The sequence below is a fragment of the Bidens hawaiensis genome, unplaced genomic scaffold, assembly GCF_021521415.1.
Source record: "Bidens hawaiensis isolate Kalapana, Puna unplaced genomic scaffold, B.hawaiensis_p1.1 tig00019220_1, whole genome shotgun sequence".
Taxonomy (NCBI): domain Eukaryota; kingdom Viridiplantae; phylum Streptophyta; class Magnoliopsida; order Asterales; family Asteraceae; genus Bidens; species Bidens hawaiensis.
The window spans coordinates 372906-444994 of NW_027492916.1; the positions used below are offsets into that span (position 1 = coordinate 372906).

General features: G+C 37.7%; 2 protein-coding genes and 1 non-coding gene across 3 annotated transcripts; 1 reads left to right on the forward strand and 2 right to left on the reverse strand.

The window, feature by feature from the left end:
• Positions 1–12257: 12257 nt before the first annotated feature.
• LOC143557898 (small nucleolar RNA R71) lies at positions 12258–12362 on the reverse strand. The gene has a single exon (XR_013139643.1). It is a non-coding gene; the product is annotated as a small nucleolar RNA R71 (small nucleolar RNA).
• Positions 12363–13601: 1239 nt separating this feature from the next.
• LOC143557896 (uncharacterized) lies at positions 13602–13964 on the forward strand. Its single transcript, XM_077046859.1, has one exon. The coding sequence runs from the start codon at positions 13602–13604 to the stop codon at positions 13962–13964; it is 363 nt and encodes a 120-aa protein (XP_076902974.1).
• Positions 13965–41254: 27290 nt separating this feature from the next.
• LOC143557897 (uncharacterized) lies at positions 41255–52735 on the reverse strand. The gene is made up of 24 exons (XM_077046860.1): positions 52439–52735; positions 52250–52321; positions 52133–52176; positions 51555–51666; positions 51394–51465; positions 51223–51285; positions 50837–50914; positions 50646–50738; positions 49422–49541; positions 49175–49261; positions 47927–48136; positions 47793–47840; positions 47455–47700; positions 47303–47370; positions 46801–47045; positions 45955–46023; positions 45805–45869; positions 45568–45737; positions 44948–45026; positions 43099–43357; positions 42159–42204; positions 41958–42066; positions 41794–41856; positions 41255–41409 (listed from the first exon to the last, which is right to left on the reverse strand). Exons 1-24 carry the CDS (start codon positions 52733–52735, stop codon positions 41329–41331), a joined length of 2796 nt encoding a protein of 931 aa, XP_076902975.1. The 3' UTR covers positions 41255–41328.
• Positions 52736–72089: the final 19354 nt, after the last annotated feature.

Genomic DNA, 72089 nt, shown 5'->3' on the forward strand with positions numbered 1-72089 from the left:
ACATCGGAAAGGGCATCATCCAATTTTCCACGAATTAGATGAATTTCGTCAATGCATGAGTTTGACGTGACATAAATGGTACCAGATACCCTCAAAGTAACCTCATTAAATGGTTTAAGAAAATGACATAAGTTACTAACATTTTCCCAATCAGTAGGTGTAGACGCATCTAAATTTGCTTTTGCTAGGTCGATTCAAAATTCTATTTCCTCTAAATCGTATCTCTCAAATGTTTCTTTATACTCGTGAGCAATTTTCAACATATTGTAGGTAGAGTTCCATCTAGTTGGTACGTCTCTAATCAAGTGCTTTGTAGTAGTAGGATTAACAAGTTTACCAAACTTGGTAAATTTATCAATTCTAGATGGTGATTGCCTAATCCACCTAACAACCCATCGAATTTTTTCAACCGACTTATCGACATGTTTAATTCCATCTTGCACAATTAAATTCAAAACATGGGCAACACACCTAATATGTGTCCATTTACCATTTAAAAGACACATTTTCGAATTCTGAAATATCTTTTTCAAGAAGTCGATTGCCACATCATTTGAACTAGCATTATCAACTGAAATTGTAAACATCTTGTTAATTCCCCATTCTATTAAACATTCCCCAATTGCTTTTCCAATGTCTATCCCACGGTGACTCTCTAAAGGAGAAAAGTTTTATGACTTTTTTCCTCAAATTCCAACTATTATCTATGAAGTGGGCGGTTAAACACATATAGTTGGATTGTTGACTAGAAGTCCAAGTGTCGGTGGTCAAACAAATCCTACTAGTATTTTTTTTAATAAATTCTACAATTTTTTCTCTTTCTTCTTTGAACACATGGTATATGTCTTTTGTTATTGTTGTTCTAGATGGAAAGATAAACGACGGTTGACATATACTCATGAAATACCTAAAACCCACCCCTTCCACAAAACTAAAAGGCAACTCATCTAACATAATCATGTATGCCAAGGCCTTCTTGATTTCTTTCTGATTAAATTTCCATGTGGACATCTTATTTTCATCCAACACAATTTGTGCTTGGCCATTACTAATAATAACCTTATATGCTGCACATCTTTTAAATGGCCATTAAGATTGGAGGTACCTTGCTTGGATGCACACTTGTACGAAGCACCACAGTGTTTACATTTTGCTCTCGCAACACCTTTTTCGTCTCTATTTTGTAAACTGCAACCAAGCTAGGGCTCGTTCTTGGTAAACTCTAGTTTTCTTCTCAGTTGGTTGAGTAGTATCCGGAGTATCATCATCATTGCTGTCAAGGTCAATCCTATCTTCTTCAACCGAATCGTTTCTGTTGGACATCAATAGATCACAATATTAAATTATTAACTAATACAGGATGTAATCATAGTATTAATTTTTAACAAATCTGGTATAACATTTGTTCAGCCAATAATTGAGCCGGTGTTTAACCGCATACACGACTGCAGTTTTGAGGATTAAAGTCTTGATGGCAAGAAAAAATAGATGAATCAAAATTAACATGTAAATATAAGACATGAATATATAACATAACATGACAACATGAATTTCATTACTTATACAATACGCATAACAATCATACAACCTAACCGATGTGTTTCATGAATATATAATAGAGCATATAGCAATAGGCATCATTGATCAAACTAGATTAAACAAAAAAAAATTAAAGTGTACCTTTGAAATAGATTTGAATGAATGAAGTTGAGTGTAGTTATGGTAGGAGTGCTTCAGTGCTTTGTGTGATTCTATTTGATGTGTGGCTATGGATTTTGGATTGAAAAGAGCCATCGATCAATATTTAAAAGCAATAGAGATTTTAGGATTTTGAAAAATTAAATTATGAATTGAATGAAAATAGCATGCCTCAACTAAACATTAATGTGTATGCATGCAGCAGCCAAGAGTTTGAGAGTATGGGAGACCTTCAGTTACCCTAGGTTTATAAAACATCATAACCAACTATTTGAGTTATTCGGGTTATTCGGGTCAAACCGAATTTGGGTATTTCAACCCAAATATCGACCCGAATATTTTATCTCGGATTCGGGTTAGGAGCTTAATCGGTTCGGGTTATTCAGGTCTCGGGTTGCTTCGATTCGGGTTTGTTATTCGGGTACGATTAAAAAACACACCCCTAGTGTAAGTAGGACTACTTAAATTGGAAACCATGTGAATAGGGTCACCGAAGCATGGTGTACAATGGTGTTGATGGGATTAAACATGTCGACTAAACATAAGATGTTTAACCAATCCTATAAAACTAGAAGTTGCAAAGGGTTGAAATTGTAAAACGTTGACTACCTTGTTAATTTAAATAGTAGGATAAAGGTCACCTAACAACTATTTGAATGTAACATTGGGTTCTAGATTTTAATCATTAATTGTCTTGGAGACATAAAGGGTATTAAAGATTAAAATAATTGATATCGAAAATACTAAAATTGAGCTTTGTTATGTTTGTAGATGGCCGAAATCAACAATCCACCTAACGTTATTATTCCACCAGTAAATAACCTGTTACTAAGATCTATTCTCGATAAGGATCGTCTAAACTATACCAACTTTATGGATTGGTATCGAAACTTGAGAATCGTTCTCAAGCAAGAAAAGAAATACTACGTATTTGTCACACCCCGACTAGCACAATGCGGAAGCGTAAAACGAGAATGTAACAGACACCTCTGGTATCAACAATATTGTTTATAAAGAAACATTACAAACTAATTTACATTATATTACATTGATATATCTTTGTGTTCAAACTAGGTGTTACAACAAAATACGTTCATTAAACTATTCTATTCGTACTAATAACCTTGCATCTATTCACATAGCATCGAGCATGTTCCATAGTAGATAGCACGACATCACTTTATTCCAACTTTGGTAATCCTGAAAAGCAGTTTAAAACGGGTCAACTACTGGAGTTGGTGAGTTTCACGAGTTTCAAGAAAACAGTTATGAATATTCACAAGTTAACACTTGTAATCATGATATAAGTATGTATGTATGTAAATGATGTAATTATGCTAAGCTGCAGTGAAGCCTTGACTATTTGTGCTGCGTGCATCCATTTCCCACGCCCAATCAACCACTGTGGCCCCCTTTCTGCCCACAATATACCCCAAGTAGCTATGTCTAACACTACATAGCGTGTTGTATAATTATGGTCATGTGCAAATGGGGTAAAGTCTCAGCAACACACGCCGGCTCCATTTGGGTTTGTCAAACCAATAGTACTATTCACAAGCCACCGGCTCGAAGTTAATCACTGTGTTAGTGGGGACTTTCGTGTGTTAGCACTTAGATAATTCATATCAATACATGTTTCAGGTATATATAAGTAATCAAACACGCTTTTCACCCCCAAAAGTTCAAAAAACAGTTTAGAAGTGGGGTCATGAAACTCACTATTTAGTAGATAACTAGTAGCACGTCGGTTCGAGGTTTGTGTAACTTGTAATCACGGTTTCCTATAATCAATATTATAATAATATTAATATTTTAATACTATTATAATCTCAATACTAAACTGGGCTGTATAACTAATCTGGGTATAGCTAGAACGCCCAGAAAGTGGCAATAGGCTTAGGTTGTGATGTTGTTAAATGTCTAATACTTAAAACCGAACTTGGCTCAGATTCCCGTTTTCCCAGCTGGGCCAAGATGTTCGTTTATGCGTTCATAAAACAGTTATGGGCTTGGGTAAATGTATTGGTTAATAAAATGATTAAGTTATAAAGAAGGATCACATACTGGGGTCCCGGATTAGCTACGGGGCCCGTTTCCGTTTATTCAGTTTGATTCAAGAAGAAACGCGCACAATCTATCCGGATTGTCCAGGTTTCTCATAGAAAAGCTCATTTTTAATTAATTAATCCAAAAATATGATTTTTGATCACTCTTGGTGATTTGATATTCCCGCAGGTTCGTTAGTCACGAACTTATCGGTTTTTATAAAAACTGAGTTTGTTTAATCTTCAGATTAGCATAATTAATTAACCGTTAATCGTTAAATTATGAAAATTTAGCCACTTATCAATTAAAATATATAGAGTTTTATAAAAATATTTCTGGAATTATTTACTGATTTATTAATTTATAAAAATTTATTTTATCGGCTATATTTCGCCTAAAAATCGTCCGTTTATCCCAAACAATTTCCAAAAATGCCACAAAAATTCCTGAATACTCAAATTATGTCTCAAAACAACCTGTATCAATTCCAGAATGTAAAAAGCTCGTGCAATATTCTTTTCGGCCCAAATTCGGCTATAAAAATTCATACAAACACAAATGCACAAAACACCTTTAGACTTCTCCAGATGATACCAAAAATCATATGTGATAAAAATACATCAAATCTGTGTTCCCTGAAAAATTTCATAATATTTGAGGTAATTTAACTATTTTTCCCAAATAAACGTCCCAATTTGGTAATAAATTCGCCAAATATTCTCAGATGGTTGAAAAATTACCAAATTTGAATAGGGACTCAATGACATTGTCCCTGATGTCTTTGTAAAATTTCAAGACCTAAAAATATACACATCACAACCTTAACCTAAACATCCCGTAAGCGAGTGTTTCGGCATTACCTTAGCGGTTTCGGTTCGTTTCCGCCTTTCTAATCAACTTTTCAAGATCTTGTGCTTCTATGTAGGCTAGATACAAGTCCTATATCACAAACAAATCAAGTTTCATCAACAAAACAGCCCCTTAACTTAGGGTTTCGGTTAGGGTAAAAAAACCGAACATTTGACCCGTAAAAACACCGTTTAAACCCTCTAATCCGTGTTTATGGCCAAAAAAGAGTATGATTCTGATTCCTAACCATGCATATGATCAAAACATGTTTTTGGATCATTTTTAAGGTTTTTTCATGGTAAGGAATGATTTTTGGTAATCAAACTAGGTTTATATGATATTAAACAAGATTAACAAGTTGTAAAAGTTGATTAAAATGAATTTTTACCTAAAATTTTTGCTTGGTTCGTAAAGAACAGCTGTGGTTTCTTTCCAAAATTTGCAAATGTCTTTTTTTATAAATATCATGAGATGGTGGCTTATAAAGAAAGCAAAACAACAAAAATATAAAAAAAACTTGCGGCCGGAATTGGGCCTGCCCCATTTGGCCTAAATTTGGCCCAATTTTCTCGATTAGCATGCCCGAACGTGAAAATCCAAGTCCAAATTTATTTCAGGTTCGGTTTTTGGCGCGAAAAATATATCGGGTAAGATAAATAGTGCGAAAAACGAGTGTTTTTTGGCTAATTTTGTGTAAATTTATAAAAACATACTATACGTTTATAAAAATAGAAAATATTTTCACGGATCGCTTAAAACATTTCAAATAAGTGTTTGGTAAGTCTTTTTCGGCTTAATGGATGATAAAATGCTTGGTTTGTAACTATCTTTCGCGTTTAAATCTATAGCGGGTAGTTAAACGAGCATGTTTTCGTTTAACTTGTTTGCTATCGAACTAAGGCCATATTACCAATATTTTAGCTTATATTAAATGTGTATCACTTATAGATGGCCCCCCGGAATATCTGGGTCATAACCCGAACCGTTAGGTTAATCGTTCGTTTGTTACGCAAAAAGCGTTTATCTGCTTAATCGATAATTACGTACTGAGGTGTACCTTGTTTTGGCTCAAATGTCACAGTATTAGAGGATCCTATTCCTGATGAACCTAGTGTTGACCATAACGATTGGGTTAAGCACAATGAGGATTCGGTGCAAGTTTCTTGCCTCATGTTGGGAACTATGATTCTCGATATTCAAAAGGATTTTGAACTTCATGGGGCATACGACATGATCACCCAAATTAAGGAAATGTTCCTTACACAAGCTAGGGTGGAACGCTTCAAAACGGTTCGAGCGCTTCATGCATGTCGTATGGAAGAAACCCAATCGGTCTCATCTTATGTGCTTAAGATGAAAAGCCACATTGATCGTCTCGAGCGCCTTAATTGTCCCGTCTCAAAGGAGTTAGCCACGGATTTGATCCAAATGAGCTAACAAAGAGGTTTGAGACATTTGTTATGAAATATAACATGAATGGGTGGGACAAGAGCATTGGTGAGCTTCACGTAATGCTCAAAACGGCCGAGACGGGAATGGGTAAAAAGGTTTTACCGGTTCTCACGATCAATGAGGGAGGCAATAGGAAGAGGCATCACCGGAACCTAAGGCAAAGGTTGCCAAAGGTAAGGGACAAGTCAAGGGCAAGTTCAAGGGAAAGGCAAACGTGGAACCACCCAAACCGAAAAAGCTAAAGGTTAGCTCGGAGGATCCATGCTTTGGATGTGGGGAGATAGGACATTGGATGAGGAATTGTCCAACCAATCTAAAAGAGTTGAAAGCTAAGAGGGATGCGGGGAAAACCTCGGGTACAACTTTCATGATTCATGTTGATCTTAATATTATTTCCTCTAACACATGGGTATCGGATACCGGATGTGGAACTCATATTTGCAATTTATTGCAGGGGTTCAAGGGAAATAATAGATTCAAGAAAGGAGATATTAGTCTCTTCATGGGCAACGGAGCAAAGGTTGTTGTCGAAGCCCGAGGAGACTACACATTGAACCTTCCAAATGGTTTGGAAGTTATTTTGAAAGATGTTTTGTATGCTCCTAGTTTGACTAGGAACATTATCTTCGTTTCTTTGTTAAGACAATATGGGTTTGATTTTATGTTTGTAGACAATGGTATTTGTGTTTTCATGAATAATGTCTTTTATTTTAAAGCAATGCCGTCTAATGGCATTTATGAATTAGTTCATGATAACACATTCTTTGATAACACGTTGTACCAATCAAGCACCAAGAGACTCAAAATGGATTTGAGTAAGACTTATCTTTGGCATTGTCGCCTTGGCCACATAAACAAAGATCGCATACATACACTTCAAAAGAATGGCCTTTTGGAATCAAGTGAAGATGATTCATTTGATAAGTGTGAGTCTTGTTTACTTAGAAAGATGACCGAGGACCCCTTTAGTGGAACAAATGAAGGGGCAAAAGACTTATTGGGTATCATACATTCGGATGTATGTGGTCCCTTTAAGACAATGACAAGGAATGGTGAAAGATACTTCATTATTTTTATCGACGACTATAGTCGTTATGGGTATGTGTACTTGTTAAGACACAAAGATGAAGCCTTTGAAATGTTCAAAGTCTTCTAAAATGAAGTACAAAATCAACTCGATAAAACCATCAAAGTACTTCATTCGGATATAGGAGGTGAATACCTAAGTGATGCTTTCCGAGATCATATTAGGAGTTGCGGGATCATCTCGCAACTTACTCCACCCGGAACACCACAATACAATGGTGTGTCCGAAAGGTGGAATCGAACTCTATTGGATATGGTTCGATCTATGATGGCTAGAAGCCTATCGCCTCTATCATTTTGTGGTTTCGCTTTGCTCTCCGCGACCCGTATTCTAAATATGGCCCCAACCAAGAAAGTGGACAAAACACCTTTTGAAATATGGAATGGCCTTCCATCATTATCATATTTAAAGGCATGGGGTTGTGAGGCTTATGTCAAGAACAACACCCAAAACAAACTTGAAAGTCGATCCACTAAGTGTATCTATCTTTTTAGGATATTGATGTAACACAAATTGTAAATCTTATTACACCAAATTTTCCTCATATTTTAGCCGAACTCCATGCAAATTCATTGTTTTTGGTACTTATTTGAGTTATTTGTGAATTTGCAGGTCCGGGCGCTCGCCCAACAAAGAAAACAAGAAAAGAGGGCGTTTCGTGGACAAAATCAGCAATCTGCTGACCCCGCACGACCGTGCTTCCAGAGATCTTACCAATGCAAGCCAGTGTCACAAGAATTCAAAAGTGCACGACCGTGCATGGTCGTGCGGATGCCCGTGCATGACCTGCACGGCCGTGCGGGCCCGTGCAGATGACCGTGCTAGAAGAGAGAAGTCTGACCTTTTCGTCAGACTAAATCAGGGTGTTGACTTTCCACTTATATGCACGACCGTGCATGGGCCCGTGCCAGACGTCCAGAAAGCTTAAATACACCTCCACTACTCCCATTTCAAGGGTGGAGCCTTAGGGGAATTCTCTAAACTTGCTGGAAAATTATTGTGTGTTGCTAGAGAGAATTCAAGGCTTCCATCTTGTGTGATCATCCTTGCAAGTAGCAACCATCATCCATCTTAGTTTGCAATTTCTTGTTTGTAACAATGCTTTGTAAGACTACTTTGATTTTGTTTGTTGTATCAAGCCTTATGGGCTAAATAATCTTGTTACTTAGATTATGTTGAAGCTTTTGCTTATGTGATATTTATTTATGCATGATTTTGACAAGTTGGTGTTCTTCAAGTTTGTGACATGTTCTTGAATAGAGTTTGATGGTTGAATACTTGTTTTAATTCCTAGTCTTGTTAGTTTGATAGATGTTTAACCATAATATGTTAGAAAACTATGTGTTGAGCATTTGTTTATGAACTTAGTTTGTGTATGCATACTTTGTTTATATCATTAAGTTAGGAATGACTAGTGGAAATTAACTTGGTTATGAATTTTAACAAGCATGAAACCTATCACTTAATATTGGAAAATTGTATGGTGATAATATGCTTCTTTGAGTTGGTTAATATTTGCTAGGGATTAAGGCCATAATTCTTGGTTCTTATTTTGCTAATTAAAAGTTTCATGTGTTTAACTAGTGTTCTTGAACTTGTCTATTTTACATGATTTTAGGTGGTTAGTTTGTTGTTTTCATTCTAGCTTTCCTTTGATTATGAGATTAGGTAGTTTTGACAAACTTACTAATCTTGGTTATTAACTTGTTGAAAACCCATCATGTTGTTTTGTTGCTAGTATTAGGTTGCCTTGATTGGAATTTGATGTTGGTGCTTAATACATGATGTTTGTCATTATCATTTCTATTTTGTCACTAAGTTTGAGTGGATGCATAGTCTAAGTAGCCTTGTTTGGATTGATTGTTAGTTGTATTTTATTTGCTTTGTTATTGTTGTATGCTAGTTTAGTTACTTGAAAAATTACTTGGATTGTTTGTTTGGTTAAATTAATTACAAAGATTTAATATCAAAAGTTAGCCGTGTCCATGGATTGACACTCGGTTCTTACCGATACTTTGCTACAAACGATAGGTACACTTGCCTTTCGTGTGTGGTTTGGTTGTTGGTGAAAACCGTTTTTAAAACCCGATTTGTGTGAAACTTTTATTCAAATTTTATATATATATTCGCACACGTCAGATATCCCAAGGATTCTATGGGATATTATTTCTACAACCCGACCAAGCAAAAGGTATTTGTTTCTCGAAAGGCCGAGTTCATGGAAACTAAGTTCCTTATGAAAGGTACTAGTAGAACGGTGGAACTCGAGGAGGATCGAGAACCACAAGCCAATACACGTTTGGTTGATACTAGAAATCGACAAAAGGTTGTTGAAAATGATCAAATGGTTGATCAAGGCACAAAAACGTTCGCAAGTCCGGTAGAATTAGTCATCCACCCGAAAGATATAGATTTTTCATGGATGGATGCTATGTGGTAGATTCGGATGACCCACCACATACCGTGATGCAATGTCACTGGCTTGAAGCCATGAACGTTGAGATGGAATCCATGCATGACAACCAAGTGTGGGACTTGGTTGTACCACCTCTTAATTCCAAACAGGTTGGAAGTAAGTGGGTTTTCAAGAAGAAAACCGATATGCATGGAAACTTGGATACTTATAAAGCAAGACTTGTAGCAAAAGGTTTCACTCAAACTCAAGGGGTTGATTATGATGAAACTTTCTCTCCCGTAGCAATGCTAAAGTCTATCTTTTTAGGATATCGATGTAACACAAATTGTACATCTTATTACATCAAATTTTCCTCATATTTTAGCCGAACTCCATGCAAATTCATTGTTTTTGGTACTTATTTGAGTTATTTGTAATTTGCAGGTCCGGGCACCCACCCGACAAAGAAAACAAGAAAAGAGGGCGTTTCGTGGACAAAATCAGCAATCTGCTGACCCCCGCACGACCGTGCAAGACCTTGCACGACCGTGCTTCCCGGAGATCTTACCAATGCAAGCCAGTGCCGCAAGAATTCAAAAGTGCACGACCGTGCATGGTCGTGCGGATGCCCGTGCATGACCTGCATAGCCGTGCGGGCCCGTGCAGATGACCGAGCTAGAACAGAGAAGTCTGACCTTTTCGTCAGACTAAAGCAGGGTGTTGACTTTCCACTTATATGCACGACCGTGTTGGCCCGTGCCAGACGTCCAGAAAGCTTAAATACACCTCCACTACTCCCAATTCAAGGGTGGAGCCTTAGGGGAATTCTCTAAACTTGCTGGAAAATTATTGTGTGTTGCTAGAGAGAATTCAAGGCTTCCATCATGTGTGATCATCCTTGCAAGTAGCAACCATCATCCATCTTAGTTTGCAATTTCTTGTTCGTAACAATGCTTTGTAAGACTACTTTGATTTTGTTTGTTGTATCAAGCCTTATGGGCTAAATACTCTTGTTACTTAGATTATGCTGAAGCTTTTGCTTATGTGATATTTATCTATGCATGATTTGACAAGTTGGTGTTCTTCAAGTTTATGACATGTTCTTGAATAGAGTTTGATGGTTGAATGCTTGTTTTAATTCCTAGTCTTGTTAGTTTGATAAATGTTTAACCATAATATGTTGGAAAACTATGTGTTGAGCATTTGTTTATGAACTTAGTTTGTGTATGCATACTTTGTTTATATCATTAAGTTAGGAATGACTAGTGGAAATTAACTTGGTTATGAATTTTAACAAGCATGAAACCTATCACTTGATATTGAAAAATTGTATGGTGATAATATGATTCTCTGAGTTGGTTAATATTTGCTAGGGATTAAGGCCATAATTCTTGGTTCATATTTTGCTAATTAAAAGTTTCATGTGTTTAACTAGTGTTCTTGAACTTGTCTATTTTACATGATTTTAGGTGGTTAGTTTGTTGTTTTCATTCTAGCTTTCCTTTGATTATGAGATTAGGTAGTTTTGACAAACTTACTAATCTATGGTTATTAACTTGTTGAAAACCCATCATGTTGTTTTGTTGCTAGTATTAGGTTGCCTTGATTGGAATTTGATATTGGTGCTTAATACATGATGTTTGTCATTATCATTGCTATTTTGTCACTAGGTTTGAGTGGATGCATAATGTAAGTAGCCTTGTTTGGATTGATTGTTAGTTGTATTTTATTTGCTTTGTTATTGTTGTATGCTACTTTAGTTACTTGAAAAATTACTTGGATTGTTTGTTTGGTTAAATTAATTACAAAGATTTAGTATCAAAAGTTAGCCGTGTCCATGGATTGACGCTCGGTTCTTACCGATACTTTGCTACAAATGATAGGTACACTTGCCTTTCATGTGTGGTTTGGTTGTTGGTGAAAACCATTTTTAAAACCCAATTTGTGTGAAACTTTTATTCAAATTTTATATATATATTCGCACACGTCAAGTTTTTGGCGCCGTTGCCGGGGACACGGTGTTTTACTTTTGAAAACGATACGAGTAAATGATTTGCCTTGTTGATATTTTTTCTCTATGTTATTTTAGTCTATTTCATTTTTATTCATATTGTTTTATTTTATTTTAGTTATATTTTTAGATAGCTTTCCGTGTCCTGTTTGTTTCCATTCCGCGTTACTTTCGGGTGATGCATGTCCACCACACCCGGTCCTGATCTTGTTTCCCCCCTTTCCGAACCCAAGCGACATCTTCAAGAAGGTTTAAGGAGGAGAGCACGCGAGATTGCTGAGGTCTTTGAAAACGAAGTTGTAGAGGAGGACGCGAATCTCGAGGTTAAACAAATGGCGGTTCCGAACAATCAAGGTCGCATGGATGACTTCGCCACGCCGTCCCTCGATGGCTATGGCAGCGGTGTCACGAAGCCCGAGATTACCGTGAGTTTCAAGATCAAGTCGAGTATTATTCATATGGTCGAAAATTCCGTCTCTTTCCATGGCCTCTCGAACGAGGACCCTCATTCTCATGGTGCGCATTTCCTTCGATTATGTGTGACATTCAAGATCCAGGGGTGTACGGACGATGCCGTGAGACTCCGACTTTTTCCGTTCTCACTTCGCGGGGCTGCCTTGGAGTGGTTAAAAGGCACTCCCTTCCGGTTCCATCACCACTTGGAACCAATTGGTTGAGCAGTTTCTTCTTCAGTACTTCCCACCCGATAAAACTACAAGATACCGGGCAAAAATCACTGGTTTTCGTGTTGATGATGATGAGTCACTTCATGCTGCATGGGAGAGGTTCAAGGGCTTGTTGAGAAAATGCCCTCATCACGGTTTGAGTCGCAGTCTTCAATGTCGTACGTTCTTTGATGCTTTATCCGGAGCACAGAAACAGGCCGTTGATCAGGTTGCGGGAGGGGATTTCGGTAGGTGTACTCCCAACGAGGCGTTGGATGTCTTGGAGTGAGCTGCTAAGAAGAGTTTTGCATATAATCCGCCTCGTAGTATTCCTTCCACTAAGGGCGTTTTTCATGTCGATTCTAATACCCTTGTTTCCGCTCAGTTAGAAGCCTTGACCAAAAGATTTGACTAGATGCAATCCGATCTGGCTAAGTCTAGCTCTCATTGTGGGGTGTGTGACGGGAAACACCAGACCAGTCAGTGCCAGCAGGCCATGGTGGTGGAGGATGTTGACTTTGTGGGCCGCCAAAACAATGCCTACAGCAACCCCTATAACCAGGGATGGAGAAACCACCCAAATTTCAGCTGGAAAGATAATGGTGGCTCTCAAAATCAAAGTCAAAATCAAAAGCCACCGGGGTTTGACCGAAATCCAAATTACCATAATCAACCCTAGAACCAGTCTTACCAGCAAAAGCCTCAGTTTCAGGGTTCCAGCAGTAATGGTCAGTCTAGTGGTGGGTCTAGTGTTGAAAATCTTTTGACTTAGCTTTTGGCAAAAAACCGAGACCTCAAACAAACTGGCTAAACAGAGGAACCTGAAGATTGATGAGACTCTCCAGAGACACGATCTCGAGTTGAGGAATTAGAAAGCGTTCATGCAGACCATTGAGAATCAGGTTAGACAGATTGCTCAGCTCCTCTCTGCGAGACCACAGGGTAGCCTTCCGAGTAACACTGAGATTAATCTGAAGGCCGAGGCTAAGGCGATTACCCTGATGAGTTTTAGATCCACCATTCCTGTTGATGCATCGGTTTCCACACCAAAACCGATTACCGATGAGATCAAGACTGAGACTCCTGGTGAGGTGCAACCGAGGTTAATCCCAGAAAGTACCCGCACAAACCAGTGAGCCAGTTGGGACTTATGTTCCTCCTATTCCATACCCAGGCCGTTTGAAGAAGCAGAAGATGGAAGAGCAGTACGGGAAATTCTTAGAACTTTTCAAGCAGCTTCACTTTAATCTTCCGTTTCTCAATGCGTTGAAAGAAATGCCTAAGTATGCTAAGTTTCTGAAAGAGGTCCTCTCGAATAAGAAGAAATTAGAGGAACTTTCTTGTGTGACTTTGAATGAGGAGTGTTCAACGGTTCTTTAGAATAAACTGCCCAAAAAAATGACCGATCCGGGCAGTTTTACCATTCCATGTTTGATCGGTAGTTTGTCGATTAGTAACGCTTTAGCCGACCTAGGTGCTAGCATTAACTTGATGCCTTATTCTGTTTTTGTAAAGCTAGACCTGGGTGAGCCTAAGCCTACTCGCATGAGCATTCAGCTTGCCGACCGCTCGGTGAAATACCCGAGAGGTATAGTTGAGAATATGCTTATGAAAATCAATAAATTTGTGTTTCCTGTTGACTTTGTGATCTTGGACATGGATGAGGATAAAAATGTACCACTCATCCTAGGTCGACCCTTCCTAGTCACTGCTAGAGCTCTCATTGATGTCTGCACCAGCAGACTCACTCTTAGAGTTTGAGACCAGGAGGTGACCTTTGATATTGGGAGATCCATGCGCCACCCACATGATCATGATGACGTGCTCTACATTGATACTGTCGATTCTTGCGTTTGTGAGCACATACATGACACGTGTGAGGAGTACTCTTTGGATACTCAGTTGTGTGTTGGAGGGATTTCTGACTTGGTCAGTGGACCTCTATTTGAGGAGTTGGTCTGTGGTGTGGATCACGAGCCTCTTGAGTGTTTAGAGAGGATTGAGGATGTTGATCGCGTTGCCGAGTCTAAGGCAAAACCTTCTGTTGTGGACCCACCATCTATCAAGCTAAAAGAACTCCCGTCCCATTTGGAGTATGCCTTTTTGGAGGATGGGTGGTCCCGCTTGCCTGTTATCATTTCTGCTAGTTTGTCGAGCGAGGAGAAGGTAAAGTTGCTCACAGTTTTGAAAAGGCACAAGCACACAATCACCTGGAAGATCATGGATATAAAAGGGATTAGCCCAACCTTTTGTACCCATAAGATCTTGATGGAGGAGGAGTACAAACCCGTGGTGCAGCACCAACGGCGTCTCAACCCTAATATGCAAGACGTTCTGAAGAAAGAGGTCATCAAGCTTCTCGATGCTGGATTGATTTATCCGATCTCTGATTCCCCATGGGTGAGCCCGGTGCAGGTCGTCCCGAAAAGGGCGGTTTGACGGTTGTTGTTAATGAGAAGAACGAGTTGATTCCTACACGTATCATCACGGGATGGAGAGTTTGCATTGACTACTGCAAACTCAACGATGCCACGAGGAAAGACCATTTTCCACTCCCCTTCATTGACCAGATGTTGGAGCGACTGTCGGGGAAGATGTACTATTGCTTTCTTGACGGTTTCTCAGGATACTTTCAGATCCCCATCTCTCCTGAGGATCAGGAGAAGATGACATTCACATGTCCCTATGGCACATTCGCCTGCCGGTGGATGCCCTTTGGATTGTGTAATGCCCCAGCCACGTTTCAGAGATGCATGGTGGCGATTTTTCATGACATAATCGAGGACTCCATGGAGGTTTTCATGGACAATTTTTCTGTGTTCGGGAGTTCTTTTGATCATTGTTTGAGAAATTTGGAGAGAATGTTGTGTAAGTCCCCCCGGGGCGTCGCCGATCGATACAAGATCCGCACGATGTCTAGGAGTGCGGAATCCTCCTAGACTCGTTTATTGGTGTAGAAGACGAAGAACACGGTTACACATACATAAACACACGAACAAACACAAGAACGGGATAAACGAATCTGCGGATCCTTTCATATAATAATCATAACTCGTTACATACCAAACACGAAAACAAAGACACGGCCGACCCGAGGTGAGCTCTACCTCGGGTCGTCCCACACGACTCTCCCTCTCTGTTTCTCTCTAGACAATTGAACTACACAAAACACACTCTAACTTTTCTGGATACCCAACTCTAAACAAGACACACCTATATATAGATACACAACTTCGCAGGCTTGGGCTTGGGCCTGTAGGCGAAGTTGTTATAACTTCGCCTAAGGCGAAGTTGTTCTAACTTCGCCTATGGCAGAAGTTGTTACAACTTCGCCATAGGCGAAGTTGTTCTAAACTTCGTACTTCGTTTCCGCTGAACAGAATTGCATAGCGACGGTCACAAAATGCACCAACAGACTCCCCTTTGACCGTTGCTCTCAATTCTAACAAACACAAAAGATCATCTGTTACAAAACATGCACCAACAGACTCCCTCTTAACTGATGATCTTCTGTTTGCTCTTCAACCAGCCGTGTCTGAAACTGTCTTGTAGCTTCACAAATCTACCAATCACCCAGCGTCTTCCATATCAGATCTCCCCTTCAGTGTAAGCTTCTCCGACTATATAGATTGAGGTCTTTGAAATGCATGCATCCCCGTGCCTAATTGATCATCTCAACCAATCACGTGAGTCCTTCTAACTTCACCAACACGTGAAGTTCTTCTAACTTCACCAACACGTGAAGTTGGGCTCCCTCCACAACTTCACCAACACGTCGGCATACGATAAGGTTTAATCTTCACCTACTCAACATCAAGTGATCAATTTCATCACAAAACCACCTTGACAGAATCTAACACACATGACCATTAATTAATCCGAAGCATCTTCAATCACCAGGGATAACGATCAAGAACATAAACACTTTAATTCCCGATTAAATCCAACTTGTTCCAGAATTTTCACTTTAATATAAGCATCACGTTTCAGGATCCAATTCTCGAACGCCTTGAAAATAACATAAATAATATGCTCTGACCGCAATCCAGTAATGACGAAAACCTTCAGTTCAATTTGACTTTCTTCAGTTGGTCAACCTCGAACAACAACTATTTCATTGCCCACAAACACCCAAATATGTGTCAATATCCAGTTTCAATCAATATCCCATTCACAACCTCAACTCCATATCCAGAGTTGACACGTATTTGTTCACACGTAAGACCAAGAGATAACAATTTTCACTCGTTGACGGAACAACGTCTTCGGTCTCACAATAATCGTGTACACCTGGCCATACAGACGAAAACTCCAAACAATTTTTTTTTTTTTTAACTTCGCCTAAAGTCAACTTCGCCTAAAAGTCAACTTCGCCCCTCCTTAACTTCGCCTGTCCATAACTTCGTCTGTCCATAACTTCGCCTATCCAAAACTTCGCCTGACTGATAACTTCGCCTAAACCCTAAAATTTAAGCGACAACTTCGCCTGAACCCCATAACTTCGCCTGCGGCGGCTGTTCGGCCAAAAACGCATCAGAAACGTGCCAGAAACACCAAAACGCAAATCTCGAATCATAGCATAAGAGCCTAAGGCTCTGATACCACTTGTAAATCCCCCCGTTCTGTCTGGATATCATTGCCCTATTCTCGTTACTTCCCCCATTCGGTTGTGTTGGCCTGTTCTGACTACGTTCCACTCGTTCATTTGTGCATTCTTTAGCAAAGTATCCATTCTGTTGACAGTTATAACACCGAACCTTTGACTTATCAAACCCTGGTCTTTCTCCAACGAATTTTCTACCAGTCTTCTTCATAAACCTTTTAACTCTTCTTACTATCATCGCCATCTGCCACTGCAGATCCATTTCCTCCAGATCATCAGCATCGATCTGATCATAGTCTTCGTCTAAAGTTGCAGGGTCAACAATTTTACCTTTAATGTAATTTTCGTACGAAGCAATGAAAGATGCATAGAGAGCAAACTGTTGTTCAGCAGATTTAACACTCATGGGCATCTGAGAGTAGTTGTTGTTCGGAACGCTTGAAGAAAAACTACCCGTTGTTGTTTGAGGTTTAGAAGTGTTTGATCCACCAGCTACGAAACACACATCACCATCCATGTTGAGAGTTACATGACCATCATGAGTTTTCTTAGAGCTCGAGTCTCCCTTTGAGTAGTAAGCAGACGATTCTGACTTCGAACTTGAACTTGAATTAACTTTCGCACCATACATTCCCGGATCCTGAACCTGATCAGTTGGTGTCTCTTTACGAACCATGTTAGGTTCAAAAGTTCGTAGTTTGTTGACTGCTGTTTCCAAGTCAATGTTGGCAAACTCTTTATCTTCTCTCATCAAGACAGTGTACATCTCCCATTTCGGTGGGAGAGCATCAAGGAGTTTTTTCTACGATCTCCTCTTCTTTGTAAACAATGGAATAATTGCTGAGTTCGGTCATCAGGTGATAATATCTTGTGATGATATCATCAAGTGATTCATTCTTCAAGTACTTGAACACCGAGAATTGGGTTTTGAGTAGCTTAATCTTGGATGCACGTATCCCCACATTACCTTCAAATCGGTTTTCAAGCGCTTCCCATAGCTCTCTAGCGGTTTTATATTTCCTGAAGGTGTGAAGAATCTCTTGTGGAAGAGCCATTGTTATCGCAGCATGAGCTTTGCTTTCAGCCTCATACATCTTCTTTTCTTCCTCTTCCATCTTATTGTATTTCTTAATTTGTTCACGACCCTCATACAAAGCCGTTGGTGGAATGTATCCATCTTGAATGCATACCCACATCTTAGCATCTTGATATTTAACATACTGCTCAAACCGATCTTTCCAAGCCACGAAATCGGTACCCTTAAGCATTTTCGGTGCCTTAGTAGCTGAACCTGCTTCCACCTCCATTTTCACCAGTTCCGTGATATTTATAGAAGTCATCTTTGGAAGAAATACAAACGAGCACTCAAAGAAACCAAAAATAAAAATTTTATTCTGAACAGTACTGTAGGCGAAGTTAAACTTAACTTCGCTTAAGTCTTAACTTCGCTTGAATTCTTAACTTCGCTCCTTTTTAAATTCGCCTGTAGATAACTTCGCTTAAGATAAGCGAACTTGTGAGGTAGGCGAAGTTGTTAATAACTTCGCTTAACCTTATATCTTCGCCTAAACCCTACAAACAGTAGCGGCAACTTCGCCTGATGAACAATTGTTTTTGCAGGTTTGATTTTGACGTTTTGCGAGGTAAACGAAGGTGTAATGGGTTGTTTTTGATGGTGGGAGGTGAGTAAGACACAAAAACTCGGTATATTAACGTAAACTCGTCCCGCGAATAGTCGAACGGAACGATTTCTACACCCGTGTGATAATCCCGAACCACACAATCACGAGCAAACGCTTTGATACCAATTGTAGGTTCCCAGCCGGATGTACACGGAATATCTCGTTCTACGTAGGTGCGGAATCCCTACGTAAGACGATACGAGCGTAGAAGACGATACACGTTAAACACAATCAAACACACGTTACAATAAACAAAGAACACGTTGTATTGCAACTAGAAACACGTGATACACCGATCACTGATTACACGAATTCTAAAACAACTTCTTCAAACAAGCCGTAACATATCCGTATTTATCATACGACAACTTCGCCTAACATGTTTAGGCGAAGTTGTCACTAACTTCGCTTGTTCAACAAGTTCGCCCATAACAGGCGAACTTGTGAGACAACTTCGCTTAAATCCAAATACAAAACATACTAACTCGATTACAGACACTATATACTGAACTACTGACATCATGTACCAACATGTTGGCTCGTTGTGAGGAGGCCAACCTTGTTCTTAATTGGGAGAAATGCCACTTCATGGTGAAGGAGGGCATTGTGTTAGGGCATAAGATTTCACAGACGGGGCTTGAGGCTGATCGAGCCAAAGTTGACACCATTTCGAAGCTCCCGCCACCGAATTCGGTGAAGTGTATTAGGAGTTTTCTCGGTCACGCGGGATTTTATCAGCGATTCATAGACGACTTTTCCCAAATCGCCCGCCCGATGACGAAACTCCTCGAGAAAGATGCCCCGTTCGTTTTCTCCTCCGAATGTCTTCGGGCGTTCGAGCTTCTGAAGGAGAAATTGGCGAATGCCCCTATCATGGTTGCCTCCGACTGGTCCTTACCTTTCGAGTTGATGTGTGATACAAGTGACTTTGCAGTCGGGGCGGTTTTAGGTCAAAGGCGGGATAAGCACTTTCACCCGATTTATTATGCGAGTAGGACACTAAATGATGCGCAGGAGCACTACACGACCACTGAAAAGGAGCTCCTAGTTGTTGTCTTTGCATTCGATAAATTTCGGTCTTATCTTGTCCTTTCTAAGACCATTGTGTTCACGGATCATGCAACCCTTCGCTATCTGTTCAGAAAACAAGATGCGAAGCCTAGACTTATTCGATGGATTTTGTTGTTGCATGAGTTTGACATTGAGATCCGTGACAAAAAGGGTGCTGAGAATCTCGCGGCCGATCACCTCTCCCGTCCTGAGTGCTCAGCTTCATCTGAACAAGTGGGGGTTCACATAAATGACAATTTCCCCCACGAGTTCCTCATGCATATCGAGACACGGGATGAGGATCATCATTGGTTCGCTGACATTGCGAATTTTCTTGCTAGTGGGATCGTGCTTAAGGGTCTGACTCACCAGAAAAAGAAGAAATTCTTTTCTGATGTGAAGCATTATTTTTGGGAGGATCCTTACTTGTTTCGTGTTGGTGCTGATCAGCTCGTGCGTAGGTGTGTGTACGGTGACGAGGCTCGAAAGATCTTGAAACACTGCCACGAGGGCCCGACCGGAGGACACCATGGAGCCACGTCCACAACGAAGAAGGTCTTTGATGCCGGTTTCTTCTGGCCAACCATCTTTCGTGATGCTCATGACATGGTGCAGTCTTGTGATGCTTGCCATAGGGCGAGCAACATCTCATCACGAGATGAGATGCCCCAGCGACCGATTCAGATCTGCGAGGTTTTTGATGTCTAGGCATCGACTTCATGGGACCTTTCCCGACTTCTTTCAGCTACCGTTACATCCTAGTAGCCGTTGATCATGTTTCGAAATGGGCCGAGGCGCAAGTCTTACCCACAAATGATGCTAGGTCGGTGGTGAAATTCTTGAAGAAGTTGTTCTCTCCGCTTTGGTGCCCCCAAAGCACTGATTAGTGACCGAGAGACACATTTTTGTAATGCCCAGTTGGAAAAGGCATTGTCCCGGTATGGTGTCCATCATCACTCCTCTACACCATACCACCCGCAGATGAGTGGGCAGGTTGAGGTCACGAATCGGGGCATCAAGAGGCTCTTGGAGAAAACGGTTAGTCAGAACCGTAAGGATTGGTCCGAGAGATTGGATGACGCACTGTGGGCATTCCATATCGCCTACAAGACACCGATTGGTACGACACCGTTTAAATTGGTGTACGGGAAAGCGTGTCATCTCCCTGTTGAACTCGAGCATAAGGCATATTGGGCATTGAAAAGTGTGAATCTTGATCTTGCATGCGCGGGTAAAAACAGGATGGGTCAGTTGCATGAGCTTGAGGAGTTGAGAGGCCAAGCTTATGAGAATTCACGGATTTACAAGGAGAGGATCAAAAAGCTTCATGACGCCCGGTTGAAGGGCCAAAAACAATTCCAAGTGGGCGATCGTGTTTTGCTTTACAATTCTCGCCTTCGTTTATTCCCCGGGAAGTTGAAATCCCGATGGTCCGGCCCCTTTAGTGTGAGACAGGTGTTTGACTACGGTACCGTTGAGATTGGCCATGAGGATGGACGCATCTTCAAGGTGAACGGTCACCGTTTGAAATACTATTTGGGCGAGCCGGTCGAGACCGTTTTGTAGGTCGTCGACCTCCACCCCATGATCTAGTGTGGGGAGTGTGAGTCTAGCTTTCGACTCCGTAAAAATTTAGCATGTTTAGGAACTTTGTAGTTTTTGTGTGTTTGTTTTCGAAGAGTTAAGCTATCTTTGTTTCTTTCCGGTTCATTTTTTGAGCGAGAGATTATGGGTTAGGGCTCATAATGGTCAAAATCGGGAACCATTTTGGTTTGGAATTGAGTGGAATACTGCCAAATTGGCAGAATGAGAATTGGTAGGCCAAAACGACCACGCACAGGCTCGTGCACGACCCCGCACGGCAGTGCAGCTTTGTCTCGGGAACCGTTTGCAGACAGTTTTTTATCAGGTTTTATCCCCTACCTACCCCAATTTTCATCCATTCCACTCTCCCCACAGCCGATTTTGACCCCCCGAATCTCTTGTTCTTCACCGGATTTTCACACCAAAGGTATGTTTATCTTCCATTCCATCTTCCTTTTTCTTGTTGTGTAGAAATTAGGGTTTGTTCATGAGGAATTTGGATTTTTTTTTCCAATCTTATCATTTTGGGTTGGATTTGCCCTAATTTCTTGTTGTTTTGGCTAGTTTTAGGGTTGTATTTGGATATTTTGGGCTTGATTGCGTTGGATTTGGTCAATTGGGTTGTTTTCCGGCAGCAGACCGTCGTCTGCACTGTTTCTGCAGACCACGCACGACCGCCGGCTCGGTCCGGCACGGCCGTGCATGGTGGTTTTCTCGCCGGAAGTCTGCTGGCCTGATCTAGATAGTTTGTCGAGTTGCACGGTCGCCGGCACGGTCGCTCCGCACGGCCGTGCACTGTCATTTTTCCGAGCGAGTTGACCGGTCTATTTTCTTAAGCCCCTGTGCATGGTCCTGTCAGTTCGCACTGCCTTGCACTGCTTTTGGCATGACCATGCCAAAGAGTCAGTCAACCTGTTTCTCGTTTTCTTTGTCTATTTTTGCTAATTCATCTCTTGTTTGACTGATGTCGGGCTGTAGGCATCCGTTCTGCCGGTTTACTGGGGATGATACCAGGAGCAGCGACGCTCGTGATCGCTTCGCTGAACTATGGCCAAGGAGGAGTAAATTCGTAATGGGACGTGTTCCCGTGCTATGAGACGCTTGATCGCATAAACCAACGTGAGCGTTTTGATGAACTGCTCACAGAACCGTGGAAGCGCCTTCTCTTTATTCATCGGCCCGTCTTTCTCAAGCCACCCTGGCTAGCACCATGGGTCTATATACCGATGAGGAGATTGAGACTGAGCTGTTTAATGGGTTGAGAGATTTCCCGAGTTCGGAGGAGAGACACGCTTTTTAGATGCGGGTTACCGGAGAACCGCATGACGGCCGTTCGTCAAAGGCCACACTACTTTTAGACCCCCTTACACCGCCTACTGCATCATTGTGTTCTTTATTGCATTGGGGCCCGCGGTGATAGTGTGGGCAATGTCGTGACCCGGGATCTTTTTCCCTTGTACTGCATTATTGACGGGCATGATTGTAATCTTGGGTTTAGTGTGGCCGAATGTTTCAGTCGAGCGGGTGGGTCCACTTCTGGTAGTTCCATTTGTGCTGGGATGCTCATCACTGAGCTCGCCCACCGACTTGGAGTTATGGACTTACTGGCTGCTCGGAATTTAACGAGGATGGGCGAGGGGATTCTCATGGACATAACTCGACTCCGGGTAATGAGGATTGTGAGGGTAGAAGGAACCGGACCAAATTGGTTGACAGGCGGGGGGTCGCATTTGGGACCCCCTACCCCCTGCTGACGACCATGACATGCAGGGTCAGGAGGAGCCACAAGTAGGTCCGATACCGCTGGATTACGAGCATCTATGGCAGAGGTTTGACCAATTCAGCCTGCAACCGGGGAGCAGTTCCAGTTCGCCCAGCAGCAGTTTCCGGCGGAGCAGATCGATCAGCGGGGTCTGCTTGACTACACGGCTGATTACACCCGCAATGGATTTAAGTGGATGTTCGCCTATGGACAGGCCCACGCGAGCCACAGTGGCTTCACGGTCCCGGCTGCGCCATCTTGGTCTTACGGCGCTTCTTCGTCGAGTCACCCCGCAGGCCTGCAGCCACCGCCTTTTGATGCACAGTTTTCGCAGCCCGGCCCGTCGTCCACCCCTTATGCTGACCCTTTCCAGAGCCCTATTGAGCATCCTGGCCATTTCACCATGCTCGTCGATCCGTATGGTGCTTCCCTATTCGCGAACCGAGACCCGGAGCCTACTGGCTCAGTTTTCGATGACATGACTGATGATTAGCAGTTTCCTTTTATTTGTGTTTTCTAGACTTTGGTAGTTTTCATTGTATTTTGTAGACTCTTTCTCTTTTGGGTTTATGATGAATGCTATCTTTGGATGTGTTTTGGATTGTATTTTGCATTCTGTTGTCTTGCGGTGGTTGTGTCTTGTCTTGCTTTGTCATTGCAGGTGGTCCTAATGCACAATTGGCGTTGCCAGATTTTCACTTGGATCTGACCGGGGTCTATAGTTTGGCAGTTTTGCATTTTTCAGGGGAGTTTTCTGTTCTCTCTTTTGCACTTACTTTTATAGTTTTTTGTTGTACAACGAGGGCGTTGCACAATTTAAGTGTGGGGAGGGAATTTTACGAATTTTGTTTGTCCAAACTTAAATTTTTTGCAAAACTCTTAAGAAAATTTTTGTAGCAAATAATAACCACTAAGCAATTTTAATTCAACTTTAATTGTTTTGTCAAAGCATAAATCTTTTAGACATTCAAGCCAAAAATCTTTAAAAAGACATACCTTTAAACATGACAAACAAATAACATTCTTACCTTGCAAAAGTTACCCATTCCGCCCGTTTCCGTGAGTTGGCCTCATCAGATTTTTTCTCATGTTTTTGCGGGCAATTGAGTGAGCCGGGTGATTATTGTAAGGTAGAACTTATTTTTTGGATTGCATTTTAAAACTATATACATATACATGGCATAAACCATTGAGGAATTTAGGATAAACCCTTTGTCTAGCCATTTTTCCACTTATATTTTCCTATTACACATTATCCGCTTAGTAGCCCATGTTTAGTCTTTTCCCGTGTTTTTTCTATTTGACCTTATTTTTATCGCCACTTAACCATATAGCCTTTTATATTTTCACCCATTTTTGGTTAGAAATCCGGTTTGGCTAAGTTAGTTAGTTTATTGTTGTATTTCTTTCATATTGTATTTTGTTCACTTGGGAAAGCACAATGCTATCTTCCAAGTTTGTATGTAAGAAAAAAAGAGAAATTTATAAAGTTAGTTCATCATATTTTAGGTGAAACTTGATTTCAAAGAGCAATTTTTGGTTTGTTAGCTCTCGGCCCGTTTAAACCATTTGGTTTAGTTAGTTAGATTTTGTTTTATAGCTAACTTAGTTCCGGATTTTCTAGCCGTTTAGCCACTTTTCCCAAAAATTCCTCACCCTAACCCTAAGCCAAGTTACAACCCTCAAGTACTCGTGTTTTATGCCATGTATGTGTCGGTTTGATATGACCCTTAAACAAGCCTATGCCTTGCTTAGTCATCGTCTTGGTATCAAGTGTTCTCAACATGCACTATTACACGCATGATCACTAAATATAGCCGAGTGTATGAGTGGACATTGTGAGGTTTGCAAGGTGGGAATGTGATGACAAATTGTAATGTTCTCTAGATTATGTCTTAATTCTTATTAGGCTTGTTTGGACATATATACAATGCTTGCTTGATCCATTAAAGAATCGAATGATTATTGCTTGTGGGTTATTATTGCTATTGTAGAGTTTGTTTTATTTGCTTGAGGACAAGCAAAGTTCAAGTGTGGGGATGTTTGATGTAACACAAAGTGTACATCTTATTACACCAAATTTTCCTCATATTTTTGCCGAACTCCATTCAAATTCATTGTTTTTGGTATTTATTTGAGTTATTTGTGCATTTGCAGGTCCGGGCGCTCGTCCGACAAAGAAAACAAGAAAAGAGGGCGTTTCGTGGACAAAATCAGCAATCTGCTGACCCCGCACGACCGTGCAAGACCTTGCACGACTGTGCTTCCCGGAGATCTTACCAATGCAAGCCAGTGCCTCAAGAATTCAAAAGTGCACGACCGTGCATGGTCGTGCGGATGCCCGTACATGACCTGTACTGCCGTGCGGGCCCATGCAGATGACCGTGCTAGAACAGAGAAGTCTGACCTTTTGGTCAGACTAAAGCAGGGTGTTGACTTTCCACTTATATGCACGACCGTGCTTGCCCGTGCATGGGCCCGTGCCAGACGTCCAGAAAGCTTAAATACACCTCCACTACTCCCATTTCAAGGGTGGAGCCTTAGGGGAATTCTCTAAACTTGCTGGAAAATTATTGTGTGTTGCTAGAAAGAATTTAAGGCTTCCATCTTGTGTGATCATCCTTGCAAGTAGCAACCATCATCCATCTTAGTTTGCAATTTCTTGTTCGTAACAATGCTTTGTAAGACTAATTTGATTTTGTTTGTTGTATCAAGCCTTATGGGCTAAATACTCTTGTTACTTTGATTATGTTGAAGCTTTTCCTTATGTGATATTTATTTATGCATGATTTTGACAAGTTGGTGTTCTTCAAGTTTGTGACATTTTCTTGAATAGAGTTTGATGGTTGAATGCTTGTTTTAATTCCTAGTCTTGTTAGTTTGATAGATGTTTAACCATAATATGTTGGAAAACTATGTGTTGAGCATTTGTTTATGAACTTAGTTTGTGTATGCATACTTTGTTTATATCATTAAGTTAGGAATGACTAGTGGAAATTAATTTGGTTATGAATTTTAACAAGCATGAAACCTATCACTTGATATTGGAAAATTGTATGGTGATAATATGATTCTTTGAGTTGGTTAATATTTTCTAGGGATTAAGGCCATAATTCTTGGTTCATATTTTGCTAATTAAAAGTTTCATGTGTTTAACTAGTGTTCTTGAACTTGTCTATTTTACATGATTTTAGGTGGTTAGTTTGTTGTTTTCATTCTAGCTTTCCTTTGATTATGAGATTAGGTAGTTTTGACAAACTTACTAATCTATGGTTATTAACTTGTTGAAAACCCATCAGGTTGTTTTGTTGCTAGTATTAGGTTGCCTTGATTGGAATTTGATGTTGGTGCTTAATACATTATGTTTGTCATTATCATTGCTATTTTGTCACTAAGTTTGAGTGGATGCATAGTCTAAGTAGCCTTGTTTGGATTGATTGTTAGTTGTATTTTATTTGCTTTGTTATTGTTGTATGCTAGTTTAGTTACTTGAAAAATTACTTGGATTGTTTGTTTGGTTAAATTAATTACAAAGATTTAGTATCAAAAGTTAGCCGTGTCCATGGATTGACACTCGGTTTTTACCGGTACTTTGCTACAAACGATAGGTACACTAGCCTTTCATGTGTGGTTTGGTTGTTGGTGAAAACCGTTTTTAAAACCCGATTTGTGTGAAACTTTTATTCAAATTTTATATATATATTCGCACACGTCAGATATCCCAAGGATTCTATGGGATATTATTTCTACAACCCGACCAAGCAAAAGGTATTTGTTTCTCGAAAGGCCGAGTTCATGGAAACTAAGTTCCTTATGGAAGGTACTAGTAGAACGGTGGAACTCGAGGAGGATCGAGAACCACAAGCCAATACACGTTTGGTTGATACTAGCAATCGACAAAAGGTTGTTGAAAATGATCAAATGGTTGATCAAGGCACAAAAACGTTCGCAAGTCCGGTAGAATTAGTCATCCACCCGAAAGATATGGATTTTTCATGGATGGATGCTATGTGGTAGATTCGGATGACCCACCACATACCGTGATGCAATGTCACTGGCTTGAAGCCATGAACGTTGAGATGGAATCCATGCATGACAACCAAGTGTGGGACTTGGTTGTACCACCTCTTAATTACAAACCGGTTGGAAGTAAGTGGGTTTTCAAGAAGAAAACTGATATGCATGGAAACTTGGATACTTATAAAGCAAGACTTGTAGCAAAAGGTTTCACTCAAACTCAAGGGGTTGATTATGATGAAACTTTCTCTCCCGTAGCAATGCTAAAGTCTATTAGGATATTGTTTGCCATAGCCGTATATTATGACTATGAGATATGACAAATGGATGTCAAAACCGCTTTTCTAAATGGGCATCTTGAGGAAGATGTCTATACGGTTCAACCCAAAGGTTTTGTCGAATCACAACATCCTAACAAAGTATGCAAGTTAAAGAAATCAATCTATGGATTGAAACAAGCATCTAGAAGTTAGAATCACCAATTTGATGAAGAAGTTAAGAAATTTGGATTCATCAAGAATGGTGATGAAGCTTGTGTGTATAAGAAAGCTAGTGGGAACATCATTACCTTCTTAGTATTGTATGTTGATGACATACTACTATTTGGGAATGACATTCCAACCATACTACTAGTTGCTTTTCAATCGGAATACATCGCCGCCTCATTGGCAGCTCAAGAAGCTGCGTGGATTAGAAAATTCATTGCCGACCTAGGGGTCGTCCGTACCATTCAGGACCCTCTAGAGATCTTTTGTGACAACGAGTGTGCGATTGCGCAAATCAAGGAACCTCGTGCACATCAAAAGACGAGGCACATTGAGCGGAGATTCAACTACATAAGGGGATGAAGTTGAAAAGGGAAAGATATGTATTCATAAAGTTCACACCGATCAAAACATTGCGGATCCACTCATGAAGCTCCTTGAAAGGCCAAAGCATGAGGGTCATACTTGTGCCTTAGGACTTCGATATTCTAGTGATTGGATATGATCGAATTTTGTATTTGGATATCGGAACAATTGTTATTTTGACTCACTCATATGATTATAGTTTTTGATTATGACATTTTGAGTTATGTTCCATTTTAGCATGTTTAAATCTGTGAATAAGTTACTTATTCTAAATGTACGTGGTCGCTCATATTTGTGGGAACAAATATGAAGGTAAGACTATTAAGAACTTGGATTGGTGGATATTCATGGGATATATATAGAGCAAGGGTTGCTGCCAAGGTTCATAGATATTTATGGGTTATAATTATTGGACTGACCCGCTTTCAAATGTTACCACATGGAATCCTTGTGATTGATCATAAGTAAATTTGAGTAAATGCGAATATCATAGTATCCTCCGACCTGAGATACATATTGGGTCTTGATATTCACCGAATATTGTACTTTGACTTAGTTCTTCGCTGCTCTGAAACATGACAGTACATAAGTTTAAGATCAGGTATGGTACAAGGTGATTGTGAGAGACGTATGTAGTCAAGAGAGGATTTGTCCCTCTTATTTGTTGAGAGTGAGATGTCTAAGGCCTGAAAGTTAAATCAACAGAGAATGATCACTATGTGTCTCTAGATTTGACATGGCATTTGTGGCAAAAGGATAAATGATAGATGTACCTAAATCATTTCAAGTAAGGGACTTGAAGGGGATGATGTATTTGAATGGCACTTTGTCATGCGTATTAGGGGTAGTAAACCGTAGTTATGCGGTATTTGCTACTTGCATAAATCTTCTATGTATCTTGTGCAAGTGGGAGATTGTTGGACTCGATATGCTCAAGACACATATTATTATTGATGTTCTAGTACGTCATGATCCAAGTCGGGTCATACCCAATAACAAGCTAGACAAACACCAATAATATTTGTTTATATATGATATGATCATTACAAATAAATATTAACACTCGAGTTACTTAGAAAGGGTTTTCTAAATACAATGTACTTGTGAAATAAATGAATCATATGGGTGATTTATATTTTATGAGAGAACATTACATAGTGTTATTTAAGTTGGTTAAATAACAATGTGTAACACTTATCAATTTGCATGTTGCTTCAAATATGTTATGTTTTATAAAATTGAAATACATAACATATGAAGATAAATAAATAAATAAATATTTGAAGTGGGTGAGAGGGTGCCCCCCCCCCCCCTCATTTCTCTCTTCAATTTTATATTATCATTATTTTGATAATGGAGACATGCAAGGATTGTGAGTGGTGGTCTTGTGAGGTGATTTTGAATGTCAACAAAATCCTTCTCTTACTCTCATAACTTCACAAGTAACAAAAACACAACACAAGGTATAGAGGAAAAATCCTCTACTTTCTCTTCCTCTCTTTGGACGGCCAAGAGCAAAGGAACCAAGGAGTGTTGTCAAGTGTTACCAAATCCTAGCTACAAGTGGTATTTGTTGGAAAGCTTGGGGTATGCTAGCTTGAGGAGCTTCATATTCAAGTTCTTGCCTTCTTCATCATCATCTCCTTCCTCTTCCTTGGATTAACAAGATTTAAAACTAATTTCTGCTGAGTTTTTCATAAAATTGGGATTTTATGACTTTGATAATCTTGTTAAAACCCAACATATTGTTAGCTTGTAAAAATTTTCAGGGACTATCAACGACCATATGAATGAGTCCCTGTCCAAATTTGGTAATTTTTCGACCATCCGAGAATATTTGGCGAATTTATTACCGAATAGGGACGTTTATTTGGGAAAAATACTTAAAATGCTTGAAAAATTATAACATTTTGTGGGAAACTCGAATTTAATATAATATGATCACCTGTCAAATTTAAGGTCATTTGGAAAACCCTAGCTATGTTTTGTGGATTTGCATTTATTCAGATTTTCATAATCGTTTTTGGCTCAAAAAGGCTATTAGGCAAGATTGTCAGCTCCTGTAAATTTACAAGTTACTTTGGGAAGTATTTTGATCACTCAAGAATTTTGGCGGATTTTTCGGAAATTGTTTGGTATAAACAGACGATTTTTGGGTTAAATATAGCATATAAAATGATTTTTTATAAATTAATAAATCAGTAAATAATTCCAGAAATATTTTTATAAAAATCCACATATTTTAATTGATAATTGGCTAAATTTTCATGATCTAATGATTAACGGATAATTAATTATGCTAATTTGAATATTAAACAAAAATCAATTCTGACGAGAACCGGCAAGTTCGTGATTAACGAACCTGTTGGAATATCAGAACATAAAAAATGATCAAAAATCATACTTTCGGATTAATTATGTAATAACGAACTTTTTGTGAGAAATCCGGACAATTTGGATAGATTGTGCGCGTTTTCTCCAAAACAAACTTAATAAACGGAAACGAGCCTCGTAGCGAATCCAGACCCCTAAATTTCGATCTTTCTTTATAACTTAATCATTTTATCAAACAACACGTTTACCCAAGTTTACATCCCCGTAAATGTTTTCCAAACGCGTAAACGAGCAATTTGGCCCAGCTGGTAAAACGAGGAACTGAGCCAAGTTCGATTTTAAACATCAGACATTGAACAACATCACAATCTAAGCCTATTGACACTTTTCTGGGTGTTATAACCACACCCATACTAGCTATACAGCCCAGCTTAGTATAAAGATTATAATACTATTAAAATATTAATATTATTATAATATTGAGTATAGGGACTAAGTGGTAGTAAGGGAAACGAACCCCAAGCTGACCTCATACTGAGTGCCTACAAACCCGTGAGTTTCATGACCCCTCTTTTAAACTGTTTATGAACGTTTTGGGGTGAAAAGCATAGTTACATACGTTATCTATCTGGAAATGGTTCAGGATATAAATCACCTGAACGTTTACATACAAAAAGTCTCTACAAGTATAACGATTGATTACAAGCGAATGAATGGTGAATAGTGTTGTTGAATGATAAATTAAGTGGGCATGGTACGAATACCAAAACATAATGAAAATGCACGCGACAACACGTTTATACAAATACGTTGTGTACTCTTAAACATAACAAACTGGGGGGGATAACGTGGTCTGTAAAGGCCATGGGTGAATAACGTGGTCTGTAACGGGCATGGGTGAATAACGTGGTCTGTAACAGGCATGGGTGAATAATGTGGTCTGTAACGGCCATGGGTGAATATCGTGGTCTGTAACGACCATGGGTGAATAATGTAGTCTGTAACAGCCATGGGTGAACAACGTGGTCTGTAACAGCCATGGGGAATAACGTGGTCTGTAAAGGCCATGGGGATAACGTGGTCTGTGACGACTATGAGAATAACGTGGGCAGTGGAGGCCACGAGGATATTGTGGGCGGAAGGGGGGCCACAATGTTTGGTGATACGTGATAAATACTATATATGTGCGTGAATATATATATATATATGTGTGTGTGTGTGTGTGTGTGTGTGCGCGTGTCTATATACATGCTATGTGAATAGATGTAGGAAATAATGTGGTGTAGGAAATACTAATTATTTGTGTATACACTATGTAATGTTGAATTTCACGTGGAACCGTTGTGGGCGGAAGGGGGCCACAGTGGTTGATGTTACTCGGAACCGTTGTAGGCGGAAGGGGGGCCATGGTGGTTGATTTTATGTGGAACCGTTGTGGGAGGAAGGGGGTCCACAGTGGTTGATTAAATACGGAAATGGAAATGGGAAACACGTAGTACGAACAAGCAGTCACGATTTTATCGTAATTTCGAGTTTATATTATAAACTTATATGCATGCACATGTACACACAGAGACACAGCTGCACATATATACAAATGTAAATACAATTTTATATACGCGCGTACATGCAAACTACGATTGTGTGGTACGCATAACTAATTTCGTTAAAAATTATGAAACTCACCAACTATTCACAGTTGACCTTTTCTTTAAACATGTTTTTCAGGTAATCAGAAAGGTGGAGTAGATTGATTATGTGTTACTTGTTGGATGGTGATCGATGCTGTGAGCATTTGAGTTAGAAGTAAAGTAATTGAAAAGCTAGTTTTGATTGTATCACTTAGTTTGTAGAAGATGTTAGAGCGACGCAATATATTGAAAATTAGTTAGTAATGTTTCTTTATTAACAATGTATTTGATACCAGTTGTATCTGTTGCAATTCCGTTTTACGCTTCCGCAAATCGCTTAACGGGGTGTGACAGTAGATCTTAATGAGTCAAATGCATTCATTTGGTTTGAGGAAAGTCTATTGCACGCATCACCAGGTGATTTCATACATTTTCATTACTTGTTTTCTAGAGAGAAAACACAAAACATTTTTCCTTACTTGTTCTGGATAGAAAACACAGAAAATTTATCCATACATGCTTTCAGGGAGAAAATGTGGACATACTAATATACTGGTTTTCTGGTGGAAAACGCATTGACTCGTTTTGGATTTATATAATTTCTTATATATCACAAGTTTTATATTAGATGCCCTCTATATCACATAAAGCCCTTACATACCATAAACCGTCAGGATGGGATCACAGGAAAATTTAAGTAGTACTACTGGGTTTGATAAACCCTACCTGCTAAAACTCGACTTAGGTCGAACGGGTGTAAATTGCCATAACATACATGGGCCAGTTTTTTTGAATGACCTCGTAAGAAGGTCTATATACAGTCAACTTTGGTTCAAACGTCTAGTAGCTTGTAAATGGGTTAGCTACGCTGTTATATTTGGAAAGTGCTAAATCTACGTATGCTACATATACTACATTTACTACTTTCTGCTATAACTTATGAACTCACCAACCTCGTGTTGACCCTTGAGTATTTATTCTTACCCACGTTACTAGGTGTGCTAAGAAGCGAATTGCAATGCATATGTTTGGAGATAAACTTGTCGCATGTATATTTATTTCACCTTGTTTACATTTGTTGGGACTTATATTTTAGACCGACGCATCGAATTATTATTATGGGTGAAAAATAATTAATATTTTTTTGTCTCAACCAAGGGTGGATGGCTTGAAGACCAAGACATGCTAGACTAGTATAAATAGATGTATTTGTTAATTTTTCTAGCATGAGTGAAGGAGTGTATTGTGTGAGATCTAGGGTTTATCTCTTTGAGAGAGCCGCCGCCTCCAGGATGAGCTCTCCTGGAGGTGGCTGATCTTTATTGTATGTATGTGTGTATGTATGAGTGATTTGTAATGACAATCTTTTGGTTAATGAAATCATACTGCCACCTTTTTATATTTGTGAATCGAGTTCATTATAATCGATTCAGGCTCTCTCCCAAACACCACTCATCCGTCCAAAACCCCCTTTCAAGAGCGAATACGATTCGATCGTTGCTCAGATCCGAGCTCCTCCGTTAATAACGACCATTATTCACGCTTCCGCACCGGGGCTCGGTTCAAACAATTGGTATCAGAGCAGGTCGCCGAATCGTTCAGACTAACTGCTGAATCTGATTCATCTCGCTCTTGAATCCACCATGGACGTTAAACCAATGAGGTTTGTTGAAAAATTTTTAGGGTTTTGAAATTATTTGATGTTTTGGGTAAAATTTATGTGGATTGATGTTTGGGTTGATGACTCGTTCAGAGATTCAACATCAATTTAATGTTTATTTGGTCATATCGGTCCAGATCTGATGTAACAGTGTTTTTAGCTCGCTTTGGGGCAAAACTGTTATTGAAGATGATTTTCATATCTGTAACGGCTGTTGATAGATTGAAGATAGATGGTTGATATCGAGATGACTGGGATATTGCTACAACGATTAATTTCAGATGAAGAAGCTTGGTTCTTGATCTGAAAATTAGGGTTTTATGTGCTTGTAATTGTTTCTGATATGAGTGTTCTGCTTGAACAGTAAAGGGAATATTGAAGAACATTGCTGCTGGTACAATCTGATATGCAGAAGTCAACAATGAACAGGTACCAGGAGCAATCTAATCATTGTTTGTAGCAGCAGATGGAAGATGCAAAGGGAATATTCAAACAGGTTCTGTATTGGAAAATCATTGATTGATGATGCAGAAAAGAAGTCTGGATGTCTCGAGCTTGATAAGAATGGTCTCGAGTATGTAAAATGACTAAGTGTTGCTTCGAGCACAGCTTATCTTGAGTATATCTTATATTGAGCACATAAAGTTTGGATTCGAGCACATGAACCCCGAGCACATCCTGGTTTATCTTAGAATCTATCATTTGGTCTCGAGCACACTTTGTTCTACTCATGCAAACCTTCTTCGAGCACACTTTGCTTTTGTGCATGCTCAGGACAAGAAAAAAAAAACTAAGTAATTTTCAAGCAAGGTCTCGAGCAAGCTCGAGTAAAGACAGAAGCATGCTCGATTAACAACAGAAAAAGATAGTGTCTGCTCGAGCAAGAGCCTCGAGCAAGCTTTCCAGCATGCTCGATGAAAGAAAAAGACAAGTGTTTTCTCGAGCAAGGTCCTCGAGCATGCTCGATGAAAGAAAAAGACAAGTGTTTTCTCGAGCAAGGGCCTCGAGCAAGCTTTCCAGCATGCTCGATGAAAGAAAAAGACAAGTGTTTTCTCGAGCAAGGTCCTCGAGCATGCTCGATAAAAGAAAACGACAAGTGTTTTCTCGAGCAAGGTCCTCGAGCAAGCTTTCCAGCATGCTCGATGAAAGAAAAAGACAAGTGTTTTCTCGAGCAAGGTCCTCGAGCAAGGTCCTCGAGCATGCTCGATGAAAGAAAAAGACAAGTGTTTTCTCGAGCAAGGGCCTCGAGCAAGCTTTCCAGCATGCTCGATGAAAGAAAAAGACAAATGTTTTCTCGAGCAAGGTCCTCGAGCAAGCTTTCCAGCATGCTCGATGAAAGAAAAGTGTTTTCTCGAGCAAGGTCCTCGAGCAAGCTTTCCAGCATGCTATATGAAGTGTTTTCAAGCATGCTTGAGTAAAAACTGAGTATGCTCATGAAGGGACTTTGACTTATGTGTGCTCGTGGACTGAATCCATGGTCGTAAATGAATTACACTTGAGTTTTTGGTGTCGTTGACCGTTTGACCAAGCTGACCTTTACGGAAGATACATACCAGGGGTATTTTGGTAAATTTTATCAAATCATCAACAAGCAAAAGGAAATCAAAGCCTTATCAATTTTTCACAAACTTCATCAAAGAGCTTTACAAGAACAAGTGTTAACCAAGCTTACGGATTTCATCCCTTATGAGCGTCTACCAACATAATGTTTTGTTTATCTTTGTTTATTACAGAATCAACAATCTTGATAAGGATGGTCAAGGTTGCTTCACCCATACTTGATTTGAAGACACAATTTTCAAAGACAATCGCAGCGAAATTGGGGGAGTAAAAATTCTTGAATTTCATTGCAAATTGCTTGCTTCAAATCAAGTGAAAAGACTCAAGTTAAGGATAAGTTGATCAAGATAAATAATCTATGATTCTTTAGAGATGTTTCAATGTTTGTGAGTTTTCAGATTTCCTAGTACGGTTGAGAAGATAGAGTCATCACTAGTAACATGGTGAACGGATGACAAGTAGAGTTTAACCTCCTATGAAAACAGTCACTTGACAATCAAGAACGGGTTTATGGTTGACTTGAATGCTATCTTGATTCAGGGAATGGTTTGAAGATGATTTACAAGGGAAGAAACAGATTTGAAGAATGGAAGATTATTTGATGATCACATTGAGTTTATTTCTTTTTGTGATGACCTTGTTACTTGAAGTTGATCTTTGAAGTTCAAAGCCTCGTTCATATGCCCATACAAATGTATCCGAATGTGATATAGAAGAAATTATCTAAAATGAATAACAGGAGAAGCTTAACGTGATGGGGAGAATTTCAACGAAAGACAACAAGTGTTTGAGGTGATCATGGAAGAAAATTCGATGGGATCGGTCTAAGGGGGAGATTGTTGGGACTTATATTTTAGACCGACGCATCGAATTATTATTATTATGGGTGAAAAATAGTTAATATTTTTGGTCTCAACCAAGGATGGATGGCTTGAAGACCAAGACATGCTAGACTAATATAAATAGATGTATTTGTTATTTTTTCTAGCATGAGTGAAGGAGTGTATTGTGTATTGTGTGAGATCTAGGGTTTATCTCTTTGAGAGAGCCGCCGCCTCCAGGATGAGCTCTCCTGGAGGTGGCTGATCTTTATTGTATGTATGTGTGTGTGTATGAGTGATTTGTAATGACAATCTTTTGGTTAATGAAATCATACTGCCACCTTTTTATATTTGTGAATCGAGTTCATTGTAATCGATTCAGGCTCTCTCCCAAACACCACTCATCCGTCCAAAACCCCCTTTCAAGAGCGAATACGATTCGATCGTTGCTCAGATCCGAGCTCCTCCGTTAATAACGACCATTATTCACGCTTCCGCACCGGGGCTCGGTTCAAACAACATTTATGGGTTGTGCGTGTTTGAGCACATGGTTTAGTATTTTTAAACCGTTTACTAACCCTTCTGCAAAACTTTTAAATTGTTTGGTTTGTTTTTGTTTTCTTATGTTCGGATGAGACTTAAATGATGTTTTAAATATTTCTAAATGTTTCTTGGTATAAAAATGAGGATTTAATTGCAATTATGGTCCATGTGGTGAGACCCAAAACACAGGATGCAACCCCATGGTGGTTTTTTCACAGTCGTGGTCCCTATGGTGGTACTTTTTTTTGCAATTGGAACCCCGCCATGAACCTAAAGTTAGTTTTTTTTTGTGAAAAAACCCTTATACCCTTGAAATTTGTGTCCCTGTGGTCTTTTAATTTATAAAAATTAGACCCTCTTCTTTGTCTATCAACACCACCACCTAGCATCATATTATATCGCCTGAACCTAAACAACCAACTTTTTTCAATGAGGAGAGCGGCCCTAAACTTGAAGTTTGAAACACTTCCATCAGTTGATGAATACAGTGTATTGTATGCTCGATGGAAACCACATCTTTCCTAGGCCTTCTAACTTCGAATCCGTCATAATTTCCACCAAAAATCACAACATATAAGGTTTATACTAAGCATGCGTGGCTAAATTCCTCGTGATCACAACCAAGCTACGTTTTATGAGTCATTTAGTTCAGGTAAATAAGGTGTCGAACAAAAAACATTAGTGGTTGCTGTGTAAATTTATTTTATTGAAAAACTTAGTGAAGAATATGTTGGGTTTTAACAAGATTATCAAAGTCATAAAACACCAATTTTATGAAAAACGCAGCGGAAATTAGTTTTAAATCTTGTAGTTTATAATGTATAAACCAATTTTACACATTCAAAACCCAAGCCCGGATCCAAATACGAAATACATACTATCAAACACATGCATGACACTAAGAGTCCATGCATGTAAAGACTACCTTTCAAGTAGCAAAACCGGGTGAAGGAGAGGATGATTGAAAGGCAAGAACTTGAATATGGAAGCTCCTCAAGCTAGCATACTCCAAGCCTCCGACAATACACCTTCGTAGCTAAGATTTTACACTCTTGAAAACCTTGTTCTTGTTCCCTTCCTTTGGCCGAATTCAATGGAGGAGGAAGAAGAGAGGAAAGATTTTTGTTACTTGTGAAATATGAGTGTGAAAGAGAGAGAGTTTTGTTTTGTCTTCAAGGCACCACCCAAGTACCCAATAGAAAGACTTGCATGTACCCACTATGTTTTAAATAATAATAAAATATACATTGTGTTATAAAACATATACTGTGTCATACACATTTATACTGTGTTATATATAATGCTTATATTGTTTTATACACAATACTACATTATAGGTAACATGCTAGGTAACATTTTCACATATTGTTACTTAACCATCTTAAATAACACTATGGAATGCTCTCTCAAAGTATAAATCATCCATGTGATTTATTCATTTCACAAGTACATTGTATTTAGAAACCCTTTCCAAATAACATAAGTGTCAATAGTTATTTACTTATGATCATATCTTATATAAACAAATATAATTGGTGTTTATCTAGCTTGTTATTGGGTATGATCTCGACTTGGATCATGACGTACTAGCCAATAATAATATATGATTGGATTGACTGTTTTATTCTCTTACTGTTTAACACAAACAAGGAACATGATACAACTATCTATATAATGAGCACGGCCATATTCTGATTTATAGCACAAATAGTAACCTGAATTTTTAAATCAAGTATGGAAATGTAGACATACATACCTTCACCTAAACAAAAGTAGGAGGTGTAATGAAGGACCTATAATTGTATGTCTAACTTGTAACAAATAACAAATCAATAATTACATCTTTACACAACCTTCAAATATAATATCTTGAGCATTTAATGATTAAACACTGGATACAATAATTAGAGGACCAAACTTTGCAAAATATATTAATTAATAGACGATAAATGACTTAGGGTTTAAAATTTAAAACAAAAACACAAATTCAATAAACTCTGATCTGTAAACAAAATCCAGACACAATAAATGACTTAGTGCTCCTCGTCGCTGGACGACGGAGGAATTCAAGGTGCAGTCGGAGTGCTCCGCTGCCGGAATTACGTTGTCGGGCTATAGCATGCGTCCCTGATGCATCTTGTTGCCAGAACCGAACTCAACACCCTCGAATTTGAACGGATTGTAGTGCACAAAGGTGCAATTAACTAACTTAAGAACAAAATTGAACAAATTAGAGGTCTATTTGATTCAATTTACCTGGGACAAGACGCAATTTAGCGATAATTGTTGGTAATCAGTGATAGAAGTAAAATGATGTGCCGGATTTTTGTGGGTTGCCGGATTTTGCTTCTGGATGAGAGAGATGGTGTGGGGTGAATGGTGATGGACCGGGTTTGGGGCAGAAGAGTTAGAGTGTGGGTTAATTATTATTATTATCGTCATCGTCGTCATCATCATGGGTGAAAAGATGATCTTGCCCTTCGTTTTAACGGTCAATCAAACGGTCAAATAAGCGAAAAACCCAATTGCAAAAAAGGACCGCCATAGGGTCCATATCTGCGAAAATGCCACCACATGGTTGAATCCTGCGTTTTGGGTTTAATCATAAGGACCATTACTGCAATTAACTCAAAAATGAGCTAGTCACGCGTCTTACGGTAAAACTCCGTTAGTCGAAATTTGAGGGTGTGATAGCAATCATTATGTAAGTCTACAAATACTTAATAATTGTAACGTAATGAAAATAGTTTGAAAACATTTTGAAAAAAATGAGACTGTTATACTCTTTCATGAGTTACACAGGTTTAAAAATCTCAATGATAGTGTTGGAAAACTGATTGTCTCATAGAAATGTGAATTATATAAAAGTTTGAATGTCTCACCTTGCAATTTTATAAGATAAAAGCTTCCTGATGTTAAGCACCAAATTTAATACAATGTAGTATGTATTAGTTTATAGTTTATACCGAACAGTTTTAACAATAATCACGAGATTGAAAACTTTACAAAATGGCACAAATCACATTGTTCAAGCAGACATTTGGATTTGTGGTATTATACCAACACTCTAATTATAAGAGAGAGAGAGAGCGCAAAAGAAATGAACGACGACTATAGCCTTGATCTCCCCCTCCCCCCCCCCCCCCTCTTTTATAGTTGATTAGAGGCTGGTCGCTTATCGGGATGGCCACAATGGATGGCCATCGTGTAGCGCAACGACTTTATAGCCTTGCCGAGTCAGCCCTAACTATGCCACATGGCATGCAACGTGCCACAGTTACTTAACATGCACTTCGCGTAGCACGATGGGTTAAATAAATACCCGTCGCGTAGCGTGACAACCACCAAAATATCTTGATAATTATTGACCTTTGCGTATCGCGACAATGCTTTCATCTACTCGTTGCGTAGCGCGATGAGAACAAAAATATAAGTATTTATTTTCTTGTGTTGGTTGTCATCATACGCATTTGAGGTTTTGGTTCTTGGCTTTTGGAAATCTTTTTGAAGGTCGTTTCAAATAAAAAGCCACATTAACAGCCCCATATCACTATTTTGCCCATGTAAACGTCCACGTCAGCAAAAAATTAAAGGAGTCTAACCCCGTTAGTGAAAAGCTCGTTGCCAGCTAATAGTTTGAAACTTAGGACTGTTGTGGTATATTTTCAAAGTTTGGTATAACGCGAGCCAACGGGGCAAAGTTTGGAATCCAATATCTCTAAAGAAACATAACATATACATAACTATTATTAGTTAAAAACTATAGACAAAAAAGATAACACAATACACTTGGAGACTGTATATTCGACGAGGTAGAGACATTTTTACCTTTTTTTATATCCAAAATAATAACCACAAACTACTGTTTTCTCAGTAAACATAAACACCAATTTGAATACCTAAGGTATACAAATATTATAAAATAAAAGGCATATTATAAAATTCTAACCATGCGTATTGAATAAACATGTAAAATCAAAGGTTTTTAAATACCTTGTATATTTTATCTAATATACAAAATATTTGAAAATTATTGGATATACAACATACAAAATGTAAAAACCATTAAATAAAAATAGCGAGGAAAAACTTAATAAATAATAATTTTTACAAATAATAAAGTTGTTAAGTGATGTATATTGAGTAATTTTCTATAAATAATTGGTTTATGGATGGTAAATAAAAGAGCAGATCATAGCAATATTACGCTCAAATTCTTAAATGTAAAAAAAATAACAAAAAAAAAAAACTAAACTGTTAATATAATATAAAAATTATTGGGTGTATACGATACTAAATTTAACAAAATTGGCTGCATTATTTTAAATAATTTACCGTTTAATATAAGTAACAAAAATTAGTTAGTTTAGAAAATAATGAATTAATTCATTTATAACGATTAAATTATATCATTTTTTTTTCTGATGTGTCGTTTCACTGTTTAATTCTTATAAATTATTTAATTTTTAAATAATTGAATTAAAAATTAAATAATTTAAAAGGATTTAATGCGAAACCACATAAACATTTCAAGAATTTATCAAAGGGCAGGATCATGCTGAATAGTGTTCATATCTAAAATCTGATATTTTGGTTCACTTTTCCTCTCAATTCATTTCTAGAAATGAAATTATGTTCAAACAACTTTATTCATTACTTCCAACTATTCATTCTCAAATTCAAATTCCTCAATTCTTTTCATTTGGTCTCAATTTTATTAACTGAGAATGAAGATATAAAATAAAACAATTAAAGAAAAACATCAATTAAAAAATCATTGTGCTTGAGTAATTGGCTGCTTAAACCATTGATGCGGGTTGGGGCTGATATTTTGACATGAATAAATATATGGGTTGTGTTTAAGTTCACTTATTTAGCTTGCCAACCACCCGACACGTATTATCAAACCCCTACTAATTTTCACATAACAACATGCATTTATTAATTAAATAATTCATAATGTGTTTTAACAAACTCTAATTAAAGACCATGTTCTCCAAGGACTACATGTTGTACAAGAATAAGATTTACACGAACCGCTGTAAACCTAAGTCAAGAAGGGTTCGGAAGAAGATATGAGGATACATTGGCGGTTCCTCAGCAAGCGCCTGCAACAATACCAATAACGAGATTTAGAGGTCAAACCTTAAAAGCAAATCAAACATTTGTAGTAAATATTAGATGACACTAAACTATAAATAATCAGTTTGACTTCTCTAGGGTGACATCAGTTTCTACTAACAAAGTTACCAATTTATTGGGTCCATTTAGCTATATGAATGTTGGACCAGCCTCAAAGAGACAGGTAACAAACCAAAATGGGAACAAAGACGAGGAGTAACATTTTGTCATTTTGTGCTCGTTAACAGCATAAACAGACTGTTCATGAATGTTAAAAAACAAACATAACTGAACATAGATATACGAATGAGACATGTGTTCATGTTTGTTCGTTTATAAATAAACGAACATGTTTATGAGCCTAGAAATACCTGATGAATCAATACAGTTGAGGGGGTCATTCCGGGCACAGTATTGACTTCAATAACTAAAACCTGCAATCAGAACCAATATTAGGAATTCACTAACAGTTTTTTTCTTTTTATCATTTTTAATAAAGAATACTGTTTCGAAGGATGGAAATATATCGACATACCTCTCCACTATCGACATTTACAAACGCATCAATACGAGAAAATCCTTCAAGCTCCAAGGTGTTAGCTATAAGTTCAATCCGTTCTTTGCATTTCATTAACGCCTTGGTACTAATTTAAGAATAAGAAAATAATCACATAATAGAAAATTAAAAATATCTGTAACTAAACTATAGACCCTTAGATAATATTACATAACTAACCTCATTATCGACAGTGGGGGTGGGGTTAGATTAATCCCAGTTCCACCTGCAAGAAAGTAATTGCTAAATTCAAACAAATACTGCTAAAATATAATCTGAATTTTTCCTTTTAATGAAATTGTTTCAATCCAAAATGACATGCGCTTGACTTTCGTTAGCATGAGTAGGCGAACCGAATGTTCAGACTTCAGTGACACATTCAGCTGGAAGTTAGTTTATGTTTGTTTATTTAATAAACATACTAACGTAAACAAAAATATTTGTTCATTTAGTTAAACGAACAGACATGAATGCGCGTCTAATTCGTTTATGTTTTATTCGTGAACGTTCGTTCAGTTTAATTCGTTTATGTTTTATTGTTTATGTTTTGTTTATCTAAGTTCAGTTATGTTTGTTCATTGACGTTCGTGAATAGTTTGTTTATACTTTTTACGAGCGAAAATAAATGAACACAAACACGTCCATATTCTTAAAAATTGAACACAAACATGAAAAATCCATTCACATAAGTGTTCGAGTTCGATCGTTTGTTCAGTTAAAGTTAAGCGCACGAACACGAACATGCTCTAGTTGTGTTTGTTCAGTTATTTTCGTTCGTTCACGTTCATGAACCGTTCGTTTATACTTTTAACAAACAGACATAAATGAACACATATGTTTTCTTAAAGAATAAACACAAACAAGACAACTCCGTTCGTTTAATTGTCCGTGCTCAATCATTTGTTCGGTTAAAGTTAAATGAGAGAAACGAACATGCTTCGTTCGTGTTCGTTCAGATCGTTTACAGGCCTAAACATGAGCCCGTATTTCGTCATACCAAAAGGATAAAAATGTAATCTTTCTTTAGATTATCAGATGCAAATTCTTTTTTAAAATCTAACATTAAAAACTTATAGCTTATACCAAAAAGAAATAAAAATGAAATTAAGGTAAATGTTACCTTGAAATTTCTCTTCAAGTGATAATATGTCACCGCTTTCTTTAACAGTGACGCTTGGCATTAACGAGCGCATGGAACCACGTTTGCCTATGACCCCAACAGTTATTTCAACCCATCTACTATTTCCTTTCCACAACAAACCTTCATTTTTATTTCTTGATTTGGAAACATTATTAATAGTGATGTCATCGGTCTCAATAAACGGTTCAAATATTAGCAACTCTGGTGGAGGAACTGGCATCTCAATTAATCCATGTGCCTATGAAATGATAACATTAAACATTTAAACAAATTCCCAAAATAAGAAAACGAAAAAAAATTACATGTGATTAGAGCCCCCGTGTAAATCATGTCAGGTTGGCGGGTTAAAATGTCCAACGTGAACTCAAACATGACGCATATTTTTATTTGTGTTAAAAACATCAACCATAACCTGGAGACACTTAAAAATCATGTAACCTGAACACAACCCATTTAACCTAGTTATCTAAACATGTCAAATGGATTGGCAGTAAGAATCAAGATGTGAAGTAATAATTAGGTTGGTGGGTTGTAAAATGGGTTAACTGGTCGATCTGTTTAATTAAACGGGCTAAACATGTTAACGAAAACACGACCCGTTGACTAAATGGGTTAGATATGACAACCCAAAACCTGATTATTTATGTGTCATGTCGAAAACTGCCACGGTACCACCCATAATTATTGGTGTATGTGTGGGCAGGCAGTCGAAAATCAAAACGTTAACTTTTTAGCTCGGGTCAAACGTGTCCGGTTTGACTGACATGTAAGCACTATTTTATTGTCTTTTTTTTAATATGATAAATTATTAAGACAGAATAGCAAAACTAGTCCTTTACGTTTGCACGTTTTTTCAATGGTTGTCCTTTAACAAACTTAATAGCAGAAAATATCCTTTATATTTCAAATTCCTATCACGTTATGTCCTTTGGTACTAGCCCAGTTAATTTTTCAACCTCTCTCCCTCCCTCTCTCTCTCTCTCCCCTCTCTCTCTCTCTCTCACCCCCCCCCCCCACCATCAACCCCCTAACTCCCATCTTCTTTCTCTCTGTAACATTCAAAGCAGCCACCACCACCCACGACCTGCCGCCACCACTCGCCTTCATTATGCCCGATCTAACCACCGCCACCCTGGTTTGCACCCCATTAGATTATCACATGGTGATTTGAGCATCTTTCACAATCTTCAAACTCAATTGCGCCCATCTGAGCACAACATTTTGAACCAGACTTTGACTTTTGTGGTTTCTTGAAAAGTCCTCAAATCTAAAATGATTCTTGAAATACCCATGTGAAAAAATAAAAAAACATCTTTTGAGCTCTGTAAATATTAATGGTGGAAGATGGAACAGATCATCAAACCTTCCAAAGCACAATAATAAGAGAGAGAGAGAGAGAGAGAGAGAGAGAGAGAGAGAGTGGGTTGAGGAGGGAGAGAGAAATAGATTTATTTTTTATTTAACATATTTATTCTTTAAGTTTTAAATATTATATAAATGCGTAAAATTACAAAAGTACCCTCATGTGTGTGTATTGCACATGACCATATTTAACGAGAAAAATTAACTCGGTTAGTACCAAAGGACATAATGTGATAGTGATTTGAAAAAATATAAAGAACGTTTTCTGCCATTAAGCTTGTTAAAGGACAACCATTGAAAAACGGTGCAAACATAAAGGACTAGTTTTGCTATTCTATTAATTATTAATGTGTTAAATATGACTTTAAACCATATCATCGTAATAACATTATGAGCATTGTTTAGCAATGCGTTAAATAAAATTTAACGTGTTAAAGCGAATACTTTGTGCATTTGAATACAGTACCTTTGCAAAACTATTTGGAGGAATTCGAGGAAGACAATCTTCCAATGCTTTTACATAAACGCCAAGATCCTCTGCACAACTGAGTTTCAAAAAAATAAAAATAAGCATAACAACCTCATTACTTATGTTTGTTTATTTAGTAACCAAACGAACACGAACAACATTTCTTTCATAAAATATGAACGAACATGAACAGGTCTCGTTAGTTCAGTTATACTCCTGAATGTTCGTTCATTCATGTTCTTTAGTTAACGTTTGTTTTAAGTTCGTTCATGTATATATTCATTTAAATCTTTTAGGTCCCATTACATCCTCGTCTAGCTTTATTAGTTTCTAGGCTTAAAAAATTGATGCTCACGTTTACTTTCAATCGTTACACACTCAATTAAGTTTGTTCTTTATGTTCGTTTACATTCATGAACCGTTCTTTAGCGAACGGGCATAAACGAACACGAACAAGAACAAGAAAACTCCATATGCTTAATTGTCCGTGTTAGATCGTTTGTTCGGTAAAAGTTAAACAAACAAACATGAACTTGCGCTGTTTGTTTTCTTTCGGTTCGTTTACAGGCCTATTATTTAAATAAAAATATGATAGCTAGCATTCATACATAACCTACCAGAGTCTTGCAACTCCAGTTGAGCAACCATCCCTTGCTGGTTTGATACAAACGGTTTCACACTTGAGTTTCGATACAACTTCACGCCAAACATCATGATTAGAGGAATTCACAAGATCTTCTTTTCGTCTAACCTCTTTATTGATAGTAAGAACCCCCAAATTGGTAAGCTGTTCACACAAAGTCAAATAGTCAAACAATGACTGATGAAATTACCCCTTTGACCAGTTACCGTACGTGTTTAACAGCAAGAGATGTTGCCACTTTGTCCATACATATCTTTGAAGCCGAAAATCCAGGACCTAAGGTGAGAAAAGGGCATAAATTCAGTTAAAGTTAAACAAACAATTAAATATTCTAATATTAGCGAAAGAATGAAAATGGAACCTGTATAAGGTATGCCTTCAGCATCAAGTAACGACTGAAGTGTACCATCTTCACCAATACCTCCATGCACTGTAAAAGTATTTAAAATTAGTCAATATTACAAATTTCTACACATTTTTAATAGGTTTATATCATAAAAAAAAACCAATGTAATTTTTTTTATTTTCACAAAAGAAGTCCCTCAACCTGATTTCGACATATCAAAGTCTCCCAACTTCCAAAAAATACACAAAAAAGGCACTAATGATATTTGTAAAAATTAAAAAGCCCGTAAAAGTATGCACGTGCTTGCTATTTTTTTAATTAATGACTTAACTCTTAAACTGATCAAAATTTCATAAAGTTAAAGTTAAAAAATACACCATCTGTTATTAATCAATTTAAAAGTTAAAAAATACACAATCTGTTATTAATCAATTTAAAAGTTAAGTTATTATTTAAAAAAGATCAAAACTACACCTTTTGTTAGCCAATTTAATATTAACAAGCTACTGTTTACAAAAAAAATTACACCATCTTTTATTAAAAATTTAAGATTAACATGTTACTATATAAAATATCAAAATTACACCAACCTTTACCAACCAATTAAACAGTTAACTACTTAGAAAAAAGCAAAATTAAGTGCATTTTATACAAGTTTAGGAACTTTAATAGAAAACTACTTCAGTGACTTCATAGTGTGTGCTCTAACAATTTGAGAGACTTTAATAGACCAAAAAGAGGTTAGAAGGACGTTTTTCATATGAAAAAAAGAAAGTAAAGTGGTTTTTAATCTTATATAATATTAACCATTATTAATTCTCGATTAAAAAACATTAATCTGGCGGTCCAATATATGCAAACCTGCAATAAAAACCGTTGCTTGAACTTCTTTGGCCAGTTTTATCCAGTCTTCTAGTGTGAATTTAACGGGTTGTTCATCGGATATATCAAAACCCGTGAACCAATCATAGGTTTTCAAACCGTTTGCTAATTCATCCATCACTTGCTTTCTTAAATGAGACGTTAATGCAGCACGTGCGGGTTCTAGTGCTTCTGTGCATGCATCAATAACTTCTTCTGTAGTATGTCTTAGCACAAGCGAATAACTATATGAACAAAAAGATTATTAGTTTTAAAAATGTTATCTTTTCCAAATTTTTTATATGTAATATTATAAAATTATCTTTTTTAATGGTTGATTTATGCACATAGGTTACTCATTTTAGCTAATAAAAATGGTAGTTGCAAAACTATAAAAAAAAAGTTGTTATTTTACTAAGTTCAATCATGCAATTTACTAACATCATAACATGAATCGGCTACCTTATTTACTAAGAATATGGTGATATTAAATTCAACTTACGGTAATGACCAAACTGTCCTCGAACTGATATCATTTCCGGGAGCAAGTAAACAAGGAACTACTTCCAGCTGTAACCAACAAAAGTTATTTCATTGTTATTACTGCAAATAAAAGATCATTAAATAATGATAATTTTTTTAAAGAAAGCTTACATCACCGGATACTTGAAGATTTAGCCAAACATTAGTACCGCTCATAAGCGACACTTGACGTTCAGACGTGTCTCCGCCAAATATCACAAAAACATTGCCAACACCTTCATGTGCAGAACTCTGTTGACTAAGCTTTGACTTTCTAGTTGACCCATTTGACTTGCTGTAATATGAAGCAAGGCTCGGGAACCGTGAACACGCACGCTGGATAATGGTTCTCAATATATTTGAGTGAGAGAATCCAACCTAAAACATCAATTAATAAAATTTTCCTAAGAGTATTAGAAGTTTAACAAAATAATCAAAAATAAATAAATCATATTTTAAATTTTAATTACCTTTGAAGCTTGCTGAAACAGGAAACTAGTTTGTTCCATTCCACTTATCTAGAAGGAAGTAACATGTTAATTAAGTCTAACAGTTGGTTCTTGTAAAATAAATAAATAAATAAATAAATAAACAAATGTTTTACCAAGTTGATATCAGTAAATAAAATGATTCCCGATTCAGTCCTCCCAAAATCTTGTGTTTCTGTTGAGAAAATACTAGTAGAAGGTGGTAAAAACCAACCATCAATTCTTGCAAAATCTCGTAATCCTAGTCGTTTAAATAATATTGATGCTCCTTCCCGAATTTTTTCAGTTACGGCTAATGGAAAACGAGGTGGTGTGTGATAAACAACCTGCATAATAATCAAAATAAATATATTATAATTTATAGAGAAAAAAAAGTTTTAGTCCTTGTGGTGTGGCCAAAGTTGCCACTTTCATCACTTTTTATTATTTATGACCAAGAGACATTGTGGTTTGCAAATTTGCCATTTTACTCCAACTCACTAACTTCGTTTATTTTTTCTAGTATCTGAAAGGGCACTTTAATATTTTTAACATGTGTAACAAAAGGAATTAAAAAGAAATATATTTTAGTTTTCTAAAAACTATAAAAAAAAACAAACTAAAAATATTTGTATCTCTTTCTACTCTCTCTCCCTCTCTCTACCATAGGTGATGAGAAAATTCCAGCATATATATGCCTGTAAACGAACCGAACAAACACGAACAAAGCACGTTCGTGTTCGTTCATTTAACTTTAACCAAACAAGCGATCGAACACAAACAATTGAACAAGTGGAGTATTCTTGCTCGTTATTGTTGTTAATAAAATAGACGTGTTTGTGTTTGTTAATGTTCATTCGTCAAAAGTGTAAACAAACAGTTCCTGAACGTTAACGAACGGGCATAACTGAGCATAGATAAATGAGCATAACTCAGCTAAAACCAGTTAAAGTAAATATGAACAGCATGGTGTTGGGCCTAAAAGGCTATTAGAACTAGACTAAATTGAAATTAGTCTAACAGAATTAAATGAATATGTTAATGAACATAAATTAACGACCTTAACACACAAAAATGAATGCAAACAAGCGAACATTAACATTAACAAATTTAAATAAAGGAACAAAAACAAAAGAACAAGACATGTTTTCATGTTCGTTCATTTAACTAAATGAACAAAAGAACTTGCTTATCTTCGTTGATTTATTAATTATAACATAAGCGAACTTCAGACTGAACGGTCCACGGAACACTTGGTTCGTTTACAGGCCTAAACATACAGCCCAAAACAATGTTTTGGCATCAATTACCGACACGAAACCAAAATACATCAAAACAATATGGTTTTGGGTTGCCTTGTGTCACTCTTTTAATAAACATTTTACCTGTTGAGTTGGAAGATATTTCCTCCGGTAGTTAAATATTGCATCTTTCTCACTTAAATCAGCACTAACGCTAGATTGAAGTTCCACCTGAATGATTAACAAATTACAATGAAACATAAAACATAAAACATAACTGTCTTTCTTTAGGACCATTGAGTATTTCCTTTCTGCGTGGGTCCCATTGACTTAGGCCAAGATATCTGAACACAGGACCCACAAATCAGGTAATTAGATGTTAGTTAGTTACCTCAGTTGGAAGGAATACAACTGGTTGGCAGTTAAATTCAGAGCCAACATCAAGAACAATTGCTGTAAACTCTTTACCTCCTTCAAGAAATATTTCAACTATAACTTTATCATCAATGCCCTAAGAATAAATAGTTAAATAAAATTAACACTCAAACTACAAATTTACAACCAAAAATACAAATCTATAATTGTGTTTAAAGTATAAAGCACGTTGCTCGTTCCTCTTCTAGCTTTTTAAAATTTGACATAAAATACCAAACTAATGTAAGTGATTACACAAAACATACATTTTTAGAAACTTATAAAAATAAGCAAATTGGAAATAAATAATCTCACCTTTTGTGTATTAGCCGATAAGAATCTCACCTTTAAAAATCCCTGCCAACAGTCCAACCTGTCGACTATTTTTCTCTCAATGCACCTCCATTAAAAAACACTTAGCGTCATTAAGTGTTTTTCCAAATTTCAAACCGATGTTTTAGGGCTTTTGATCGGAAGAAAGATATGAGTCGACTGCTGTAAAAGCTATCTCAAAATGGTGATTCAAATGGCTTGATTCTTGTTAATTGGAAATTCAAACACCCGAATTGAAACATTGTTTCGTCGGTTGGATCACCATTTCGAGATAAGTTTTACATCAGTCGACCCGTATCCTTCTTCCAATCAAAAGCCCCAAAACATCGGTTTGAAAATCGGTAAAACACTTTACGATGTTAAGTGTTTTTTAACGGAGGTCCATTGAGAGAAAAATAGTCGAAAGGTTGGACCGTTGGCAAGGATTTTTAAAGGTAGGATTATTATTGGTCAATACACAAAAAAGTGGGATTATTTATTTCCAATTTGCCTAAAAATAAATGGTTTAAAGTTGTCAAGGGGTCGATCAGGATACAACCCGTTGGACATGATCACGGATTTGGCCTCAAACTGACACGAATGCTGAATATATTTAGACTAAACCCAAGCCTGTGAATTGCGTGTTAGATTCATTTCATCTCATATATTTGCACACCTAGCTAAAGCGGGCTAGGGTTTACTGTAACCACTTTAAACCAAAAAAATTATCTTATTATCAATTAGTGTCTCAAGTGTGATCAGAAAAATATATTATTCCAATAATGCAATTTCTAGAATAAAATGATCACGTGTATGATCAAAAGTCAAGAAAGAAAAGAAACCAAAGTCAAAAGTCAAAGACTAAGAAAGTGAAAAAGATGATAAATACCTCAGAAATTATTTGTCTAACTTTGTTAAGGGAATCAGCAACACCATAAGCAACTGTGACTCCAATACTAGATCCTGCTCTTGTGGGTTTTACCTGAAACCATCCATGTCAGTAAATTCAAAATTTTAACGTTTTTTTCTCAATATTATTATTATTATTATTATTATTTATAACTCCGGAATAATAAATACCACAACTTTCCCTGAATTAACATCTAGTTGATTGTCAAGAAACCATCTTGAAAGACCATATTCATCCAATTCACTCCCCTGAAACACAAGCGTTAAAGAATGAGCACAAAACTGGTGGGCCCGGTAACGGGTCAAAATGGTCAACTTGTAGTATGGGTCAAGTCAGGTAAGAATTGGATTGACCCACAAACACATATTTGCTCATTTTTCTACAAATAACTAATGCACTAATTATGATTACATAACTTTGAATGGCAATAATTATCTAAATCTTTCAATAAAACAAATTAAGAATATTTGTGGACTAAAATCAATGCAATCATTTGTGATTATGAACACATATATTAGTTAAAACGAAAGGGAAAAATCGGAAGACATAAAATTACCTGCAGTACAAAGTTGGGTACTGTTATAAATCCTTGTTTCTTAAGCTCCAAAGAGGCATCGTACTGCCAAAAGTCAACAGTACGAAAAATAAGCACCAATCATAACAAGAAATAATTTTAAAATAATAATAATTTGATTTTTCAAGAACATGAAAGAGCAAGTAAGCTTACCTTGTCAAATGCTGTACGGCATTCTTTTGATCTTGTTCCAACAAATGGAACATTTGAATTTTCAAGAAGCTCCTGAAAAGTCAACAATGAACAAACACTTCATAAACATCCATTAAGTTTTAATCTCTTTTATTAATACACATATTGACAAGTGTTATAACCTGAATCCCACCATCTTCACCAAAACGACCATGTATGACCGGGAAAACTATGTCAACAGATGCTGCTAAGTGCTCCGCAAACTCAGTCAACGTGTCGAAACCTTGTGCCACACTGGCAGAAGATTTAATAAGAAATTAGCAACTTAAAATTTGTAAAAAAGATGTAATAAGAAATAGAGGTAAAAAAATGGTAAGGTTGGTAACGGGTCAGATAGTAACTTATAGAACAGGTCGGGCCAACCCCATTTGGATTGACCTGAAACGGTTTTAGTCCAAAATTGAACCTGTTCTTTTTCTTTTTTGTTTTTAAAAATATATTCAAATATAAAGAATTAAATAAATATTTAATAATATTCAAATATCCTTTTTTATAACGAATTAGGAGGTTACATAATTTAAAGAATTAAATAAATCTGCAAACTATTGGTCTAAAGGTGCAATTTTTCAATACCAAATCCTTTCAAAAAACAAAAAAAATTTACCCCTTTGACTGACATGTTAGAGATAAAGCATAACCCAAACTACCCGGTTCATAGCGAGCGGGTGAAGCTGTCAAAACCTTAAGAATGAAGAATTACCTCTCAAGTTTGAAATCAAAATCAGCAGGAGTATTTGAATAAACCTGCACATTTAAAATTGCAGTGGCATCACTTAGGTGAAGTAATTTTGTCATGAATGGAAGGAAAGCTACCTACCTGAGCAGAGGATATTGCATATGCATTGAGATTGGGATCAATATAATAGCAGCTTACACGCAGATCATCCCCCTGATTGATATAACAGCAAACACACCATAGCTCCGGATTACAAATACACTCATTAAAGACAATAATCAAGCTACTGTTGTTAGTTACGGAAACAAATGACAGATTGTTTTTATTAACCTGAATATGATCAAGCACTGATCGAGCAGAATTAAGTGAAATCCCTCGTTCGGCGGACGGTCCACCGCAAATTAACCCGACTTTCAACACCCTCGTCCTCGTCTTCTTCTCAATTTTCCGATCAACGGCCACCGATTCACTGCACGATCGCACAATCCCAACTCCACGAAACCCGTTTCTTCTTATTGAATTCTTCCGATCGGAAAACTGAATTTTGGGACTATGATATGCGTATGCATATGAATATGAACATGAATGGAACCGGGGTTTGGCTGAGACAGAATTACAGGCTTCCATTTGTAGAGAGAAATTGAATTCAGTCAAGAGTGAGTGATGGTAACGAAGAAAGAGAAGAGTGGTGGTTTATTTAAATGCTTATTATTCCGGTACTCATATATCATCGGCCGGCCGTCAGTCCGTCCGTATGAAATTATAAATAAAATAAAATGAGGGCCCCAACTTTAATGTTTGGTCCACCAACTTTTAATCTAACCACTCTCAACTTTCACCTTATTTTCTTCTATCACTCTCTAACTAACGAAACACTAACTCCGTTAGTTTTATTGTTGGCGTGGACGATTTTTACATGCATGGCATGCTTATATAGAAAATAACTATTATTTTTTTATTAAAAAACCCAAATTATGTATAACCACCACCTCCATCCCTGTCTGACATAGATTAAACTCGCTGAATATAGCCTCAACTCGCTGGAAAAGCTTGAAACACAGCCAACAAAACCCTAACCGTCATTGCACCTCACTATTAGTACTTCCCAAAGAACGAGTATGCAGGTGGGAGCTCATCGGAACCCCTCACTGGAATAGCAAGGTTCGTCGGAAAACTTAGCAGGCTACCGAAGTTGTATTTCAGAACACTGGATGCTTGCAAATCGACTTAATGCTTCTATAGTAACCGCTGGCGACGGAGAGTTGTCTGAACTTTCGAGCCGTAACCTACTCCTACTCCTTTGCCGAAGCATCATCAACACTCGATGGTTGCATAGATGCAATAGACGTCGTCGAGTTCATTACTATCGAGGGTGCCGCCTCTGCTGCCGAATCGAACCTAATGAGATGAATGTGGTGGTGGAGTTGAATTCTGATGGTGTTGGTTTGCAAGACAAAAACACTTGGATTCTTTTATCACACGTTGGATATCAGTTTGTGACAGACAGTTGTTTGAGGTGGAATGAGATGTGGGTGGTGGTGGAGGGCGGTGGGTTGGTTAGAGGTAGTAATGAAGTTAAGGTTTTTTTAAGAAGAAGAAGAGATGATGTAGTGTGTGGGACCCACAATTTTCATTATTATTTTATTTAAAAAACTGCTTTGTCAGCAAGAAAACTAATGAAGTTAGTGCTCCGTTTAGCTAGGGAGTGATAGAAGAAAATAAAGAAAAAGCTGGGAGTGGTGGTTAACAAATCAAAAGTTGAGAGTGTTTCCTACCAATGCATTAAAGTTAGGAGTATTAAAAACCAATGTCACAAATAAAATAATGAATGCATTAAATTACATTACGGAGAGCGTGGGTGGCTTTGTATTGTCATTTGTTTGTTTCTTTCTTTCTTTATTCGTGACTAAAAGAATCAAAATTTAATATTAGGATACAAATCCCAAAACTTTTTGTTTGGAATCTTTATCTTTATTATCTATTATACAAAAGTTTATTATTATTAATTTATTTTCTATAACTTTTGACTTTATCAACTGGGGACCTGTTTAGTTTTACCCGACTAATCCGCCACCAAATAAGCCGGAAGGAATTGATCAAACTACAGTAAAAACAAAAATCGATTATGAGTCAAGCCAAGCTGATTTACTTGTTGGGAAATATCCTGTTAGTATAGCCTTATGAATTCTTTGATACTTACCAATAAAATATAATTTGTCCTTGTTGGAAGTAGTAATTGGAAATAGATTGAAGGGACAAATATGATGATTACTTTTAGATAACTATTAATGTTGGAAGAGTAAATTATTAGATATCTTTAGTATTCCTCATAACTAATGATCATTATGAGAGATCTCTAGTATTCATAATGAACACTATAAGAACACCATTAATCTTCTTCTAATGATCATTATGAGAGATCTCCAGTATTCATATACTGAATATGGTTCCTTCTTAGTATGTCCCTAAAACTTCTTTATAGATTTGGATAGGAATGAAGCTAAGTTTAAAGTATATGAAGTATGATGTTGTCATGCGTAAGCCAAAGTTTATATTCCTTTACAAAAGAAACTTGACATGAGAACAGTCAATTTCTAATTTATAGAATATCCCAAACAATCAAAGGAATTTAGATTCTATTATCATTCTCATGTTATTCGTAAAGTAGAAACTGTTGAGTTTCTAGAGGACTTTGAGATCAATGGGAGCAGTGAAAATGAAGTCTTTGATTTACAAGAATTGCAACAATTGTGTGGGTGTGTTAGGTGGGGGGGGGGGGCTCTTTAAATTTACCTCATATTGCACATCTTATACCCCATACTGCACCACCTCATATTTTCTTATAATATAATGCTCCTATTATCCCAAGAATGAAGGCACATAAACCCACAAGCACACGCCCATATCCCTAAACCTGTAAGTGAGCTTGTTGAACACAAAAATCAGATGAGGAGGTTATCAAGGTCAAAAAGTACTTTTAACATTGATGATTATGTAACCTACCTCAATGAAGCTGATCTTGATTTAGGAAAAACTATTGATTCAGCCTCTTAAAATTAATGAAGCCATTCGTAGTGATCAGTCTTTTAAATGGAATCAAGAAATGGTTGGTGACCTTGACTCCATGAATCAAAATGATGTTTAGGAATTGGTTAAGTTAGACCCGAATGAAAATGTCAAAAGGCTATACTAAAAAGGATAGAAGTTACTATTAAAAAAAAACACTTCTCACATGTATCACTATAGGAATCCTTGAAGATCATTATGACATTGGTAGTTCACTTTTATTTAGAGATACATTAAATGGATGTCAAAATCCGCTATCCTTAATAGTGGCTTATATGAGGATGTGTTCATGATTTAACCTTAAGGCTCCGAAAGCCTGAAGGTTAGGAATACTAAACCTGTAAACATGCATCATGTTAGTTGTACTTAAAGTTTGATGAGTTCGTTCACAAACAAGGCTTTATCTAAAAAATAAAGTGGATCAATGTACTTACCTCAAAATGAGTGGGAGTAATGTTATTTTACTTTTTCTTTATGTGGATGTAATCCTTTTAACAAGTAATAACTTAGAGTTATTGCATGAACCAAAGCGATTATTCTCGCATAATTTTGACACAAGGATTTCAAAGAAGCTACGTAAGTAATAGGCATCGAAATACATCAAGATCGTACAATGCGACAATACGTCGGTCCCAGAAGGCTTATATTGATTGTATTCTTACACGACATAACATGCAATGTTGCTCACCATAAGTTGCTCTAGTAATTAAAGTAATTAAAGGAGATATTTTCAATTCGTTTTAATGTATAGAAATAAAGGTTGAGGATGAGAAAATGAGATTGATATCTTATACTTCAGTAGTTAGAAGCAAGAAGTATGCTCAAGTTTGTATTCATATAGGTATCGCATATATTGCTGGAATGATAGTATGATATCAGCCTTATCTTTTCATAAATCATTGGAAAGAAAGTATGGCGATATTTATAAGGAACGAAATACTATAAATTGACATACAAAATAACTAATATTTGGAAGTAGTTGGCTATTTTGATTTTGGCTTTACTATATACAAAGATGATAAGAACTCAACTTCGGGTACATCTTTATAATGACAAAACAAACAAATTTTATGGAGGAATCACAAGCAACAGTTAAGTACGATCTCCATGATGACGGTTGAATACATTATAGTGTACAATGCAATGCGCCATGTGATGTGTTAATAAATATGATAATTGGACTCAAAATTGTAAACTCCATATCACGTCCATTGAATATATACTTTAATAACTCATTTGTCATTAGTTTCTCAATCAATAACAGTTCAACTCGCATTGGATTAAATCTTGATACAAAGTACTTGCTCATAATTGTATGTGAAAGAGTGGAGGAAAATAATCTTTTTGTCAAATACATTAACCCAAAAGATATGCTGTTAGGTCCGATAACTAAAGGTCTCTCACCTTAAACTTTCCAAGAACTTGTAATGCGGATGGGTATTAGTATAGACCTTGTATAATAACAAATGATGTGTATGTGAAAATGTATTTATGATGGGTGTTAGGGCGTTAATGTATTGTCTTGGTCTTTGTAATCTGTTTTGGTCATTTTATAATAAGTATAGGGGTTAAAAGTGTATATATGTGAACGCCATTCACATGTAATGTAGGAGAATGGACATCTGTTTTTTCTATACGCTTGTGGGTTAAGCGTATGATGAGTTTTGTAAGGCCACACGCTTGGTTGTAGGCGTGTGGGCCATTTTCTAGTAAGATATGCCATTCGCTTGGCTTGTAAGCGAATGGCTAGGCTAATGGGAGTCCAATCGTTGGGAGATATCAGCGAATGGATCATGTCACACCCCATTTAGCAAATTGCGGAAGCGTAAAATGGAAAAGTAACAGACACCTCTGGTATCAACCACATTGTTTATAAAGAACAATACAAACTAATTTATAATGGTTTGCATCGTTCTATCCTTTTTTTACAACTAGATGATACAAACTAAATCCAGCCCATTAAGCGGCTTTACTTCTTACTAGCACACTTACATCAATTCACCCAGCATTAATTGTAAGTCAAACAAGCAGCACATTGAATTTCTAGTCCAAGTTCGGTTTACTTGAAAAACATGTTAAAATGGGTCAACTACAAATAGTTGGTGAGTTTCACGAGTTTAAAGAATCAGTTGTGTGTATAACAACCATAGTTTGTAAATACGCAAGTATGTATTTATGTACGTTCATAAGTACGTTTTTTGTATGTTTATGATGTAATTATGCTAAGCTACAGTGAAGCCTTAACTGTCTGTACGTGCTGCGTGCATCCATTTCCCACGCTCAATCAACCACTGTGGCCCCCCTTTCGCCCACAACATGCCCCGAGTTGCTATGTATAACACTACATAGCATGTTTGTATAATTATGGCCATGTGCAAACGGCGTTAAATGTGGCATGGTAACCAAGCTGATTCCGTTTGGGTTTGTCAAACCAATAGTACTATTCATAAGGCACCGACTCGAAGTTAATCATTGTGTTTGTGGGGACTTTTGTGTGTTAGCACTTAGATAATTCCCATCATCAAACAATTTAGAGTGTATAGATATGTATCAATATGTTTTTCACCCCAAAAGTGTGTAAAAGCAGTTTAAAAGTGGGGTTATGAAACTCACGGTTTAGTCGGTATTTAGTACAGCGTCAGCTTGTGGTTTGCTCAACTCACTATCACAAGTCCCCATAATCAATATTATAATAATATTAATATTTTAATATTATTATAATCTTTATACTAAACTGGGCTGTATATCTAAACTGGGTATAGCTGCTATGCCTAGAAAGTGTCAATAGGTTAGATTATGATGTTGTTCAATGTCAAATACTTAAAAACCGAACTTGGCTCAGTTTCTCCATTTCACCAGCCGGGCCAAGTTGTTCATTTATGATTTTAGAAAACAGGTATGGGGATGTAAGTTTGGGTAAATGTGTTGGCTAATAAAATGATTAAGTTATAAAGAAAGATCACATTTTAGGGGTCTGGATTCGCTACGGGGCTCGTTTCCGTTTATTCAGTTTGGTTTGGAGAAAAGCGCGCACAATTCTCCCAAATTGTCCGTATTTCTCACAAAAAGTTCGTTTTTACTTAATTAGTCCAAAAATATGGTTTTTTTAATTACTCTTGATGTTCTAATATTCCAACTGGTTTGTTAATCACGAACTCGTCAGTTTTTATTAGATTTGAATTTTTTATTTTTTAAATTAGTACAATTAATTATCCGGTAATCATTAAATTATGAAAATTTATCCACTTATCAATTAAAATATATAGATTTTTATAAAAATATTTGTGGAATTATTTACTGATTTATTAATTTATAAAAAATCATTTTAAATGCTATATTTAGCCCGAAAATTGTCCGTTTATACCAAATGATTTCCGAAAAATCCAAAAAATTCCTGAGTGAATAAATAATCCCCGAAACAATCTATAAAATTTCCAGAATCTAGCAACCTTGCCAAATATCCTTTTCGCGCCAAAAATGACTACGAAATCTCGAATAAGCGCGAATCCACGAAACATACTTAGGGTTTTCCAAATAACCCCAAATTTCGTATGTAATTTGTGTATTTGATGTAATTTGTGTATTTGATGGCATATAATTAGTATTCCCATGTCTTAGGTGCAAATGTAATCGTCCCATACTCCGGGTCAAGGATAGTATAATTTTTCACGTTCGCCTTTGATCATCGAGAACCGTATGTTATAACCCTGTTTTTCTGCATTAGTACGCATCCTAAATCTTTTCGGGATTTATCACAATAAATTATAAGATCATTAGTCCCATCTGGGAGACTTAGCATAGGGATTTGACAAAGTTTATGTCTCAGCAATTGAAAAGCTATTCCTTGTTCTTCTCCCCAATCATAAACTCGGTTCTTTTTTGGGTTAAGAGGGTTAATGGTTGGGCTAAACTGGAAAATTTTCAATAAGGTACTGGTAATTCCCAGCTAACCCCAAAAGTTGGCGAATTTCTCTTGGTGGCTCTGGCATTTACCAGTTTTGCTCAGGTGTATATGACTTTCGTGTCAAATAATAGCGTGTCCTACGAACCGTACTCCTTGTAGCCAAAATTCGTACTTGAATAACTTGGTATATAATTTCTCCAGTCTTAACAACTCCAAGATTATTCGTAAATGATGCTCGTGTTCCTCCTTAGTTTTCGAATATTAGAATAGCATTGATAAATACTATAACGAATTTGTCGAGGTATAGCTTGCAAACTTGGTTCATGAGGTCCATGAAAACTGCGGGTGCGTTAGTTGGCCCGAAAGGCATAACTAGGAATTCATAATGACCATAACGAGTTCGAAATGCCGTCTTAGACACATCTTCCTCTTGGATTTTTTTGGTGGTAATTTTTGTTTAGTTCCTGGTAATCGTTGCAACTCCTAAATTTTCCATTCTTCTTCTCTACAAACAACACCAATGTTTCCCATGGAGAATAACTATGCCATATAAAACCCTTATCTAATAATTCTTGTAATTAACTGGACAATTCTTGCATCTCAAAGAGTGCCAGTCGATAAGGTGCCTTGGAAATAGGAGTTGTCCATAGGATTAGGGCAGTTCGGAATTCAATTTGTCAGATAGTGGTATTTCAGGTAGTTTATCAGGAAAGACATTGGAGTATGCAAGTACTATGGGGACATCTCCTATATGCTTCATCGGGGTTTTTATGGTTACGTTTTCCAGAAATGCTATATACCCTTGGCGTAAGTGCTTTAATACTTTAAGATGAGACACGAGAGGTGAAATTGGACCAAACTTCTCTCCTTGTACCATAATTGCTTCATCATTCGAGGGAGGAATTTTAACTATTTAGTCATTACACACGATTTCCGCCTTGTATTTAGCTAACCAGCCCATACTGACACTTACATCGATGCTTCCCAACTATACCGGGAGTAGGTCAATAACAATGGTTGGTTGATTAGAATAATAGAATAGTTTTGGAGTATTAGGTTAACAGTTATAGGTTTAGTGTTAGTGAAGTCTATAGCATAAGGATCTATTAGTTCACTAACCGTTACATTTCTTTGGGATAAGAAGTTAGTAGGAATAAGACTTCTATCACCACATTTAAGTCTTGTCATGTTTTATCAGGTCCAATCACTATGCGCGATCTCTAGCGGAGCTAGAAGTTGATGTTTGTTCTTGGTTTAACTTTGGACAGTTCTTTTTGAAGCGTTTCATACTTCCACACTCAAAGCGAGCATGAGGGTTTGTCATAGGTAGTGAATGAATTTGTTGGGATTGGGGTAATTGTGGATGGTAAGGTTAGTACAGTCGGTTTGCGGTGCTCACAATAGTTCCACAGCTACAGGCATAGTATCCAATCTTCCCACTTTTATCAAATACCTTTGTTCGCCATTCCCTTACATGATAATGATTACATAACCATACTTTGGTGAAGGTTCATTGCATATTATTCATTCGGAACTAAAGTTGATCGCCACATCATTTTGAGTTGTAGGGCGCGCACATTTAATTCGTTGTAGCTCTTGTACCCCTGTTTCGTGATTTTTTCGTTTTGTACCAGATGATTTTTTCCGGGCTTTCTTAGCACACTATTTTCGACCAACTCAAAAGCTATCACAACGGTTTGTGTCAAGGCATTCTTAAAAGTTAAGTGGTGAACTGAATTAATTAAAGTCTCTAGTTCCGGGCTAATAATCCTGACATCAGTCGAATCAGATCGTTAACACGGTTTGTGTATTTTGGTTGATCCGCACCTTTTGTTTTTGATTTCTTAGGTTCGTGTTCTAATTTCTAGATTTCATTCTTTGGATGAAAATGTTTCAATATAAAGGTTTTAAGTTTTGTCCAAGTCAAGTGATCAGTTGCTTCTTGTTTCCGAATTAATACAATCGTTATTTGCCACATATGTGATGGGCGACTTCTAGTATTGATAATAGACTCTATCGTTTCAATCCATTTTACTAACTCACTTGATCCAATAGTACCACTAAAATTTATAGGTTTTCACAACGTAATTTGTTTAAATGAGTATTCCCGTTGTGAAGGATCACTGTTGTTACAACTAGTATTCGTGTTCGGTAAGAGATTTTTATTGCCAATTGTATTTAGTGGGGGAAATTATCATTATCGGTAGTAGCCTTAGTGCTCAGTGGGGGAATATTATTCGTAACAATGTTCGTATTTATCAAGAAAATAACATTTGTAACTGTATTATTATTGGGCGGCGAAATAATATTCACGGCCGTATTAGTGTTTGGCATTTGATTTGAATTCATTATCGTATTAATGCCTGCAGCGAATCGCGCTGCTTTATCTGCAGTTGCTGAACAATCATCTCGGCTACAACTGCCTCATATCACGTGTTTGTTTTCTTCGGGGCCATCTTATAATGATAAACGACTATACTTCGCTTAATAGTAATCCCCCCCATACTCATCGCGCAAGGAATTACATTAGCTAATACTCAAGTATTTCATATAGCACATAGTATCACACACATCGAATCTTGTATCCATATACCAAGGATAGTACATAGATTTAGCCCAATAAGGCCATTGTTTGCATGTATATATCGAAAGTTGTCACCCACTGACAAGTAATTTTAACCCGGTAAGCGTCAATGTTTGTAATAAAAGATCCTAATCATTCTCCATATCAACGTAGCACACTACCATATGCTTGCATGGAGTATCAAAACTATACGTAACGGTACCATACTATCCTTGTCTATCCGAGCACACATTATAATCATTATGAATAGTTCACAACTTGCACAACAATTATTCTGATTTAATCCCACCATTGGGTAGCTGTTTTATCCTGCCACTCCCGTGAGTAGACATTTGTTCGTTATGTGTTTAAACAGTATGTTATAATCGGGAGGCATTTGTATAATCCCCTTGACCTTTAGATGCTATTAATTGTAACTACAAAATATTCTTTCATCGGGTCATTCGGTACCCGCAAGCATGCTGAGTCTACTAAAAGTGGTGATTTATTAGTTGGGAGTAGCTATGTTCTTTACAAGCCAAGACACATCATTGGTCCGCAAGCGTGAGGTTTCTTTTCTATTATAAATCGATCGGAGTGACAAAAATATAGGAGTGGTTGAAGATACTCATACACAGATGATTTGATAAATTTATTAGTTAAGGAGGGTTCTTCAAGGTCGGTGGTACTGGTGAGGTATAAAGGAATTATTATTTTTATAGCTGGTTTATGATATATGTAGGTGGTCACGGTTTGTTATATTATTGAAAATTCAATAGGATAGTTATTATACTTATAATTTGATAAACCGTACTCTTTACTAGGTATTTTCTCAGGAGTAGTGTTTATTTTTGAACAACGGAAGTGGAAAGATGACTAGAAAATAGTTCAGTTTAGGGTTAGTAATTGGTATATGAGATAAAGATTAGGCCCGAATTGAGAAGTGTTGTGTTCCCTTGAGATGAACGTATGCAGACCACACCTTCCACGGTTCCTTTCTGGGCCTTGAATTTACGCTCGGTCTGTGGTTTGATCATACAATAAGATTCAATTTGGACTCGATAAAGCTTTATCAAAATTCTCGCTTATAGGTAACACTGGTTCTTCATCCGATATGAGGCTACTAATCTCGACATCTTTCGGTTCAATAATTTGTCCTAAAAATAATATTTTTTGATAATAGGAATCATAGTAGAGAATATTATTACTTAAGGCCAAATAAAATATTTTATTTGTTATGACCAAGTACAATATTAATTACTATAAAATATAATATTATTTATAATAAAATATGATTTATACTAATATTGATTGTAATTGAATATAATATTCGCTACACTGAGATTTAGTATTATCGACAGTATAGTACGTACAAGTATTCGTACACTTTGTTCCAGATTAGCACCTATGCGTGTTACATAGTTATATATTTAATATTAACTTTTATACACATATGTTACCATTTTTACCTATTTGTATGTTCCGCGACTTCTTCCCGAATTCCCTCGTACAAGAAAATATGTTATTATGTTCCGGACCATAATAACTCACTTGCCCTAAAAGTTCATCCCGGCATCCGTCAGTATATAATATTAAATTATTATTTATTTCCAAGAGTTAATCGAGCCTACGATTATATTTTAGGTACCCTAAGGGATAACCTAATCCTTTATAACCAATGGCTCTGATACCAACTTCTGTCACACCCCATTTAGCAAATTGCGGAATCGTAAAATGGAAATGTAACAGACACCTCTGGTATCAACCACACTATTAATAAAGAACAATACAAACTAATTTACAATGTTTTACATCGTTCAAACCTTTTTTTACAACTAGGTGATACAAACTAAATCCAGCCTGTTAAGCGGCTTTACTTCTTACTAGCACACTTGCATCAATTCACCCAGCATTGATCGCAAGTCAAACAAGTAGCACATTGACTTTCTAGTCCAAGTCCGGTATACTTGAAAAACATGTTAAAACGGACCAACTATAAATATTTGGTGAGTTTCACGAGTTTCAAGAATCAGTTATGCGTATAACAACCATAGTTTGTAAATACTCAAGTATGTATGTATGTACGTCCGTAAGTATGTTTTTTGTATGTTTATGATGTAATTATGCTAAGCTACATTGAAGCCTTGACTGTCTGTTCGTGCTGAGACCATCCATTTCCCACGCTCAATCAACCATTGTGACCCCCCCTTCAGCCCACAACATGCCCCGAGTAGCTATGTATAACACTACATAGCATGTTTGTATAATTATGGTCATGTGCAAACGGCGTTAAGTGTGTCACGGAAACCAGGCCGATTCCGTTTGGGTTTGTCAAACCAATAGTACAATTCATAAGCCACCGGCTCGAAGTTAATCACTGTGTTCGTGGGGACTTTTGTGTGTTAGCACTTAAATAATTCCCATCATCAAACAATTTAGAGTATATAGATATGTATCAACATGTTTTTCACCCCAAAAGTGCGTAAAAACAATTTAAAAGTGGGGTCATGAAACTCACAGTTTAGTCGGTATTCATTACAGCGTCAGCTTGTGGTTTACTCAACTCGCTATCACAAGTCCCTATAATCAATGTTATAATAATATTAATATTTTATTATTATTATTATTATTATTATTATTATTATTATTATTATTATTATTATTATTATTATTATTATTATTATTATTATTATTATTATACTAAACTGGACTGTATATCTAGACTGGGTATAGGTGTTATGACCAAAAAGTGTCAATAGGATTAGATTGTGATGTTGTTCAATGTCTAATACTTAAAACCGAACTTGGCTCAGTTTCCCCGTTTCACCAGCCGGGCCAAGTTGTTCGTTTATGTGTTTAGAAAACAGGCATAGGGATGTAAGCTTGGGTAAACGTGTTGGCTGATAAAATGATTAAGTTATAAAGAAAGATCACATTTTAGGGGTCTGGTTCGCTACATGGCTCGTTTCTGTTTATTCAGTTTGGTTTGGAGAAAAGTGCGCACAATTCACCCAAATTGTCTGGATTTCTCACAAAAAGTTCGTTTTACTTAATGAGTCCAAAAATATGGTTTTTTGATTACTCTTGATGTTCTGATATTCCAACCGATTCATTAATCACGAACTCGTCAGTTTTTATTAGAATTTAATTTGTTTAATTTTCAAACTAGTACAATTAATTACCCGGTAATCATTAAATTATGAAAATTTATCCACTTATCAATTAAAATAAATAGATTTTTATAAAAATATTTGTGGAATTATTTACTTATTAATTAATTTATAAAAAATCATTTTAGATGCTATATTTAGCCCGAAAATTGTCCGTTATACCAAACGATTTCTGAAAAATCCAAAAAAAATTTCTTAGTGATCCATATAATCCCCAAAACAATCTGTAAAATTTCTAGAATCTAGCAACCTTGCCAAATATCCTTTTCGAGCCAAAAACGACTATGAAATCTCGAATAAGCGCGAATCCACGAAACATACTTAGGTTTTTCCAAATGACTCCAAATTTTATATGTGATCATATTATACCAAATCTAAGTTCCCCACTAAATTTCATAATTTTTCAAGCATTTTAAGGATTTTTCCCAAATAAACTCCCCAAATTGGTAATAAATTCGCCAAATATTCTCGAATGGTTGATATATTACCAAATTTGGACAGGGACTCAATGATATGGTCCCTGATGTCCCTGCAAAACTTAATGACTTAACAATATGCACATCATAAACTTAACCTATACATCCCGTAATCGAGTGGTTCGGTATTACCTTAGCGGTTTTGGTTCGTTTTTGCCCTTCTAATCAAGTTCTAAAAGAACTTGTTCTGAACAATGATTAGGACATTACAGAGTTATTATAGCTTGTGTCTCAAAGTGCAGAATCCAATGAGAATGAATAAAACAAGTAACATTAAGCTCATACTTGTAGGTTTCCTGGACGGATCACACGAGATATCGCGGTCTACTCAGGTGCGGAATCCCTGCGTAGATCGTTACGAGTGTAGAAAGCAAATCAAACAAACACGATACGATAAACGAACACGTTATATTGATAACCGAACACGTGATACGATATCACTATTACAGACTCACGTCAACTCGATCGACTCAAACGACTAACTTGAACAACCCCACTAAACCAAGCCGTAAGCTTGTATTTATATACACGACAACTTCGCTTGATATGTTCAGGCGAAGTTGTCCATAACTTCGCTTGTTCAACAAGTTCGCCTAGGCGAACTTGTTGACAACTTCGCTTATACAAAAACATAAATATCCAGACTCGATTACAGACACTAGACTATGAACTACTGACATTTATGCACCAACAGACTCCCCCTTGGCAGTAGCTTCATATCTTGATCTTTAAGCTCTTGTCTTGTAATCCTGTATCTTCACGCATGCACTCCTTCTCTAACACATACCGTGACTACTCGCTGATATTTCCTCGCTTCGTCCTTCCAAGCAGGAATATAGAATATCTTCTTTTCATTCAACACTTGCAGATCAGCTTTCGATAAGTTAACAAGATGCATCGGATCATACACCCTCAGCACTTCTTGTTCGTCTTCGTCTTCCATCACGGCTTCAGCAGTCTGGCAATCAACATACCACCATTTAAGATTCTTCAACACATCTTGAGGCATAGTCTTCATTGGAACCTCCTTAATGCATCGGATCGGTTTGTACTTCATCACCATCCATGGCTTGCCATCTGCTCTCATTCCCCTTTCTGTATCTTCCACGAGCTTTCCTTTCTGTGGCTTTAATAAATCAAACTTCTTCTCTTTTATGCTTTCTTTCCACACGATCTTCCCAATAACTCTTGCCATGTTGTCGTCACTTCTATTAATCAGGCCCAACCTAGCCAAATCCTTCACCTCACATTCCGGCAATGTATTGAGAGATCTCAAGGTTCTCTTGAAGTACTGAATACCATCAAAACGCTTCACCACAAACAACTTTATCTGTTCATCATATATCCAACAGATAATTCCCTTCTTCGACTCAGCATAGCCTTTGATGTTATAACTCTTCTTGAACATGGTTGGAACAGCAGGCTTCTTGGTCTTAATAAACCAATGAGCACAGCCTTCCTTCCACCTAGGCTGCTCCTCCCACTCAGTCTCATCGTTTTCCATCTCAGTACCCATATTGGCTTTCTCCACATCTGGGATCTCGTGTTCAACATTTTCTTCTACTATCTCACCCTCTTCAATCTCATCTTCAATCACAATCTGTGCGCCAATCTTCTCAATCTCCTCAAACGGCAGCACATCATCATCAACCACATCATCATCCTCTAGCATATCATCATCTAATTCTCTCAACGCATCAATTACATCATCTTCATCATCAACCGTCACCACCTCATCACCACCAACTGCACCTGCAGACTCCCCCTGAGCTGTGGAAGTCCCAAGAGCTTGAGTAGTTCTTGGCAACTCACCACCTGCACCTTTCGGTGCATTGGGATCATCGTCTCTGTCATTTCTCCTCTTCGTCCTTAACTCGTCGCCTCTACAGCCTGTCTCCCCCTGAGATGCCAAGAACTCCTTCATAGCATCTATAATACGCCCATGTTCAACCAGGAGGGACGACTGTAGTTGATTCTCTGCTACAAGGCGCTGAATAGCCTGGGTCTGGATAAAGTTTATCCTCGATTGCTCTGCCACGACCCGCTCAAGTGCAGCTATTCTCTCCGAGTCTGAGAGGGTTGCATCGAAATCAAACCTCATGTTAGATGTGTCTTGAGTATACTGATGAGGGATCTCGAATGTAACCGGGACTTCAGAAGCAGTTGTGGACGTAACCGCAGGTGGTATCGTGACCGACAACCCTGCAGTTGCGACGACCGTCGACTCTACAAACCGTGCCACCACCTCTGAAGGAGTAAGCGTTGGAGGTGGTAACGACACAATCTCCGGAGTCGTCGTCTGTAGTGTGATGGATGGGATGCCAACAGCTGATGTAGCCACCACAGGAACATCTGCAGCGCTTGTAACCTGTACAGAAGTAGGAACAATTGACATACCTGACAGTGCGGATGGAGCAAAACGTATAACACGTGAAGTCTCTCCAGCTCCCATACCCGCACCTTTCCTTTCACGTCTCGAACGTCTGATCAACTTGTGTATGTCCTCCTATTCTTCCTCTGACTCACTATCATCCACCGTCCTCTTTCTCTTCCCCAACGTCCTCTCTCTAGTCACCAACATCCTCCTCGCCTCATTCATAACATCGTCAAGATCGGAGTCAGCCACCGTCGTAGCTGCTCTAGTCACAATCACTTCCCTCACCTGTGCAGCAGAGACCTGCACTTCTTCATGTGGATCAAAACGATCCATGTCGAAGAAACCTTGGCCGCCAAATGCAGCATCAAGGTCAACATCCTCCTCAGCCGATACAACAGGCACAGTAGGTACATCACGAGTTGCTCCTGCCTGTTGTGGTTGAGGGTCTCTGAACTCGTCCCCCCGAGCTGGCACATACCCCGGGTTTATCAAGTACCCGAAGAGTGGAGTATGCCTTGGACGAAGTTCAGGCTTGCTCCTCGCACTGGATGTGCGACATTGAGCAAAGATACGTTTGCTCACACTCTCCAAGTATCTTATCGGGCGTCGTTGAGGCAAATTCGGAGCCACATGGTTCAAGATCATCTGGATGAATCTTGGATACATTATGAACCGCTCCCGAGCTATCGCCCTCCTCTGTCTGTCGATCTCGTAAAAGACCATCTGACTAAAGCTATAACGTTTGTTATAAGTCAGAGCAGTCATTGCTGACTGCATGGTCGCACCCATACCGTCAGTGCCCGCCTTCCTCCCAGACATGCATACTATCATAACGTGAATGAGGAAGCGCCACTGATCGAGCAGGAACCCCTTCCGTCTCTGGGTATCGCCCAATGGACCAGAATAGCCCATTCGCAGAAACGCTCCATCACGAAACGGAGCCACAAAGTCAGCCGGGTCGTCCCGAGTCTCCTCTCCAAAGCGTAACGCCACCCGAATTTGTTCAGATGAGAACTGAACTTCTTGATTATTTACTGTTGCTCTCATGACCGGGGGCTCAACACGACAATCATACTCCACCGTCTGCCAGAAATCCTCGATATTGGGTAAGTATATCGGCAGAGTCGTCGTGATTGCGTGAAATATCCTCGAACGAATGAGGAAAGAAATGATCTCACGGTAGTCTTCTACTCCGCTCGCTTCCGGGTCTAAGGTAATGTATATATTGGGACCCGGGAAGAATTGCCTCTGATTGTCTCCTCCGTCATCGCCTCCAGCACCTCCAGCACCGGCAACAGCAGCCATATCTGCAACAAACGAACCAAGTTAGATAAACATTAAGACATAACACAAGTTCGCTTGTTACCGTGAGCGAAGTTGTGATAAAAACTGTATAGGCGAAGTTAAAGTTGAGGCGAAGTTGGGAACAACTTCGCTTCATCTTTAAGTTCGTCTAATAATTGATAAGTTAAAAGGATCCAGGCGAAGTTAAAGTTGGGGCGAAGTTGGGAACAACTTCGCTTCATCTTTAAGTTCGTCTAATAATTGTTAAGTTAAAAGGATCCAGGCGAAGTTAAAGTTGGGGCGAAGTTGGGAACAACTTCGCTTCATCTTTAAGTTCGCCTCATCACAACATCGCCTCAGGCGAATTTAAGCTTCAGGCGAAGTTAAGCATCAGGCGAAGTTATGGATAACTTCGCCTAAACCTTAAGTTTGCCTGAATATGAATCGGCGACAGTGAGTTTGATTCAAACTCGAAAATCCGATGTTTCGATTAATTTTGACGATTGACGAGGCTAAAACACATGATATTAATGATAACTAAACGACCAGGTTGTACATGACCACGTGAAAACAAGTTTTGAAATCGGGTTTAAGGATCGGTCGTCCGAGGATATTACCCGGTTGTCGAAACAACCTTAGATTAACATCAATGAACGGATAATACGATGTAATAACCCAACCAACCTTTAAATCGGTTTGAGATCGAAGAAAGAAAACAAGTATGATCGAAGGTTAAGATCGCTAAGTTCGCTGGATAATCGGAGATAAGTTCGCTGATCAGAAAATAATGAACTGTTTGACTCTTGAAAATCCTTATATAGGGGCGAAGTTATACATGCGAAGTTAAGGTTAACTTCGCCTAGGCGAAGTTATTCACAAGTTCGCCTGTTTAACAACATCGCCTATATTTACAAAATCAACCCTTATAATTTGAACATTTTGCAATTAACGTTTAAAACTTCCCTTTAAGAATTAACTAACATGATCAAGTCCAAGTAACCTTTTATAAAAGCATACAACTATATAAAAAGAAAACTTTTAACAATTAAAGCATAAGGGATCAAATTTCAGTCTCGATAGGGACTGCTACGTTTTAGAAAAGATCCGAACAGGAATCATACTAATTACGTGACTGTCTCATAGATCCGTGTTTAGCTGTATTATGGCATAAGGAAACAGGGTGTAAGCAGGTAATATACTTAAGATGGTTTTCATCGTTTCTGTGATACGAGTTAGATTCAATTAAGCCTCAAAATTTAAGTGGGCAACAACTCAGAGATTATGATGCCTCCTATCTATTCTCAAAGCGTATTTGGCTTTCCCCAAGTCACCCCGAATTGACCTCGACCCATAGTGTCTGATTAGGTTTGTAATTACTCTTCATCTGCTTCCCGTTCTCCTTCTTACTATATGATTGAGAAGTCTTGACATTTTCAGCTATAGAATGTTTCAATAACTCAATTTTTTTTTTTTTTTTTTAATAACTCACAAATTTACATAGACTTCAGAGTAATAAACCAACTGCAAGTCCCGAATCTGGATCACTGCAGTTTCTTGAAACGCTATCTTCACGGGAATCAGACACACATGGGCTCGTGTATGACTGGGTAATCGCTTTTCTGCCAATCATTCGGAAAGATATATATGAAGACATGCAAAACTCTTAAGGAGTTTCCACGTAAAATCAAGTAGATTTAGTTTGTATCACGTCTACTTTTACGCACCATAAAAAGTTACCATGACATACAATGACTGTCCTAAAGCCTTTTAAGCCTAATAACTTCACTAGTTAAGCACACAAAGTTAGTATATCTATCATTTTCCAAGGTTGGATCAATTTTCTGTTTAACATAGCAAACGTACTTCTTACGAAGTAGTAGACTTGAAAAATAATTTCATTTCCCTTAAAAATTTTTGACTTCAATCGCCCCGATCAAATCAAGTCTTCAGGTGAGCGGCTATCCCGAAGATCCAATGGATCAGCTGGACCGACCACATACTAGTATGTGTCCTTCTAACTAAGTATGATCGACTAATTTTAAGCGAAAAAATGAAAACTCATCATAAACCGCCCCGGTCACTTTCAGTCATCTGGTTAATGGCTATCCTCAAAATCTACAAGTAGAAAATGAGGACCAAAACAAATCCTAAGACATGTCCTTCAAACTGTGGTAACCGACATAATTTTAAGCGATAGTGACCCCTTTTTTTTTATTAATAAACATAAAAAGCATGGCTACTCGGGATTGATCATCCCATTAAACTCGATAAGGTTTTGAAATCTTGATTTGTCAAACGCTTTAGTATAAAGATCAGCGAAATTATCAAGCGTATCCACCTTTTCAAGCACAATCAGTTTCTTCTCAGCACAATCCCGTATAAAATGATGACGTATGTCAATATGTTTAGTTTTACTATGTTTCACGGGATTGTTAGTTACTGAGATAGCAGCTGTGTTATCAATGCAAATAGGTGTAAGTAAGAAATTCAGACCATAGTCGCGCAATTGTTGTTGAATTCAAAGAACCTGGGAGCAGCAGTTGGATGCTGCCATGTATTCTGCCTCACAGGTTGAAATTGCGACTGAAGTCTGCTTCTTGCATTGCCACGACACCAATCTGCCACCAAGAAACTGACATCCTCCAGTTGTTGACTTCCGACTCTGATTGCACCCTCCATAATCAGAATCTGTGTAAGCGACTAGCTCCAAGTCTCCTCCTCTCGGGTACCACAACCCCAGCTTCGGTTTGCCCTTGAGATACCGCAAGATCCTCTTCACACCCTTCATGTGAGATTCCTTTGGGTTTGCCTGAAAACGAGCACAAAGACAAACAGCAAACATTATATCAGGCCTAGAAGCAGTTAAGTACATTAAAGAACCTATAATAGCCCGATATTGAGTTGGGTCCACATCTGCATCACCGTCTGACTCAGCACCCAATTTGTGATTGACGCAGATTGGAGTGTCGAATGGAGAGCTGTCCTCCATCTTGAATCGTTTGAGCACATCATGGACATACTTGGTCTGATGAATGAACATCCCATCCTTCTTCTGATCAACCTGCAATCCTAAAAAGAAAGTTAGTTCACCCATAGCACTCATTTCAAACCTTTTCTTCATGACGGCCTCAAACTCCTGAC

What these genes read in the sequence shown, in the direction of transcription:
- LOC143557896 (XM_077046859.1), top strand. Translation starts at nt 13,602, where the DNA reads ATGACCGATCCGGGCAGTTTTACCATTCCATGTTTGATCGGTAGTTTG.
- LOC143557897 (XM_077046860.1), bottom strand. Translation starts at nt 52,735, where the DNA reads ATGGAAGCCTGTAATTCTGTCTCAGCCAAACCCCGGTTCCATTCATGT. An exon ending in AGGACAGTTTGGTCATTACC is followed by an intron (nt 47,046 to 47,302) that starts GTAAGTTGAATT and finishes TTGTTCATATAG; the next exon opens with TTATTCGCTTGTGCTAAGAC. An exon ending in TAAATGTCGATAGTGGAGAG is followed by an intron (nt 41,857 to 41,957) that starts GTATGTCGATAT and finishes TTCTGATTGCAG; the next exon opens with GTTTTAGTTATTGAAGTCAA.